At 35.9% G+C, this 72089-nt stretch overlaps 1 protein-coding gene across 4 annotated transcripts; it reads left to right on the forward strand.

Moving 5' to 3' along the window:
• Positions 1-1295: 1295 nt before the first annotated feature.
• PHS1 (cytidine/deoxycytidylate deaminase family protein) lies at positions 1296-36439 on the forward strand. 4 transcript variants are annotated; one of them, XM_090012756.1, is made up of 9 exons: positions 1296-1776; positions 5412-5546; positions 6368-6467; positions 6650-6775; positions 6852-7165; positions 8153-8272; positions 34330-34575; positions 34960-35085; positions 36133-36439. In XM_090012756.1, the coding sequence occupies exons 1-9, from the start codon at positions 1462-1464 to the stop codon at positions 36382-36384; spliced, it is 1734 nt and encodes a 577-aa protein (XP_089868882.1). In that variant the 5' UTR covers positions 1296-1461; the 3' UTR covers positions 36385-36439. The 4 variants fall into 4 exon arrangements, with proteins under 4 accessions (XP_089868882.1, XP_089868883.1, XP_089868885.1 ...); XM_090012757.1 differs by having other exon boundaries at positions 6930-7165; XM_090012759.1 differs by lacking the exon at positions 36133-36439 and adding an exon at positions 35473-35693.
• The last annotated feature ends 35650 nt before the right edge of the window (positions 36440-72089 follow it).

Raw genomic sequence — 72089 nt, forward strand, 5'->3', positions numbered from 1 at the left:
ACCATATCTATGGCCATAGTCAGAAATATGGGGCGAATTTATCTCGTTAAACTCTATAAGGCACATAAATTTTATTTTCAAGTGAATTTCTCAAGTTCCTCAGAAAGCATCTTTTTAAATCACATTCATTTATTCATCTAAGTTAGTTCTCATCATGAAAGCATTTCATAGGGTCACATGCCCATTTTTTATTGATCTATTTCATAGAAAACGAATCCGAGTCCATTAAGCTGGTTTGGTAGCCAAATCTGGATCTGAATAATAATCAGATCTTGGTTTGATATTAAGTTTTGCATTCAAAGGTGGAACCCCGAATATGACTAAGAACCTGGCCCGATTAAGTGTAAATACTGGGTTTTAAGTTAGTTGGATCCGGGTTTGGTATTATCATTTTGCATCCAAATCTGAATCCGATTACGCCAAACCCCATTAAGTCGGACTTAGTAATGCCTAGATGGGAACTAAATCTGAACCGTTTACATCCCTGCAAAGTGGAAGTGGTAAATCCTCCTTCCTGCAGAGAACACCCATCAGGCAAGCCACTGGTTCAGTGGATGGCTTGGAGAAACACATGAAGGTAGCATGGTGAAAAAAGTTGGTATTTTGATTGGATCCGACCCATATTGTCAGATTTGGATAATATATATTCCAGTATGGTCAGATCCCAGAATGAATACGATGAGTTCTATTTGGATATGAGTGAGAACTGGATAGGCAAATATGGTCAGACCCGGGCCATACTCGAGTACAATCCAAGTAGGGATGTCAACGGGTTGGATGGAACCATCATCCAACCCGAATCCAAATCTGATTAGTCAGATTCATTAGCTAAATTCAGATCCAATTAATAATCAGATTTGGGTTCGGTATTGAGTTTTGCTTTCAATCACGAAACCTGACTAAAACCTGGACCGATTAAGTGTAAATATCGGGTTTCAAACTAGTTGAATCCAGATTCAGTTTTATCTGATTCCATCTGACTTAGAACCTGAATCCAAACCCGATTAGGCTGGACTCGGTAATTCTTAGGTCCGACCCATTTACATCCTTAAATCCAAGCCTTTTATCTTTCTCTTTTTTCACTTGAAAATCAACAAATTTTATCCGTTTATAGCAGATCCATCACTTCAGATGTTCATATCTCAACCAGATCTGGAACTTCATGGTGAGTTCGATCGAACTAGGATCCAGAACCGAACCAGGTCAAATATGACCCGACCCGTATCCTACCCGTTCACAATCGTTGGTTTCCCTCCACTCAAAGCACCCCCACCTTCCTCCAGTCACTCGCTCTCCACCAACCTTTCTTCCCTCCTTCCCTCTCCATACCCTAACCAGAAAGGCCCCCAAATTGGAGCCCTAGAAACCTTAACCCTAGCTCTAGATTTGAAGCCTTTCACAATGGGGGCGACCCCAACCTTGTCCATCTCTCAATGTCTCTGAAGCTTGGAATCCTCGCCAATGGCCCTTCTGGCTCGCGCATTCTCCCCCTCCGCCCATCCCCTCAATCCCGACGCCGCCCACATCCTCCGCGCCGCGAAGCTCGCCGACAGCTCGGCCGGATTCACGTCGCCCCACCCGAACTTCGGGTGCGTCATCGCGAAAGGAGGTTGCGGCGTCGTCGGCGAGGGGTTTCTGTACGCCCAGGGGACGAAATGCGCGGAATTGCAGGCCGTGGAGGAGGCCAGAGAGCTCTGCAGGGGCTCCACCGCTTATCTTAACTTAGAGCCCGGGGATTGCGATGGCGACGATACTGCCGTTTCTGCCCTAACTCAGGTTTAGTATCTAATTTGCCTTCTTTTTTATTTTTTTCGTGAATTAATTGGAATTATGCTTGAAACTGTGTTTGGGTTGGGCGCGTTCCCTTAACTATCGGTAATGCAGTTGATGACATTTAGGATTGATAATATTTCTTAATCGTAAGATGCTCTTTTAAGTATGTTCTCTCTATATTGGTGTTTGATTTTATTGATATTGTGGATTTTTTGGGGAGAAAGTGCAAATTTTGAGTAGTTCTGTTTCAAATGAGCAGGATCTCTTAATTAGGAACTTTTGAGAGTAATTACTGAAGCTGGGATCGTGATTGATGACTATCCAGTTCTTTTCAATACATGCCCAGTATAATAAAACCCATAATCGCATGGTTCTGTCTCCTAAAATACAAGTCTTAGACTGCTAGAAATACACGTGAGGTAAGTATTCTCAGAATCAATGAAAAAGTTATACCAATCTATGGTTTGGGTGAGGAATGGATGTGGGCTATGCATGAAACTGGTATTTTGGGTTGAGTAAAACGAGGATCATGTAGTTCTTTGATCAAGTCTGAGATTGTTTCGATGGCATTGTCCCATATGATGGTTTAAGGAAGCCAGATTGGTGGTTATACTTGTATTGCAAACAACTGTAGAATTCCTGTTGATACTAAGGGCCACACTAGTTCTCGATTCATTTTAGATGTTTCACTGCTTTAAATCACTAGTTGCAAACCTGGGGTTATGGAGATGAATGTTCACACCGAATCCCTAGGAATTCATTAGCTTTGAAGATCAAAGGGTATAATGAGATATAAAAAACTGAGTTAAAGGTAGTTTATCTATTTGACTACTGATATGTAGTAGAATTTTCATTCAGATGCGATTTATCCATTTTCACAAATTAAACGTAATGTGTGTTGATCACTCTGTGTTCAGCCATATAGTCTTTTTCTTTTGAAGACTTGTAATTTATCTGTTTACCAATTAAACGTATAGGTGTTTTCATTATTGACTGTTCAACTGTATTGTCTAATGCCCATCTCCTACCATTAGTTATGCTCTAAGCATTCTTATGTGGTGATTGCACCACATGATTCGACTTATGGGTTTATTAGCTTATGATTTCCATCGACTGATGGGTTTATTAGCTTCTTTCTCATCTTGCTACCTTTTAGTTTGAGATGCCTATTCAGTTGATCGAAGTTTAAGATGTTTGCACTTTGCACCAATGGTTAATTCATCCAGTTGTATTTTAGTGTTTCATCTAACATGGCCAGCTTAGTGGGTCATGATATATATATATATATATATATATATATATATATATATATATATATATATATAATCATTAAAGGTAATTTCTCGGAGAGATTTTCAAAAGTTGAGAAATCTTGGGAATATATAAAAAATTAAATAAAAATTCTAAATAATAAGTAAAAATACAGAAAATAGAAAAATGAAAGAAAACTAGCCTTTAAAACTTTTTTAAACCCCACGCTTTAAAGTTTTGAATAATCCCAAAAATGCCTTTTTTTTCAGAAACAATCCCTAACGACACTCGATTTAGGGATTTTCTCAAATCTCACCCAATAGTTGAGATTGTTTGGAAATCATTCCATTTTTATTAATAGAAATCAATAGTGTTTTTTTTTGTTTTTAAAATCCTCCATTTTTCATATTTTTTGAAAACATGATCTTTTGAAAAAAAATCATGAAATGTGCAAAACTCATCGATTTGATTTGGTTTTTGAACCAAATCAAACCAAATTTTGAGGCCATGGTCGCTTTTTTTTAAAAAATTATAGTGATTTTACCAATTTTTTTATCTTTAATAAATTTGGGTTTTTTTTTAAAACAAAATCTGAAAACAAAGTTTTCTGTAGCGATATTATTACGATAATATTGCGATATTATCACAAGAAATATAATTTGTCGATATATTGAAAATATCACAATATATTCTTGATATTATCATCTACCTTGAAATAGCCGATAAAATCACAATATTTTCAATATATTGGTAATATCGGTGACTCTGATCAAAATTTGGTTTGATTTGGTTCAAAAACCAAATCAAATCAATGAGTTTTGCACATTTTGTGATTTTTTCAAAAGATCTTGTTTTTAAAAAATATGAAAAATGGAGGATTTAAAAAAAAAATACTATTAATTTCTATTAATAAAAACGGAATGATTTCCAAAAAATCTCGATTATTGGGTGAGATTTGAGAAAATCCCCTAATCGAGTGGCACTAGGGACAATTTCTGAAAAAGGGCATTTTGGGGATTATTCAAAACTTTAAAACATGGGGTTTGAAAAAGTTTTAAAGGGTAGTTTTCTTTTATTTTTCTATTTTTTGTATTTTTACTTATTATTTAGAATTTTTATTTAATTCTCGAGATTATCTACTTTTGAAAATCTCTTTGAGAGATACCCTCACTGAGAAATTACCTTTAACAATATAGGTGACTATGATATATATATATATATATACATACATACAGAGAGAGAGAGAGAGAGAGAGAGAGAGAGAGAGAGAGAGAGAGAGAGAGAGAGAGAGAGAGAGAGAGAGAGAGAGAGAGAGAGAGGTCCACCCTTTGTCTTCCCATTCAAAATATGTACGTTAAATATGTTTTTTGGCAAATCTGACCGTACAAATGTGATATTCATGGTTGAAAACATATGATTTAACTCTTGGATCAAAGTTTTTTGATGTGTGGGTAAGATTTTATAACATAAAAAAATTCAGAAATTTCAGTTTCATTGATTTTTGGATCCTTGTAAAATCCTATTTACACATCAAAAAAGTTTGATCCAAGAGTCTATTCATATGTTCTCAACCATGGAGATCACATTCATATGGTCAGATTTGCCAAAAAACATGTCTAACATATAGATTTTGAAGGGGAGGACAAGGTGTGGACCATCCCTCTTCTCATATATATATATATATATATAGGTTTATATTTAGGAAAAAATCCATTTATGGGACAACCATTTGCCCCTAATTCCAAATATGAGCCACACTTTTTTTGAATTCTAAATATTGGCCAAACTTTTCCTGGAAACTGTCAAACAACAAGGGCCCTGCATTTACTATTATCCTTTAACTCAGGTTAAATCATAAGTCAAATTGCAAGAGTGACCTTCATCATTAAAAGTTCACACTTCACTTTTTTTTATGAGGATAAGTACTTTTCACTTTTCAAGGGACAATACAAGAAACCAAAAAGGACTCACATTTTCCATTATGATGGGTGTTGACCTGGGGTCCCTATTTGACAGTTTCCAGGAAAAGTTTGGTCATATTTGGAATTTCAGAAATGTGTGGCCCATATTTAGAATTAAGGGCAAAAGGTGATTCAAAGAGTCTTGAGGTGGCATATAATGACCTCTATCTTGAAGCTTTAATGAATAAAGCTTCCTTTTCTGGACAATTATTTCTTAAATAACTACACTATTTTTATTTCTCAGATTCTGTCTGAACTCTGAAAGTTTGAAAGCTTTCTGACACATGAATTGAACATCTTAATGGGTTTCTTTTGTTATATTCAATGGTTTCTGAGTTGAAGGGATGCATGATCTAGTTTGTATAAATGGATGTTTTGGAATCTTTTGTACATAGAGATTTCTAATGCACCTTCTTTTCTCATTAGGCAGGAATTTCTAGGGTCGTGGTGGGGCTTAGACATCCTCTGAGGCATCTACGTGGAAAAGCAATACGTTCATTAAGAAGCCAAGGGTTGCAGGTTGATGTACTTGGTGAAGAATTGCAAAGTAAAAACTTTGAGGTAAAACGGCCAATTTTCATTTTGCCATATTGGCACACTTGTACACAGACATATTCTCATGCTAACAATGAAAAAGTACATTTACATATATACATACAGTGGTGAATTCGGTATGACTCAAATAGTTCATCAGGGAAAGAGGGAAAAACCAAAAAAAAAGGAAGGGGATAATAGATGTCACTTGGACAAATTGGAAGGTGCTGTGAACTGTTTTAGCTGTTTATGTAGGTGTAACTTTTGATGGACTGTTCAAGATAAATGAACAAGCTTAGTTTTCAATAGAATGTGTTTCTGTAAATAAGTTCACTTTTTTGCTTTTTAAAAAGGTTTGTTCGTTCATGGTTTGTGTGTGGTGATGGTCTTCATTTTTTTGTCTTTGGTTCCTTGATCATCTTTGTTTCTTATAGTAAAATAGTTGAGTATTACCTGATTGTGCTACTATGGTCTAATAGTTTATAGAGTTCCACTGCCAAGGCATAGCCCATGATAATAAATACTAAATAAGATCATAAATAACTTGCCTTCTTCCATGAATCATATCTGTGGATCCTGTACTTAATTATGAAAATTTATTTAATTTATTTAAACAATTGGTTGTCTATCGAAATCCTACGTCAAATCATTTTCTGCAATTTTATTTCCTGCTAGTACCTTCTACTATCATGATATCATCATGTTCATGGCCCTGTTAACCAGCTTTGATTCCTTCCCCGCACCCCAAAGATTTTGACTTAGGTAATCTCTTTATTAATTGTTTACTGTGACTGTCCCCATGTTTCTCAATTTTTTAATTTTCTGATCTTTTGAAATAAAAAGTGCAGGACGCTTTAAAGTCTTGCCTTACAGTGAATGCTCCTCTTCTCTATAGAGCTGCTTGTCGAGTCCCATTCTCTGTTCTCAAGTATGCTATGACCCTTGATGGTAAGCATTATACCATCATTGCATTTCATTTTTTCCTTGATAATCGTGATGAGTATCAATTGGCATGTATTTATGAAAAAAAGCTGAGGTACTTTTATTGTCAACTAAGCTTCTGAGTGCCTCTAAGCTTGGGTAAGGAATGTAGTGTTTCTTGTATGATATATTCTCTTGGGTGCTAACAGGAAAGATTGCTGCTAGCAGTGGGCATGCGTCATGGATTAGTAGTAAGCTTTCCAGAGACCGTGTCTTTGAATTAAGAGGTAGAAGCGATGCTGTTATTGTAGGAGGAAATACCGTGCGTCATGATGGTATGTAGTCTCTCTGCTGAAACTATGCCTGCTTGTAAACAACAAAATTGTGGAATTCTTTCTTTTTCGGTTCCAGATCCCCGACTTACAGCTAGGCATGGAGGTGGTCATTTACCTGTACGGATTGTGATGTCACAAACTATGAATCTTCCAGAGATTGCAAACCTTTGGGATGTTTCTGTTGTACGCACCATAGTTGCAACACAAAGAGGTGCACGGAAGAAATTTCAGAGATCCCTTGCATCCAAAGGTGTTGAAGTAGTTGAGTTTGATATTTTGAACCCAAGAGATTTGATGGAGTACTGCTATGAGCGTGGATATTTGTCAATTTTGTGGGAGTGTGGAGGCTCATTGTCTGCTCCTGCCATTGCATCTGGTGTTATTCACAAGGTTTTTAACTCTATGCTATTTAGCCCTTCAGAAGAAGTTTTATTCTTATTAAGTTTATTGAAAGCCTAAGGTTGTCCATGATAAATCATCTTTCATTAATTTTTGTAGGTCAAATAGAAAATGTGCTATGCTCTTTTTGTCCTAAGGAGATGGTTGATTTGCACATGAACACACACAGACACTTGCAGGCACACACACATGTTACTTGGAGAGGTACTTTGCTATTGTCTAATTTTAGAAAAATACGACAACATTTTCTCATTAACATGTATACTGTTGGGAATGTTGCCGTAATATCAATTAAACCATTTTTTTTAATTTATTTAAATGCGCTTTCTCTATTCAGGTCATTCTTCCTACAAAACAACCACTATGTTGTTTGTTTCTTAAAAGTGTGGTAAGTAATTTCTGTGCAACATTAAGCTGCAAAACCATTTGAAATGATGATTTAATTCACTAAATTCCTGTTTCATGTAGTCAAAGTCAAGCTATGTGTTTGTGGTAATTGATTCCCACTCAACTGGTACACTTCCATTGACCAGTTGTCCTATATCTGCTTGAATATTACTCGCAATAACAAGCTAAATAATTGGACAAGTAAATTGTATAGGTGGACTTGTTGACTGCTACTTCCGCAGTTCTCCACTTCTCTTCACCTATTTTTTAGTATATGAGAAAACATTATTGTGATGCTTTCATATATACATACACATAGAAACACATTTACATGTTATATGTTTATGGAAACAATTGAGTAAATAAGACTACATAAAGCATATATGCATGTATACCATGTAGAAAGTAATGTCACACGCTTCTTAGTCTTTCTGTTGCAGCTGCCAAGGTGTAATTTACCTGATGTCAGGCTCTGATTTGGTTATGCTATCAATAATAATGTTTGAGCTTAAGGGTGATAAACTTTATTGTTTTTTATTTATGCTTATTCAATGATAACTATCTCACAATATATTTTATCCATTGTGTTAGGTATTTGCTTTTGTTGCCCCCAAAATTATTGGTGGTGTAAATGCTCCATCTCCAGTTGGTGAGCTTGGAATGGTTGAGATGTGTCAAGCACTAAATCTAATCGATGTCTCGTTTGAGCAGGTTGGTTGATAATTTTATTCTCTTGAACTTTTTCATTAATTTATGCACATATCTTCACCTTTTCCTGCACTTTGCAACATATCCACAGGGTTATCCCCCAGCTTGCTTATAGAAAACAAAAGCAGGCTGTATATGTATATGCATCTTCATGCGTGACATTTGGTTTGCCGATATTGATTGTAGTCTGGAATGAGATAATACAGAGTAGAGGATGTAATGAAGTATGCAGAATTACAAATAACAAAGTGCAAAACACTTACAAGTCCAATAATTGACAATTGCAAAGAAGATAGACAAGCACTCAAGTGCACACAAAAGTCCACTAAGGGACAATGCCGAAAGGCTAACAAAAAATAAGTATTATTAAATAGTGAGAGAAAGGGAATAGAATACATGTGGGGGTGGGGGACACCCCTATTTATATACAAAAGTGAGAGAGAGACACCCTTGGGCGCTCCCCTTTCATAGAGTCGTTGGGGCCCAACGACTCCATGAAGTGGGGCCCCAAAGGACATAAAAGGAAAAAAATAAAAGAAAAAGGAAAAAGGAAAAATAAGAAAAGAAACAAAAAAATAGTTGTTTTTAATAAACAACTATTAATACATGTAAAAAGACAAAAATGCCTCTATTAGGCAATATATATATATATATATATATATATATATATATATATATTTTAACACTCCCTCTCAAACTTTACGGGGAAAGAACTGAAAGTTTGCTAAGGAGAAAGAGAAAACGAGGAGCAGAAAGAGCTTTGGTGAAGAAATCGGCCAACTGATACTTCGAGGTGACATACGACAATGTAATAGTTCATCTTAGATATTCATCATGAACAAAATGACAATCCATCTCAATATGCTTGGTGCGCTCATGGAAGGTGTGATTGCTTGCAATATAAATGACACTCTTATTGTCACAGCACATCTTCGATGGTGTTGGGATGATGATATCCATATCACTGAGAAGACTTTAAAGCCACACAATCTCCATTGTCATTGTAATCATTACACGATATTCGGCTTCGGTTGAGGATACAAATACTTTTTGTTGTTTCTTACACCTCCAAAAAATCAACGAATCTCTTACAAAAATATAAAAACCAGTAGTTGAGATTCTATCATTTGAATTATCACCCTAGTCAACATCAGTATAAGCAATTAAATCAAAAGATGATAAAGAGGATAAGAAAAACCCTTTCGAAATGATATTTTTAATGTATCACACAATCTTCATCACTGCCATGTGCACTATGGTAGAGGCATGCTGAAACTGGTTGGCATGAACAACATGAGAAATATCAGGTCGGGTGATGAAAAGGTAAGTACGAGATCCAATCAATTGACGATATGGGGTAGGATCTTCAAGCAATACACCATCTTTGAGCCTTAATTTAGCATTTACAACTTCTGGAGTCTCCACCTTCTTTTCATCTGAAACTCCTGATTTAGCACATATGTCAACAACTAATTTCATTTGAGAGAGAATATATCCTCAAGGGGAGTAGGCAACCTCAATTCCTAAGAAGTATCTCAAGAAAACCCAAGTCAGATATATCAAAAGTTTTCTTTTAGATTGATTTAATTTCAATAACTCCTTTGTCATTTCCTGTGATGATCATATCATCAACATATAGAAGACGAATCATAATTGTAGTACCCATTTTCTTGACAAAGAGAGTAGTGTCAATATAACAAAAGATAAATCCCAAATTAATCAAAACATTACTAAATTTGTCATACCAAGCCTTAGGAGCTTGTTTAACACCATACAAATCCTTTTTAAGTTTTAATTTTTTTCTATTTAAATTAACCCCTGGAGGAGGTTCCATTTAGACTTTCTCACCAAGTTCTCCATTCAAAAATGCATCTTTAACATCTAATTGGAAAATAGCCAATTTTTTAATAGAGGTAATAACAGTGAGAGCTCAAACACTTGTCATTTATGCTCTTGGAGCAAAGGTTTCCTTATAATATATTACATATTTTTGAGCATACCCTATGGCAACTAACCTTGCTTTATATTTTTTTAATGATCCATCACTTTTGGTTTTAACTTTAAACACTCATCTACATCCTACAAGTTTCTTGTCTAAGGAAGAATCAACTATTTTCCATGTGTTGGTTTTTTTAAGAGCATTAAGTTCAAATTCCATTGCTTCATTCCAATGAGGGTATTGTTTGACATCATTATAACGAGCTGGTTCATAATAAGATTGAAGTGTTATTAAACATGTTCTAAAGTTTGGAGAAAATGAGTCATATGACACAAATCTATCTGGAGCACTAGAGATACAATTTGATTTTCTAGGTTGGGATTCTTCTAAAGGTATGTTTTGAAAGAACTTGTCAAGGGCACATGGATGATTACCTTCACCCCGTCTAGTATACACATGTGTATTATTTGATATATTTTTATTCAAATTCTCATGTTGATCACTATCCTTATCATTAATCGGATGCTCAATACTAGAGTAATTGTCAAAAGATTCAAATACCTCAATAGAGTTATTCATCATGTCTCGATAATAGATCAAATAAAAATGAATAATCAATTTTTTCTTTAGATTCTTTGCTATCAAACCCATTTTCATTTTCAAGAAAAATAACGTCTTTTGAAACATAGAGTTTATTATTTATTGGATCAAAACATCAGTATCCTTTTTTATTTTCCCCATAGCCTAAGAAAACACACTCAATGGCTTTTGGGGGTAGTTTATCATTTTTATGAATAAGAACATAACACTTACAACCAAAGACTCTTAGTCTTTTAAAATCGGGAGTCATTTTAAAAAGCTTTTCAAATGGCAAAACATTTAATGAGGACGGAGTTCTATTAATTAAGTTGAGGTTAGAACGGCTCCGACCCATTTTTTTTGAAATGTCCTTTGAAATAAAGAGTCCTAATGGTTTCTATTATATGTCTATGCTTTCTTTCTGCTAATTCATTTTTTGCGGAGTTCTAGGACAAGACTTTTGATGACAAATATCATTTTGTTTTAAGTAACTTTGAAAATCATTAGACAAGTATTCTCCTCTCGAATCCGATCTAAAAATAGAAAGGTTGGGAATTGATTTTTAATCATTATATGAAATTTCTTAAAAAAAGAGAACACATCAGATTTATTATGATTTAGAAAATAAATCCCATGTGTCTCTAGTAAAATCATCAACAAAAATAACATAGGGACCCATACATCCGAATGTACTAATTCAAAAGGCTGTGTAGAAACAAAAGTTCTTTGAGGAAAGGGAATTGCTTTTATTTTTTAAAAAATACAATCTTTACAAGATATGTCTTTTTCATTACATGTATTTCTCCCAAAAAAAAGGAGACATCTTCGAAAAGCTAGGGTGGCTAAGTCTCTTATGCCAAGTATCAATACTTTTGATATGTACAAAATTACAAAATGACTTGGGTGGAAGGAACAAAAAATCCATAAAGTAAAGATCGCCTTTCTTATGACCTTACTCAATCAACTTCCCTGACTGGAGATCCTGCACGACGCAATCTTTAGGTGAGAAAGAAATTTTGCAACTATGATTGAAAATTTGAGTGACGGAAAAAAGATTTAAATTTAATTTTGGAACCACCCTTATTTTTTTGAACAAAATTTTTTTGAGAATGTTTTGAATTAAGTGTTCCAATACTTTTTATTTTTAAAGAATTTCTATCAGCCATTGAAACATAAGATGATGGAGGATTAATGTAAACTTTGGAAAGAACATTCTTATGAGGTATCATATGAAATGAAGCATCCGAATCAAGAATCCACATACCTGGAGGAGATGAGCAAGATATAATGGCGACACCCGAAGTGGAGGATGATTTGAGAAGTTAAAGTGCCTCCGATATTTGATTAAGTGTGCCTTTAATATCTCCTCCATTTTTGTTTGATTCTTTCTTAGGTTTGATTTCTCCAACGAAAGCAATTTTACCTTTAAGCTTTGGACATACCGGTCTAATGTGTCCCAGTTCATTACAATGATGGCAAGTGACACCCTTCCTATATCTACTATTATATTTGGGTCCATTACCATAGTTATTTTTTTTTACAAAGTGGGGTGACTTATAAGTTTTTACATTGGAACCCGGCCTAGTAACAGGAAAAATATCATCATTCTTATTGGTCATGCCAAGATGAGATTCTTCTTGACATACCTTGACCAGAGCATCTTTAAGAGGCATAGGTGTAGTTTTATGAAGAAAAGAAGGCATCACTTGTTCAAATTCCGGTTTTAGACCACGATGGAATTGAAAAAAGTGTTCATTCTCAATTTGCTCTTCTCATTTCAATATCTTCGAGAGCCGCCCATTTAGGCTCAAAAGTGCTAATTCATCCTAAAGAGGGGACAAAATGCTAAAATAATCCTGAACACACATGTCCCCTTGCTTAGTGGATCTAATTTTGTCTTGACAAAAATATTGTTTAGCAAGATCCTTTTGGATATACATACCCTTAAGAAAGAACCAAGCTTCATTGACTCTTCTAAATTTAACAATGTTGTCATATATTTTTATCTCAACATTGTTCATAAATCATGCCAAAATTTTGACATGATTACCTTTTCAATCCTCTACCTTTATTTGACGTTCATTGATGGCTTTAAGACGATTATCCCCAACAAGAGCTTTTTCAACATCTCCTTCAACTTTGGTGAGCTTTAACGATGGTTCATGAGAGGTTTCCATCACAAAACCCCAAAGTTTCTTCCCTCTAAGATGATTTTTCATGGCCGACGCCCACATCAAGAAGTTAGATCCATTAAGTTTGAAGGAGAGCTCTACTCTTTATTCATGCTCCATGGTGACAAGAGAAAGATAAAAATGAAGAAAGTGATAGCACCTTTGTCACAATCTTCAAACACCACATGAAATGCTTTCAAGATCAAGAGAATCCAATGGGCTCTGATACCATGTAATGAAGTATGTAGAATTACAAATAATAAAGTGCAAAACACTTACAAGTCCAATAATGGACAATTGTAAAGAAGATAGACAAACACTCAAGTGCACACAAAAGTCCACTAAGAGACAATGCCAAAAGGCTAACAAAATTAGAGTATTATTGAATAGTGAGAGAAAAGGAATATAATACATGTGGCGGGGGGGGGACACCCCTATTTATATACAAAAGTGAGAGAGAGCGACCCTTGGGAGCTCCCTTTTCATAGAGTCATTGGGGAGCTCCCGACGACTCCATGAAGTGGGGGCCCCAAAGCGCATAAAGGAAAAAAATAAAAGAAAAAGAAAAAATAAGAAAATAAACAAAAATAGTTGTTTCTAATAAACAACTATTAATACATGTAAAAAGACAATATATATATATATATTAACAGAGGATACCTTTTCTTTTTTCATGAGATGTTATTTACAATTAAATATTTGGTAACCAAACTGTCATCCTTTTGTTTGTTTGGCTGCAGTAACATACTTTGCCATAAGAAGGGGCCTTTTTGTGACAGTTACAGTCTTTCAAGATTGCTGTAAATGTCCATCCATTTGTTCAAATGCTGCTCTATATTTTTCTTGAATATCATAGTAATTGGGATTTTACTTCCATTGGTTTATTGTTAACTTGTTACTCATGTAGTTGTAGATCTAAGATAACATTGTGTTGAATGCCTCTTGATGTGCGATTTATGCTAAAAATGTAATTCAATATCTTGTTTGTTTATTATTTTTTGTCATAGTTCACATGAGATATCCATTACGAGGGAAACCAGACTTCATTGACAGAAATGGAGGATATTGTCTTGTATATACATGAGTATGAAAAAAGGCTACACCACTAAACTATCCTTGATTAGCCAGAAGATCTTTATCCTCCCTCCTAACCCAAAAAGGGAAAAACAATAGGCTATCTTGTGCAAAGCAAAGTTTTAAAAGGCAAAAGCAAAGTTAGGGTGGTTAAACAGAAGCTGAACCACACCCCTTGTCATGATCTATGGCATTAACCTTGGATATTGTTCAAAAAGAGAAGAGATGCCCCGAACCCTAGGTAGAGAGAGAGAGAGAGAGAGAGAGAGAGAGAGAGAGAGAGAGAGAGAGAGAGAGAGAGAGCTGCAAGAATAGAACTCGTTAACTCAAGTGATTAGGGCTTCTCTCTATATTAAATAGAGAGAGGCAAAAAGAGAAATTACATCTAAGTCCTTATGAGGACAAAATTTCAGAAAACCTCTAATATAAAAGAACTTAAACAAAGAACCACCTATTCTCAACACTCCCCCTCAAGCTGGAGCATAGATATCAATCATGCTCAGCTTGTCACAACATTTTGAAAAATTTGGCCTAGCAAGAGGCTTTGTAAACATATCTGCAACTTGGTCTTCCGACTTTAGGTATTTGGTAGTGATATGACCAGCTTGAATCATATCTCTTACATAGTGGCAATCAACCTCAATGTGCTTTGTTCTCTCATGAAAGACAGGATTGTTTGCTATATATGTTGCCGCTTTGTTATCGCACATCATGGTCATTGGAGAGGGAACCTTCACCTAGAGATCATGAAGAACAGTGCAAACCCACATCAATTCAGCAGCTGTTTGGGCCATAGCCCGATATTCTGATTCTGCACTCGACCTGGAAACCACATTTTGTTTCTTACTTCTTCATGAAATCAAGTTGTCTCCCCAAAACACACAGAATCCTGTGGTAGATTTTCTATCTACTACAGATCCAGCATAGTCAGCATCAGAATAGACTACTATCACCAGAGTTCCACCTTTCCTGAACAATAACCCTTTTTCAGGAGATGATTTTAGATATCTGAGAATCATTATGGCTGCATTCCAGTGTATCTCAGTTGGTTTGTTCATAAACTGACTAACTTTGCTTACTGCTAAAGCAATATCGGGCCTGGTCACAGTTACATATAATAACTTCCCTACTAGGGAGCGATAGCTTTTGCTATCAAGTGGTTTTGACCCTTCTTCAAACAACTGAACTTTATGGTCCATGGGAATATTTGCTGGTTTAGCTCCCAACATGCCCGTTTCCTTTAATAAGACAAGAACATACTTCCGTTGAGACAAAACCATCCCTTCATGACTCCTAGCAACTTCTATACCCAGAAAATACCTGAGTGAACCAAGGTCTTTTGTAACAAAGTGTTTTTGAAGACGAGCCTTTGTGGCTTCAATAGCTTTCACATCATTTCCTGTAAGAATGATGCCATCCACATATACCACCATAACAACTATGCCAGAGCTAGTTTTCTTTATAAAAAGAGTATGATCTGCTGCTGATCTATTAAAGCCAAAGCTTGACATTACTTCAAACAACTTTTGAAACCATGCACGAGGACTTTGTTTCAAGCCATAAATCGTCTTTCTCAATCTACACACCTTCTGACACTCCCCCTCAACCTCGAAGCTTGGAGGTTGTTGCATGTAAACGGTCTCAGATAGATCCCCATATAGAAATGCATTTTTCACATCTAATTGGCACAAGCTCCAACCATGCTGAACAACTACTGAGAGAACAAGACGGATGGTACCCATCCGTGCAACAGGAGAAAAAGTTTCAAAGAAGTCAATTCCATATGTCTGAGTATACCCTTTGGCGACTAATCTGGCCTTGTACCTTTTAATAGAACCATCAGATTTGTACTTTATTGTATATACCCATTTACATCCAACAATGTCAGCATCTGCTGGGGAATCAACTAGATCCCAGGTATGCTGAGATACTAAAGCTGTCATTTCTTCTTGCATAGCCAACTTCCAGCGATTATCAAGTGTTGCCTGTTGATAGTTCAGAGGAATAGTTTCAGCAGACAAGGCTGAAATAAAAGACTTCATCTGATGTCCAATTCTGGCATGGGAGACAAAATGAGATATGGGATATAAGGTACATTGTCTTGTCTCCTTTCGTAGAGCAATAGGCCTGTTATCATCATCCTGAAGATCACTATTGTCAGTAGAACTTACCTCAGGAGAAGAAGAAGATGAAGGCTCTTGCGGAAGTGGAGCTCTACACACATATACCAATGGAGGATTATTAAATCTGGAAGAGGATGAAGTTTGGTTCGGTAATAAGGGCACAAATTTCAAAGGAAAAGGAGGTATAGGTAATGGAAAAGACTCAGCTGGATCAACCTGCAGCGAGGAACCGGAACTAGAGTAATATGGAGAGGATTCCAGGAAAGATACATCCGCACTGACATACTCTCGGCGAGAAATAGGATCATAACATTAATAGCCCTTTTGATTTTTTGGATAATCGATAAATATGCATTTTGTAGCTTGAGCGGCTAATTTATCACGGTCAGGGCCAAGTTTGTGTACAAAACAAATACATCTAAATATTTTTGGTGAGAAAGAAAAAAGTGGGGCATTAGGTTTTAGGATATGTAATGGAATTTGATCACCCACAGAAGACGAAGGCATGCGGTTGATCAGGTAGCAAGCAGTGGTAATCGCATCACCCCAGTATAACGCAGGAACATTAGATTGAATCATAATGGTCCTGGCAACATCAAGGAGGTGCCGATGTTTTCGCTCAGCCACCCCATTTTGTTGAGATGAATAGGCACAGGAAGTTTGGGGTTGGATGCCATGATCTTGGTAAAATTGTAACAGACCTTTTGATTTAAACTCGAGAGCATTATCAGTGCGAACAATCTTGACAATAGATTCAAACTGAGTTATTATTTCAAGAATTAGGGATTTGATAAGACTAGGAACTTCAGATCGTTCTTTTATTAAAAATACCCATGATAACTTAGAGAAATCATCAACAATAACAAGATAATAACGACACTGAGTCCTAGTAGGAATCTTACTAGGACCCCATACATCTGCATGAAGAAGTTCAAAAACTTTATTACTAGACTGACTCTCACTCGAAGGGAACGAACTTCGATGATGCTTGCCCAACTGACATGCTTCACACTGAAATGATGTGGTGGAAGGAATCTGAGGAAAGACCGACCGAAGCTTTGACAATGAAGGATGACCAAGACGACGATGCCACTGAACAAGACTGAATGAATGTTCCACTGCAGCATGAACAGAACCCATTGGATGATGTAGGTAGTAAATTCCATTTTCTTCATAGCCTCCACCAATCTTCTTCCCCGTCAGCAAATCCTGAAAATGACAACCCATTGGATCAAATATTACTCTACAATTTTGTTCTTTTATAAGGCAACTAACAAAAAGTAAACTTTGAGGAAAATTTGGAGCATGAAGAGCATTTTTCAACTGTAATGAGGAGGATATAGAAATATTTCCCTGACCAACAACTGGGGAGGAGCTCCCATCGGCTAATGAGACTCCAAGCTGAGCCTTAATATCCTTTAGATCTGAAAAAACAAGTGAATTTCCACACAAATGTCTGGATGCACCAGAGTCAATAACCCACTTACTATCAGTCGGATGAAGATGATTTCCGATTGAATAGGCAACACCAGCGACAGGAGGGGTGAAACTCAAAGGTCGAAGAACGATCAACTCATCATATTCCGCACGACTAAGGGTGATACTACTTTCATTTGCAGTGATATTCTCTTGTACATTTGTTGCCTCGATAGTAGTAACATTTGCTTTAGAAGTATATGACTTTGATGAAGAAGAGGTTGGCCGACCATGCTTATCCCAGCAACGATCTTCTAAATGTCTAGATTTTCCACAGAATGTACATTGAAGCTTTCCTCTGCCTCCCATACCACGTCCACGTCTTCGTCCTCTGATATTCTGAATATTTCCACGCCCATAACTAGATGGGACAACAAGTGCAGATGACTGAGTCATAGGCTGAGATTGTGGTAGAGAGATCACAAGTCTACTCAGACGATTGTAAGCATCAGCAAGAGTGGGAACATCTGATCCAGTTAACATTTGAACTTTTGCAACAGAAAAATCTGAAGAATGACCTGTAAGAAAACGAGCAACCATGGTTTGTTCTTGACGATCCTTTTGCTTCGAGCAACAAAGAGGCCTGTGAGCATTAAGTCTTTCAAACACAACTTTTACAGAGGCATAGTACTGGCCAAGGTCTGATCTCCCTGTTGCAAGTTATATATTTCCTGTTCGACTTGCAGGATACGATTCACATTCGTTCTTGTGAGTATGTATCACAAAGATTGTCCCACATCAGTTTGGCTGTATTATAGTAGATCAATCCATCTGCAATATGGGGTTCGACACTATTCATGATCCATGACATAACTATGTCATTATTTTCATCCCAAGTAACATATTTTCCCAATTTCTCAGTGGGTTCGCCTTCCAACAAAATATGTTTGCGACGATGTCCAGATACCGACATCATAAAAGTTCTGAACCACCTAGCATAGTTGGTTTCATTCAACCTTACGGAAGAGCCATACGAGAAGGGGTTGGCAAAAGCCTTATACTCCCCAATATGTTCCAATTTGGAATCACATTTTGAAGTTTCAGTCATACTAAAAAAATATTTTTGTTTCAGCAGAGATAAAAAATCTAGACAAATTTCAAGCAACCCAGCAGCTGTTCACAAAAAGAAACCACGACAGTAAGGAACAGCAAGCCACAAAAAAAATATTTTCCCAGCACCGCAGGAATCAATCCTGCAATTTCCACGACAGTAGTGGACAACAGCCCACACACATGAATCTTGAACAGCAGCCCACACACATGACAATCACGCATCAGCCAGAACCAACGGCCAACATCTATGCTCAACACAGACTCCCTCGACAAAAAAAAACTTTCACATAAACATGATAATTTTCAACACAACAGAGAAAACAAGCTTGTTGTTTCCACTACAAAACTTCTGATGCTGAAACCAATCACAACAACATGAAAAAACCAATAACGACAACATGAAGAATCACGACAGATACTGAAATCACGACAGATGTTGAAGTCACGACCACAGTTGCAATCATGACAGAAAAAAAATAACGACAGAGGCTGAAATCACTACAACAGTTGCTGAAATCATATTGACAGATGCTGTAAATCACGACAGCCACAAACAGAAAGTTCATTTCTTCAAAGGACAAAAGCAATCACGACATGGGCACGATAAACAAATCATGGCAGCAGATCTCGATCACACATAGCCATACGAAGTTAGGATCTGTTATCAGCTGCCACACCCAGAAGTCACGGCATGTGAAACTCAAGAGAAAAGGGTTACGACTGCCAGACCTGAGGGCTCACTCCCACGATGCTCTTTAGGTTTGATAACAGATCTAGGCCAGATCTGTCATCAGATCTCAAATTTTTTTTTTAATCCACACCTGGTTCGAGTACTTGATGTTTGGTGTAGATCACGCTCCTGAGATCGTTGCAGATCGATCACGCTCCTGAGATCGCTGGCTCTGATACCATGTTCAAGAAGAGAAGAGATGCCCCAAACCCTAGGTAGAGAGAGAGAGAGAGAGGAGGAGAGAGAGAGAGAAAAGAGAGAGAGAGAGAGAGAGAGAGAGAGAGAGAGAGAGAGAGAGAGAGAGAGAGAGAGAGAGAGACGGCTGCAAGAATAGAACTCGTTAACTCAAGTGATTAGGGCTTCTCTCTATATTAAATAGAGAGAGGCAAAAAAAGCAATTACATCTAAGTCCTTATGAGGACAAAATTTCAGAAAACCTCTAATATAAAAGAACTTAAACAAAGAACCACCTATTCTCAACAAATATTATACAAATTCATACATTCATTCATACATACATACATATATATATATATATACACATATAAATAAATAAATAGATAAATATATGTATGTATGTGTGTGTGCATAATCATTGAGTGGAAGTGCATGAGGTATTTAATCAAGTGGAGGGCTTGCAGGTTGGATACAATAATCATAAATCTTACTAGAATTGTCCATGCTCCTTATCGCCAGAGTCATTGTGCATGGGAGGCATGAGGATGCAACTTGCAAGTAAATATTGGATACACTGGCCAGGTGTGTGATACCCAAGGGCATGTAATTGATTCTCACCATTTCCCCATGAAGATTTAATACATGTGCTTTCTAGTGGGGCGATATTGGAGTTTGAATTGGAATGGTGGCTATAATGCTAAAGTTGGTAGTGTGTTCTGGGAGTTGGACTCATCCCAAACCATGGTTCTTTTGAGACCAAGCTCAGTTTGTCATGTAGAATGGTTTTGGGGTATTTTAGAACTTTTTCAAGTAGGTTAAAGTAAACTATTTTTTGTCTTGTAGTGAGGCTGAATGGACGTCCCCTTTTATGGTTGTATTCTATCCATTTTGTTAGCTAATGAAGTTTCTCTTGAGACTTCTTCCATCTTTCTATGTTGTGCTTCCTTTGTTGTTTTGATACCCCATTGCACAAAGCAACACTTTATTTCCTATTTTTATTTCCATTCCAAACTGCCTGTCCATTCCCTAGATATGGCCCTAAGGGTCTGTTTGTTTCATGAGAAAATGGTCATTTTCCACTGGGAAAAAGTATTTTTCCAGCGGGGCGTGTAACAAACACAGTCCATAGGAAAGTGGTTGGCCCTCTCCACCCTGTGAAATAAACAGTCTCTTAGGATCTTGATCTGTGGGGATGGAGTTGCTAGACTTTGCATCACGACCTTTGCCTTTGTTAGAGCGGGATAGTTTATGCGTGGAGATAGGGGGAGTGCAGAGTGAAAGTGATCATTTGCTCCTCTTGTGGATGTTGTAGGGCAACAACTCCATACAATAATTTGGTTAATACTGTAGCATTTTAATAATTACTAGAAAAAGTCTCTCCTTACAAATGGATCCCACTACCATGGAAAAAATCAATTTAAAAAAGACAATAAAAACTTTGATTATTTTAACTCCAAATCATTTTACAAATTGCATCTCTTTGATACTAAAACACATTTTCATCGATTTCTTTTTTCCAGAATTTGACCCCATTTATGTGATCCGACTCAAATGTTTTTTTTCTATTTGCATCTAAGAAAAAAGGTTTTAGATTTTGATTGGAGTCTAGAATGAACCTAATCCGTTTTCACATCTTCCATCTCATTGCACTTCAATTTATGAACCAAAAAATGTTTGGACAAATATTTTTTTTTGCTTTTTATATACGGGCCTTTTCATATCTTCAAATTGATCTGAGCAGTTTTAGAACACCTAAACCAGGTAGTATGTCAGTTTGGACCCATGGCATAAGTGGATTGAATCAAGTTTGGATTAGGTTTTCTTGAACCAATTTTAGATTAGGTCTTAAATCAAACCCAAACCAATTCACTATGAATTAGCTTTGGGTTCAGGTCAATAACTTCTGTCACAGGCCTATCCATGTTTATTGGGATGAGGTTTACATCTAGTTGCATAGACATCGGCCTTCAATCATTCAAATTGTTGTTAGGGTGTGATCTACAAGATAGCTAGGGATGAAAATGTATCAAATATGGATATGGTCAAGCTCAATCTACATTAAACAGCCTGATGTGGTTCTTGTGGATATAGTTTAGTTATAGGTTAAGTGTACTTGTGTTAAGATACATGTAGCATCTTCCTATGCATTTGTATTTGTCTTGTATATACCAAAGTACATCTGTGTACTTTAGGTATTTTCTTCCTTTCTTATTGTATTCTTGTACTTTTTATTTCGATGTATTCAAGGTATACTTTAGGTATACCTTTTATATATTTTTGGATAGGTATACTCAAGGTATACCTATTAGGGTAGGATAAGTATACATATTTATACTTATAGGCTAGTTTTAGGATTCTTTCATTTTATTTATTTATTTATTTATTTATTTGTAGTTTGTGTTATTGGTAGCTAGTCCAACTAGTTGGTCTAGTTGTTGGGGGCTACTAGCCGTTAGACCGTCCTAACTGCTCTTTTGTTATAATTTCCTTGTTTTATTAGCAAATAATTGAGCTCTTTGAACTCTCTTTGGTATATGGGGTTATTTTTAAAACCTTTATATGTTTTTCAAATTTATTTAGGCGTTGGATTTAATTGCATTCATATTTGTGCTAATTTAAAATTTTATTAAATATTTTATAAGGTTTATAATATTTATTTGATTTGTGAAATGAGATTTATACATGCATGTGCTTCTATGAATTTTAGTTTGAATCTTAGGTTTTTTGAACTCTATTTATTTAATGTGTACATGTGTGATATAGTATTCTTGAGCATGTGTTCTCTTATTGCTTTTATGGCACTTAGATGCTTTCTTCGAGTACCTCGTAGTTATAAATATCAAATCATGTCTTCTTTGTGCATGCCTTTCAATTCATGTTTTTTCGTTTTTAGGGTTGTGATCTTTTGTTGAGTCTAATGACTCTAATCCTTGTGAGCATGACTTAGAAACTTATGGAATTTTTGTGGATGCATATTGCATACTCTTATATTATTTTTTGTATGTGAAGTATTTAGTAGCCTTATTTGATAATGGATAATGTTATGAGATTTTTGTATATGCATGAGGATATTTTCATGTGTGGGCACTTTATAAGATTTCGATATGTTTTCTTTGTACATGACATGTTCATGTTCTTACCTTAGTTAGATTTATAATACATTCTCTTGTATTGAGTATTAAACACTTTTGCTTGCATCTTAACATGCATTAGATCTATGGGATCATATTGTGATGCATGTGTTCTTTGAACATTATAATGTCTTTTTTTATGCACTCCTTGTGCATTATTGTGAGCTTAATAAAATAATATTTTTTAAGTGTTCTCTCTCACCTCATTTGAATGTGAATTTGTGAGAATTAATAAAATTAATATCTTAAGTATTGTGTATTTTTTGCCATAGTGGCATTGTGATGATTTCACTATTGGCTATTTCCCTCTTGAATTGCCTTCTCATTGCATTCCTTATAAGGCTTTATGTGTTTTAATTTTTTGATGCATACTATTGTGTGATTTATGGCCTCTCATGAGGTTTTTAGTGTCTTGCTTGCATCCTTTCATCTTGTTTTGCATGCGATTGCACCTTTATTTACTCGAGGTTTCAAATTTCATTTGTTGGATTTGATTCGAAATCTTGTGTTTCAAATAGGCTCTTGTTTATACCCTCTTTTCAGAAAGTAATTTTTGATTCGAAATCTTGTGTTTCAAATAGGCTCTTGTTTATACCCTCTTTTTAGAAAGTAATTTTCAAGGTTTTCTTGTTGTCTTCTTTTGGCGTTAGTTTAGTCCATTACAATATCTTCTTTGATGCATCATCTCTTTCTTTTGGCCTTTTGAGGTGGTTGTATGCACCTTGTTGTTGTGGAGCCAAAGATGTTTGATTGTTGGGGATGAGTTGTGTGCACCTCATTGTTTTGTCAGTTTAGATTGTCGGTTTATAAGTGTCATATTGACTTAGTTTGACTCTAACTACAGTTGTTTGATCTCTAGTCTGTGAGTGTGATGCATCACTCATTTGTTTATTTGGCCCTTGTTGTTATTATGTTGGATGCTTGTATTGATCTTTATTTATGATGTCTAAACCTTTTATTGTTTGTGACTGTTGGTCCCTATGGATTAAATCTCATAATATTACAAAATTTATTGCTCTTGCTTTGATTTGAATATTGTTTTTCAATTCTTCTTATTTTTATTGACATTAGTCTGTTTCCATTACAGTAATTTTACCTCTTGTTTTTTCACTCTCCTCTTATTTGAGTGACTTTTTCTTTGAACAAGGGATCTTATTTACCAGTTTAACAACCATGTGTCTGGTGAGTTATGTGCACTTGTTGTAACTTATTGTGTTGCTTAAAGTTTTACAATTATTTGTGAGGTGAGATGTGTTCACCTCTTGTGGTTGTAGCTGATGTTTATTGTCAGTTTAGATAACCAATATTGCTGGTGTATGGTTATTGCTGACATTGTTTTTTTGATCTTTTGTCCTATGTGTTGATACACTCGGATTTTGAGGTTGTTGAGTTGGAGGTCAATGAGGTGATTGATTGTGGTGACCAAACTATTGTTGGGATTTGTAAAATCTTCTCTTTGATGTTAAAATTTGTTGTATGTGGGATTTCTAAAATCTCTTCATGTATTTTCTAATCTTTTCTGCTGCCCTATTGCCATTTTATCAGAAATGGGTAGTTTTGAACTCTCTGTTTGCATGCATTATCCATGCCTTGGTTGCATGGATTGATATATTCAATGTATTTATATTTATTTCATATTGATAGTGTTATTGTTGTTGTGATCCTTTTGAGCCTCTGCATCTATTTGAATCATTGAAATATTGCTCTTATACATATAATGTTTTGCTTATTGGCAGTTTGATATAAATGTTTAGGATTATTGATGACTTATATCTTCGTATGAAATGTCTATTTAAGTCATTGATATATTGTTCGAGCATGTCTGCCTCTCAATAGTCTATATTGATAGGTGATTATATTTTTGGTCTCAAGTAATTTAGTATTTTGTTTCTACCTTTGGAGATACTTTGATTTTGAGAATTTGGAATTTTGAGAGATGGTTTCAAAGTTATCTTAATATTTAGTAGTTCTTGTTTGATGGATTATCATCTCTTAATCTAGTGACTTTTTCTTTAATATTCATGATTTAGATTGTGTTGCTATTAACTTTTATCTCAATGATTATTAAAAAAGTTTTTGAAATATTTCTAAATTGTCTTTCTCATGATTGTGATTTAAAATGATTATTGTATTTTCTATATATTGTATTTTCTTGTGTTATGGTGTGCTTGACCATCCTCTCTCCATATGTACATATATCTAACATTATAACTATTTATTTTGTTTTAATATATATACTCTCTTGTCGTAGTTGTTGCTGTGTTGTTTTCTCAATGCAAGAACTAAGAGAAGTTGTGGATTTAGCCAAAGCTTCGTGGAGATTTGAGGGTAGTGCTTAGAATTCTTATTAAAGTTGAAGTTTGAAGATCTTATCTTGAAGATTACATATGAAGGCATTTGAAGAACTTTCCTTATTTTGATTTTGAACTTTCAATAATCCACTGCAAGTTTTAGTGGGGGGGGGGGAGCTGTTAAGATACATGTAGCATCTTCCTATGTATTTGTATTTGTCTTGTATATACCAAAGTACACCTAAGCGTACTTTAGGTATTTTCTTCCTAATGTGTATTCTTGTACTTTTTATTTGGATGTATTCAAGGTATACTTTAGGTATACCCTTTATATATTTTAGAATAGTTATACTCAAGGTATACTATTAGGATAGGATAAGTATACATATGTATACTTATAGGCTAGTTTTAGGATTCTTTCCTTTTTATTTTTATTTATTTATTTCTAATTTTTTATGTTATTGGTAGCTAGTCCAACTAGGGGGCCGTTAGACCATCCTAATGGCTAGTATTTGCTTGGCTATTTATATGTGGCATATGCCTCATTGTGTCTCTTTGAGAGAGGATGAATGTATATAGAGTGTGTGTGCATGAGTGTCGTAGTAAAGTGTTACTTGTATATTTTTTTTTTTACTTTTTTCATAAATAAAATATTTAAATTTTTATGTTTTTTTTTTCTTCGTGGCTATGCATGGTTTATTGTATCTAGTCAAATGGACTTCATTTATGTTGTCATTTTTTTTGTGATTCTTGTGCTTCGGGTTACATCCCATTTCATGACAACTTGAGCCAACTCTCTCTCTTACATATGTAACTACGGTTTCCTATTTTACTCTCCCCTAAGTTTAAGGAATAATTTATGGGTAACCATCATTTCCTCTCTCTCTCTCTCCTCCCAAGTTTAAGGAATAATTTATGGTAATTACTAGGGGTGTCAATGGGTCGGGTTTTATTCGGACCCAGGTGGAACCAGACTTGGATCAGATTTTCGGGTATGGTAATGGGTTTGAACCCAGGTCTAATCGGGCCTACTATAAGAGAAACCATACCCAGACCTGATAAGAACTACATGAACTGTAACACCCCGAAATCTTAACCCGAAATTTTGAGGATTTTTTTTTGAAACAACGGAAACAAGTCATACTATAAGGTTAAACATTCCGGAACATTACAAGGAAAGTAAGACCAAAACATTTGTTTCATTTCAGTATCAATGAAAATTAACATAAGAGTTTCTCGAACTATCCCTGAAACAGTAAATCTAAAATCTCGATCGAAGCCTCATCCCGCAGCCGCTCATAAACTCTACTCTTCACCTGAAAAATGGTAAATTTATAGGAATCAAACTACAACTGTGTAAGTAGAAATTACTGTAATTTCTTGCAGGTATATCATGTGTCAAGTATGTGGTGCGGGTGCCGAGTGTAAATTTCAGCATATACAAGAATAAGCAGAGGTCTACGCTACGACAATCATCATTTTATCAGAAGCTAACTGGCAGGTAACATTATTAACAACATTTAAATGTCCCATGACCACAAATACAAATTCATGCAATGATTTACAGGAATGCAATTATGACAATTACATAATTCAACTAAGCATTCATACAACATGGTGTATCTATTAGGCACAAAAGAACATTAATCAATACCACGAATTACAATTTAAGTAGAATTGAGCATTTAACATGCATTAGAAGTTAAACATTATGCATCCACCAAACATATAACAATTAAGGGAACATATAACATATGCATGTTTTAATGCATAACATAAATATGCATGATTTATGTGCAATGCATGAACACTTTATTATCTTTTCTTAAGGTTTTCCTTTTTCATATGCATGCCCTTTTAAATGCATACAACTTTAAGTTTCCTCTTTTTAATTATCGTTGCCCGCGGATACACCAAACGGGTACAATCCCCCGAGGTCAAGTTAGGTTCCCAGGGTAGCTTAGCACACAATTTATATTTTATTACTAAGTTTTGAACTTAGTCCTCGACCAATTCACCTTCGGAACATTAGACCTCCACATCTAATGCCGGGGATACAAGGGATACCCTATGCTCACACATGCCACTTTCTTGGTACCAAAACAATAGCTGTGTCAAACACACCACCCTCGGGTAAAGTGGCGAACTCTCCCTAAAATCGTGGTCAGGAGAAGGAAGCTCAATATCGGGTTCAGGAGACCAAATTTAAGCACACGAAGTTTTTGTATCCTCACATTCTCCCAAAGACCAGAACTCTAATATACTCATTATCCATATGAGAGATCCTAAATCATATATTACACTGTTCTTATTCATTATCTTTTTATTAAAAGCCAATTATTGAGTTTTGCAATTCAGCATGAAAAAACAAGGCAAAAACTCGCATCTACCCCTGCGAGAACCCTCACGGGACTCCCGCCCGGGAAACCACATAGAACAGTGCAATATAGTACAATAAAATAAAATATGATTTTTTGCGATGTATTTAAACATTTAAAGAGCGAACCAAAGCTCAAAGCTCTTCGGGCCTGTGATGATTCATTTAGACCATCGATGCATCGTATGCAAAAATCATAACAACTTGCAATGTATGCAATGAGGTCAACATGCTTCCCAATGCATATCCATTCAAACCAATTTAACAGTGTGCATGAGTTACCACAGTCATATGCATGCGTTCACCATCTATGTGCAAGTGCTTTCATGTAATCACTTAACATACATGCATTCATCAATAATTCATAAGTACATGAGAACATTTATGCATGATTGTACATGCCAAACACACATCGATTTCATGTATGCAAATGTACTTGAAACTGATTTATAAATGCACGATAATTAAACATGTCCCATAAATGTAGGTACATGAAACTTTTCATTCATAACATGTGTTAACATCCGCACGCATGAACTTAACCCGGATCTAGAAGTTGAAATTTTAGGGTTGCACACATTTATATCATGTATGCACATGTACCAAAGCAATAACATATTCACAAAAATCAAATATCTCACATATTACAAATTCTACAACACAAACACCGATGCCCCGGTACCTTTAAACCAGTCAGATATACAATATTTAAGTTTAAGTTTTCTATCAGTTTTATTGTCATTGCACACAAACTAATAGCCCAAGTACTCGCATCGGGTAATCAACTCATATTGCCCATTGACAAGATTTCCCAAACACCCTATCATTCATTTTGAATTCACAGTGGACAAGGGAAAGTAATTCACATAACTTGACTGCATGCAACAAACCATTTCAATAAATGACATTTCTTTAATATGTCTCACATCTCTTCTGCAAAAAGCAGTAAAAACTCAAGCATTTCCATATTTGAATGTCAACAACTTACATGACATAATTTCAGATATAAACAATGTGCACATATGCCCATTTCTATATCAAGTTACGATTCATTCTATCCCTAAAGCGTAAAACATAGTGTTTCACAAATAGGTAGCATCACATATTAGCCCTGCATTAAGAAGGAAGTACTATAACTAGATGCATGCACAATAGGGATTGCTGGACCATAAACATAGCCCTGCAAATTTTATTTTATTTTTTTCTTTGCATATTGGGAATGCAGCTTCTGTCAGATGCAGAGTTACTGGAAACGCATATGCATAAGGTGAAACACGCTTCCCCGAGACGCGCTTCGGAAGCGCAAAATGCGGCGCTTCCGAAACGCACAGGGAATCACACGTAAAAAAGAAGCGCATCCCCCTTTAAAGGGAAGCGCGTCCCCCTTTAATCTGCTCCTTACATTCCTGACACTTATAAAAGATGTAAGGAATATCTCTCCAATGGTTAAATGTGAGGAGTTAAAGGAGTTGGCTGCACATGTTCTAGATTAACACTCTAATATAGTTTTGGCATTATGGGTGCGACTTTTCACATCGAAATTCTAATTTGAGATTTATGAAGTGTCAGACTTCTATAAACTGTAAGACTCACATTTGGTTGAAAATAACAGAGATCATACATATAACATAACCAACACAGGTATGAGGGTTAAAATGTGACCAAGATATGGTATCAAGAAACAATAACTAATAGCAATTACAAGAGTCGATCTTCTTGTTTGATTCGTTAACAATATTAGAAATACTACTTTGTTACAAAACGTTTTGCTGATCCTCAAGATTATGATTTAAAGATAGAACAGAAATTTTATCTTATTTGATAATCTTTTCATGTTAGTTTTGTCTGCCAGAAGCTATGTCAGGACACAGTAAAATGGACACAAGACACGTCATTCTTCAGCAGTTTCTCATTAAGAATAGCATAAAGTGGACAAGACACGAAACTAAATTAGAGTACCTCTATGATAGGCCAGAAGGTTCAGACTTCAGGCCATTACCTGCAGTAGAAACCAAACTTCACTCTTTCATCTGAAAAATCAGTTTTGCTGCAGGTTCTTTTTTCCTGTTATAGGATACTAATTTCATTAGAGACATGGAATGGCAGAACTGTTATTATGTCAGGTTTCTTCTGAGCACTTTAAATGTCCAATTCCAAGCGTGATTTTCACTGCACCCATGAGAACCAAGATCTGGTTCCGGAGCTAGTAAAGCCGAAGTTCATGCAGAGCTTGGAAGAGACGACGGCTATGCAAAGTGTTATCCTCTCAGCTGGGTTTCCCTGCATTTAGCTCCAACACTGTTTTCTTGCAATTAACATGAGCTGTAGAATATGATAATACTCATACAATCAAAACAGTGTATTCCTATACACTGTACACAAACCAACTTACATGTTTTAAGATATAACCATGCACTGATTAACCAGTACCTTGTACCAAACTTGCTGCTCATCGCTAAGGCTTAATGCAATCTGCAACACAAACTTTCAAACTTCAACATTGACAGTTTCTGTCTTCCTTCCATTTACACCTACGCAAGAGTTGATGCTTAAAAATTGCTTCAAAGGCGCCTAAGCGACCTTACTTTCTATCACATGAACAGGACTCGACAGCTTTTTCTTGTCATTAAAGCTAAAGCTAGGCAAAGGCATGCAACACTGGCTGCCTTTAGCTGCCTTTCCGTTCTCAAGATTTAAATCCATACCATTCGGGGTTGTTCCACCGATACCACTGGAGTTGGCTTCAGATGGCTGAGTTCCTGTAGCAGTCAGCCCCAGCCGACTGGGTCGGCTGGGCGGTTTGGCTGCAGGCTAGACCCACCCGACTGGGTCACGGTAACAAAAAAAAAACCCTGCTTTAGTGTTGTTGGGCTCCAGCGGACCTAGGGTTGGCTGAGTCCTGTTGGGCTGCATGACTGCACGTCCCTAATAAAAAAAAAGGATTTTGTCATAAGTACTTTGGTGCCTTTATATAAGAATAAGGGTGATATACAAGATTGCACAAACTATCGTGGTATAAAACTCATGAGTCATACTATGAAACTTTGGGAGAGGGTGATTGAGTCTAGGTTGAGGAAGGTTGTCATGATATCGGAGAATCAATTTGGTTTTATGCCTGGAAGATCAACTATGGAAGCTATACATCTTCTTAGACAACTTATTGAAAGATATAGAGAGAGGAACAAAGATTTGCATATGGTTTTTATTGATTTAGAGAAGGCATACGATAGAGTACCTAGGGACGTTCTCTGGTGGACAATGATGAAGAAAGGTGTTTCTCTCAAGTACATTAGTATAATTAAAGATATGTATGAAGGAGTAGTAACCAATGTCCGCACTTGTGGAGGGGTGACAACCAATTTTCCGATAACGGTTGGGTTACATCAAGGATCTGCTTTAAGCCCTTTCCTATTTGCGATAGTGATGGATGAGCTTACGAGATCAATTCAAGAAAATGTACCGTGGTGTATGTTGTTTGCTGATGATATTGTTTTGATTGATGAGTCTAGAGCTGGGGTTAATGCTAAGTTAGAATTATGGAGACAGACATTGGAAGCTAGAGGTTTTAAGTTGAGTAAGAGTAAGACTGAATATATGGAATGTCGGTTTAGTAAGCAACGAAGTAGTGATGGGAGTGTAGTGAAGCTTGGTGAGCAAGATATACCGGTGAATGATTATTTCAAATATTTGGGATCCATCATTCAAAAGTATGGAGAAATTGATGGAGATGTAAATCATAGGATAAAGGTTGGGTGGATGAAATGGAAAAGTGCTACTGGAGTGCTGTGCGATCGTAGAATGCCATTGCGGTTGAAGGGAAAGTTTTATAGGACGACTATTAGACCCGCTTTACTATATGGTACGGAATGTTGGGCTGCCAAGAGACATCATATTCAAAAAATGAGTGTAGCTGAGATGCGGATGCTTAGATGGATGTGTGGAAATACTATAAAAGATAAGATTCGGAACGAAGAGATACGTAAGAAGGTAGGTGTTGTACCCATTGAAAATAAGATGCGAGAGAATCGTTTACGGTGGTTTGGACATATTCGGCGAAGGCCTAATGATGCTCCAGTTAGAAGGTTGGAGAAATGGGAAAATATATTAGTTAAAAGAGGTCGGGGTAGGCCTAGGAAGACTTGGATGGAGATGATAGGAAAGGATATGAATGCTTTGAACCTCACCGAGGACATGGCGTTGGATAGAAATGATTGGAGGAAAAGGATTCATGTGGAAGACCCAAAATGAATTTCTTTTTTGGTTTATATCGCTGACCCCAATTGTTTTGGGATGAAGGCGTAGTTGTTGTTGTTGTTGTTGTCATAAGTTTTGTCGTGGCTGTTCAGCCCTGACAGCACACACAGGTCCGGACTGGGCCTGTGCATGTGCTGTCAGGCCCAACCAACAGCAGTTCAGCCTGTGGCTGACCAGACCGACCCAACTGACTAAGGTCAGCTAGGTCTATTTGGGTGTGTTCAGGCCTGGGTTCAGTCTGGGCATGTTGGAACCCTAGCCGGCTTGGTCGGCTGGGTGTAAACCCTCTTAAAAAAAGAAAAAAAAGGGTTTATATATATATATACACACACACACACACACACGAATCTAACACAGTGTGCGTGTGTTTTAAGTTCGGGAAATTTAGTCAAATAGGTATACATTCTTCCTTTTCATGAGTGTATGCATTTGATAGGCATAATCTATTGAATCACACGTGTACACAGATTTTTTCTTGAACCTTATTATGAAAGCATGCACTTTGATTTTGACCCGAGGGATGAGCATCACCTTTCATGTGTCATGCTATGTATAATGTTGAATAGGAAGCTTACACATGGTGCATGAGTATACATGAGATTTATATGGTCATACGTGTATGTAGTAGCATAAATGTGCACACATGTGAATAACAAGTGAAAACATGCATTGTCGTTGATGTGAACACTCAAAGGAAATGTGTATTGACATGAATATGTACACGATGAAAATATGCAATGGATATGATCATGCATAATGTATGGGAACATGCAATCGACTAAAAAACGTGCATTAAATGAATGCGTGCACTTGTCACTATCACCTAAATTGACTGTAAATATGCTTCTAAATATCTTTGTTTCATACACACAACTCAGAACTGCATTTGTAAATGTGCATTCAGAAAGCATGTGAATTGTGGCATGTTGTTATGGTTTTTGCTTAGGGTGCATCGATGATCGTAACGAGTCATCGTGGGCTTGGTAGGTCCTAAGCTTTGGGTTGTTCTTTCTTTAATCATCTCAAATGCATCGCAAAAATCATATTTATTTTTATTGCATTATGTTCACACTGTTCTATGCTCTTTTGCGGGCGGTGGTCCCGTGTTGGTTCTTGCAAAGGTAGATGCGAGCTTTTGACTTTGTTTTTGCATACTGAATTGCAAAACTCAATAATTGTTTTTTAATAAAAAGATAATGAACAATATAATATATGATCTGAGATCTCTTAACGAAAGAATGGTCATCTTAGAGATTCGGTTTTATGGGACCACGAGGATAAAAAAAAACTCTGTGTGCTTTATTTATTACCCCTGAACCCGATATTGAGGTTCTTTTTCCTAGCTACGGTTTTAGGGAGAGTCCGCCACTTTACTTGTGGGTGGTGTGTTCGACACAGTTATTGTTTTGGTATACCAAGAAAGTGATACTATTAGATGTGAAGGTCCTTAGTGTGCCGACATTAGATGTGGAGGTGTAGTGTTCCGAAGGTGATTCGGTCGATGGCTAAGTTTGGAACTCAGTAATAAAATACAACTTGTGTGCTAAGTTACCCTGAGAACCTAACTTGACCTCGAAAAATGATACCCGTTTGGTGTATCCACAGACAACAATAATTAAAAAGAAGAACTTTAATGATATGCATTTAATAGGGCATGCATGTGGAAAAAAAAACTTTAATGAAAGATAATAAAGTGTTCATGCATTACACATAAATCATGCATATTCCTGCTATGCATTAGAACATGCATATTTTACCTGTTCTCTTAATTGTTACATGTTGGTGGATGCATGATGTTTAATTTCTAATGCATGTTAAATGTCTTGCTTACTTAAATTGTGATTCATGTTGTTGATTAATGTTCTTTCATGCTTAATTGAATTATATAATTAACATAATTGCATTTCTCTGAATTATTGCATAAAATCTTATCGGTGTTCTTTAGCTCACTTGTTTCACTAGAAGTACCTATGCTCAGGATTTCGGTTCTGCCACCCTACTTCTATGGTTTTTCGCAGCCGCAGGTGATCAGTGAAGCGACTGACTTCTGGGAGAGTTACGTGTGTCATGCACTTGCTAGACAGATCACAGATGGATAGCGTGACTCTTTTTTTATTTTTTTTTTTCGTTTCATTTAGTTGTTATTGCACTCTTAATTCTTCATTCATGCAATTGTCTCGAGACTTATCACTTATTATTTCAATAAAGGTTTGATTTGCTATGGATGATAATTGTAAGCTCTATTGTGGTTGGTTGTTTTATCCAATTGGGAGTGAAACTGTAAAGGCCTCAGGTTTCTGGGAAGATTTTCGCAATGGTTTAAAAAAAAAATTCTTCATTGTGCACACATTTATATATGAGGAAAATCAGATAATTCCCAAGTTTGATCCCTTTTTCAGTGACATAACACCTTCAGAGAAAGCATTATAAATTGTCATACACTTTAATAGCCTAGTGTCCTAGTGATACAGATGACATCTTGATCCTGTCTTTTGCTTGTCTTGCATCAGGGGACTGCTCTTGACCTAAAAAAAAAAGATTGATGAAATACTGGCTATATTGATAATGGTAGTGTCTCTATTCTTCCATAATAGAAATGTTATTTGCTGAGATTTCCTTATTTTATGCATTATTAGTTGTTCCTGAATCACTAGGAATACTGAGTTTTTTGGTCGTGCTGTACAGATTGGGCCGGACATGCTTATAAGTGGCTATCTCCAACCTATTCCTGATTTGACACCTGTAATACCTTCTGTGGATGAAACTTCAGTCATTGATCCAGGTCTGGCTTCTTATGAGGCAAACATCATATTCTTTTACAAGACATGGGATCCTTATGGTGCATTTTCAAATTTCTCACCGCATCCTCTGTGCATGCCTGTTGACAATGGAGGGTACGCCACATGGCCTAGTGTAGAACACTATTATCAGGTATACATCTATTTTTGGCAGGATTTAAGTAGTACCCATCTTAACAAGCATGTAGTAGAGAACAGCCTTATTTTCTAAGTAGCGGACTGGATAAAATGACAGATAAACATATTGTAGGAAAAAATGATACATTATATTATCTCTTATCCATCAGTAGTCATTATCATGTTACATGAAATCCCAATCCATTATGATATTTTAGATCTAAATTTCTTTATATTTTCCTGCTTCTTTTTGTGTTAGAAATTGTGAGAGCCCTTCTATTTCAAAGTCCATATTGAAAAAGATGGGTGTCATATATTTCTGTTAAGTAAATATCTTTGTTAATGATTTTAGTGATTTCTGCCTCTCATTTACTTAGTCTGAAAAACTTATACTCTGTAGGCCCATAAATTTGTTGGGGTAAATGATCCTAAAGCAATAGACTGTGTGGAACAAATAAAGTCAGCAACAAGCCCAGAAGAAGCAGCACGCATAGGGAGGACAATGCAGAGTCAACACCCTGATCTGGTAAGCTCCTTCTTCCAGTTAAATTATTGAAGCAGACAAGAATCCATGTGATATAAGAGGAAAACACAGAATTTATCTCTATTTGGGGAAAAAGGTACCTAAGGAAAACCAAGTTAACTTTCACAAGCTTGAGGAGCTAAGTTAGGGAATTGGCATATAACAATATTTTCCTGATATCTCCATGTATGTTAAAGCTGTGGAAAACAGGACTGTTTACATAAATGCCTGAATGTTTGTAAACCTTTAAAGGATGAAGTGGGATTTTTAAGCAGTAAAGCTGCTAGGAAAAACCCATGAAGCCATTTGCATTATCATGAGGGACGCTTGGTGCATCCTTCTGTACCTTGGTGTTGGTCTATTTCATCAAGCTAGTCTTTTTTGTCATAGAATTGAAGCAACAATTTCATCTCTTCTGGACTTCAGAAACATTGCAATGTCCACCAAAGGGAAAAAACGAAACGTCAACCAAAGGCTTTTTGACTGAATTATCATACATTGGATTGGGTGCAAGAAAGTTACAATGTATCTTTTTAAACCGTCTCATTTATGACGGGGCTTGGCAGAGTAAAAGGTATGGTTTGTATAGCAGAGGATCATTACTGATTAGATGTGTTTTTAGGGTGATAACAAAATCAACGGCTTATATTCCTTTAGAACTTGATGAAATAAAGATCAACATTTCTCGGCAAATTGATATGATCCAATGCATGGCTTTTAGGAAATAAGCAATAATAAACACATTTACATGTTTGAATCAAGCAAAAGCACTTGCAACTATGTTTGTGGAGCATTTAGGATGTTTATGGCATAAAACTGTTTAGAAGCTATTAATTTTCAGACACACACTCACCCACACATACATACATATACATATATATGCATTACCGATTAATCTTTTCTCTCTCTCTTTTTTTTTTAAACATTTCAGTGTTGCTTGAGGGTATTTTAGTTAATAGGAAAACTAAAATAACACCTGTGCTGCTACATTATCACAAGTTTTACGAAAAGAATGTAGTTATTTAGTGGTTGCATTTAAATGTTGTTCAGGTAAGAGATGACTGGGAAAACCTTAAGATTGATGTCATGTACAAGGCTTTGAAATGCAAATTTTCAATCTACCCCCACTTGCATGCTCTACTGCTTTCAACGGCTGGATCGGTCCTAGTCGAAGCATCACCACACGATCTTTTCTGGGGTGGTGGCCGGGAGGGAGAAGGTCTAAATTACTTGGGTAGGATGTTAATGCAATTGCGATCTGAGTTCCTTGGGGATGGCTCATCTTCTGCTCAGCGTTCTTGATTGTGCTTAGATATGTAGAAACAGGATTCACACTACCAAGTAATTCTCGGACTGCTATAGCGTTTTGAGGTTAATTTGTGTGTGTGTGTGTGTGTGTGTGTGTGAGAGAGAGAGAGAGAGAGAGAGAGAGAGAGAGAGAGAGAGAGAGAGAGAGAGAGAGAGAGTTTATTCTTTGGGGCCAAAAGTATTTAGGACATTGATTATCTGTGTTGTGTTGAATCATGTTTGAAGAGCGTAACAGATTTGTGAACTTATAACTTTATTATTGCTTATTTATTAAGCGAGGTTTGTTACAAATTGATTTGATGTAAAAATGTAAATATTTTATCATTAAATTTTAGTACAATGTCACCCATCGGTTTTTTTACCTCTTTAAAATACACATATGAGCATTTAGATGCTTAACCAAAAGCATGTTTTCTATTGAATAAACAATGATAAATGCATCTAACGGTTCAGATCTAGCATAAAGCACCTAAAACTATGATTTTTGGAGGTTCCTCACAGTGGCCTAACGAAAAAGGGAACAGCACAATCCTCTCTCTCTCTCTCTTTATATATATATATATTTATAAACAATATTTTCAAAGCTCGGTAGGCACAAAAAGCGCCAGGCACACTTTTTGTGCGTACAGCCTAACCAGTGAATAGGGGGTTTTCAAGTTATTTTTTAAAAATCTAACCCTACAGATGTGTTTTCCATGATCAATTTACTAGGAAATTACACTTGGATCATGTTTTTTTGAGAAAAAAAATTGATTTTTTAAGCATTGAATATTTTTCAAAATTATAGACCTTTGATTTTTGAATCTTATAAAAACTTAACTTGGTGTTGGAATCTGACAAACCAAAAGTCTATTCCCATAAAATCAAGCATGTAGATATGGTCAGGTTTTAGAAAAAATATAAACACTTTCTAAAGCTCGGTAGACCTAGACCTCAGGCACATACCCATTACTCTCTCTCTCTCTTTATATATATATATATATATATATATATATATATATATATATATATATATATATATATATATATATACCACTTTTGTACCCTCCTACCAGGAGTTTTAAGGATTTTTTTCATATTTTCTTTAAATCTGACCATACTCATGTGTTCTATATGCTTGATTTATAGGAATCAACTCTTGAATCATCCAATTCTGACACACAAATAGGTTTTTAGAAGGTTTAAAAATTGATGATCTAAGATTTTCATAAATATTAGTCTTAAAAAGTTGCACACACATTATATATATATATATATATATATATATATATATATATATATATATTGATAAAAGAACATGATCCAAGTGTTGTTACCTAGTAAAGACTGCAATGAATGCATCCATACAGTAAAATTTGCAAAAAAAAAACAAATAAAATGAAAACACCAGTTTGCTTGTAATAGGCTGGTGGCTGGCTAGAAAAGTGGTACACAACTACCTCTCTCTCTCTCTCTATATATATATATATGTATATAGTGCGTAATGTTCTCTTTCTGCCCACTTTCTCGTTCTGCCCTCCTGAAAAATCATCATTTTTTATATTTTTTTTCTCACATCTAACACTATAGATGTGATCTATAGGTTTTGTTTAGTGGGAACCAACTTTTGGATCATTGAAATCTGACCTGTATATAGGTTTTTTCGGTGATCCAAAATCAATGGCTACTAATATATTTTTTGGCTCATAAAAAATATTTTTTCATCAAAAAAACATGATCCAAGAGTTGATTTCCACTAAGTTGAGCATGCTAAACACGTCTTAACAGTTTAGATCTATCATAAAACACTTCAAAACTTTGGGCCAGAATAAGAAATGAGGCTTAATATGTTCAGTTCTCTCTCTCTCTCTCTCTCTCTCTATCTATCTATCTATATATATATATATATATATATATATATATATATATATATATATATATATATAGAGAGAGAGAGAGAGAGAGAGAGAGAGAGAGAGAGAGAGAGAGAGAGAAAAGTTTGTTTCATCAAAAACCTAAAATGTTTGACTCAAATAGGATGTTTTTGTGCTATTGATTTTGTGCGTAATCAGTGTTGGAGTGTGGAGCCAAATTTCAACCTTGATATAAATCCCTAATTTTTGTGGATTCAACTTGGTTGCCCTATTTGAGGGTAATTTTGTATTTTTAACCAAAATTGGTTGCCCTAAAATTCTTGTATTTAAAGAAGGCAATAAGTCTCTTGTAACGTGGTGTAGCGCAATCTTAATAGTGGAGCTCAGTGAGGTCAGGGACGTAGGCAACTCTTTTCGAACCACTTAAAATTTTTGTTCTTTGTGTGGTTGATTTTTTTTTCTTTTTTTCATTTTTTTCTTCAATCTATTGATAGTGTGTTGGATTGTTTCCTAACAATCAGTGGCCCAATTTTTTTTTGTGTTGGTGTTTTTAGCGGTGGTCTTAATTGTTGTTAAAAACTCATTTTTTTGATAGCTGCATGTATGAGCTTGTTCAATGCTAGAGGCATTCGACGATATTGTGTTTCGATATATATTATGAAAAATGATCTGTATGGGTAATTTGACCCGATTCTCTAAAATCCTATAATTTTTTATATTTTCCTGATGTTCAAAATCGCAAATATTTGATATTGTTAGGACACTTTTACCCTTTTCAACTATGAATTTAAGCCTTTTTGCAATAAAATTATACCGCTCGTCAAATATGTCTAACACCCACATAAATCTAAAATCATAAGTTTTTTATGTAAATTTTGACCTTATGAAATCACATAAATTTATTTGTGAGATCTCGATGAAACTGAAACCACCAAAATCATAAATATCCTACTTTTTCGCATATATTTCATGAAATCACAAAAATATATGTGTAGAACTCCACTTACTACTAAATTCACAATTATTATACTTTTCACATATACTTTCTCAAAATTGTATAAATTTATGTGTGAAACTGCACTTACCACTTACTACTAAATTCACAAATATCTTACTTATTCACATATATGATGCAATATCGCATAAATTTATTACATTGTTCCATTTTGGAAAACCCAACTAAATTCGCAAATATCTTACTTCTTTGCATATACTAGACGTTCTCGCATAACATAATTTGTAAATAGCTTAATATCGCAAATATCAGACTTAACTATTTGTGAAAACATGACACATATGTGATATTGCTTATTTCTTGCAAAATATTTTCTTGAATCATATATAATTTCGCTATGGTCCCCAACTTGATTATTTTTGCATAATCTAGTTTTTTTTTTCTTTTGTCCCCAACCGACTTTCCTTCGAGCAACTATTTTTGTCAAATATTTTTGGCAACTATTTTTTGCAATTATTTTAGTTAATTATTTATCGGAGGCATTTCATCGCTATTGAATCATCGGCGATGTGTTTTTTCGGTGAGCACAATGTGTCTTTTTGTTTAACGGTTGAATTAAACATTGTTCCATTTTCTTTAACGACTGAATGAAATAGTGTTAACATTTGTTTTTTTTAAATGCTTTTGAAACACAAATATGTTGTTTATTTTTTGTAATGCTTGTTCAATATTCTCTGTATTATTATTGTAGGAAAATTTGAATATGTTTATTAATACAATATGACCAATAAGAAGGTGTCCATGCCCACATCATCTTGGTAATTTGGAAGCACGACTTAGTGCACATAAGTGGGTAAAGAGAGAGCCACATCCATTGCCAAAAATGTGAGTGTCTAATATTTTTCATAAAAAAATGATCATCAATAATACATACAATTGCGTTCAAGCAATGAGCTGGACGCACAACATGAATTGTCGTACAATTAACAATTACAAGTCTGAAAATGGCTTGTATTTAAAGCATAATGTTTTGAAAAAGTTGAATAGTTTATAGGTACAATCTTGTCTCCTATTTTGGAAGCATCTAAGGAAGGGGAGGGTGACTCATTAGTTGGCTATGGGATTGTTACTAACCTCAATGTCAGGATAAATTAAGTTGGAGATGCAACTACTTGTGGTGGCAGTGGTGAGAGGGTGGAGGAAGTACCTGACCAAGGGGTTGAGGTTAATGTGGACCCTCTTCAGGAAGTAGATGTAAGTGAGGGTCATGCGACTGGGTCAAATGCGAACAATGCCCAAGAGTCCGATGCTGCTCTCTAAGCGTAGGAAATAATGCATGCTTTAACGAAGAGATCACATTGGGGAAGAAGGTCCGATACTTATAGACAAGTGAAAATTCATTGCAATTGATTGTTTTCATTGATTATAAATATATATTGCTACTATACATGAATGTAATTAATTAGTTTGTGATGTATGTGTATAACATTAAAAGTTCATTGCAATTGATTGATTTCATTGATTATATATATATATATATATATATATATTGCTACTATACATGAATGCAATTGATTAGTTTGTCATGTATGTCTTCAACATGTAGAAATTCATTGTAATTGACTGATTTAATTGATTTATATATATATATATATATATATATATATATATATATATATATATATATATATATATCTTGCTACTATACGTGAATGCAATTGATTAGTTTGTCATGTATGTCTTCAACATGTAGAAATTCATTGTAATTGACTGATTTAATTGATTATATATATTACTATATGCAAAATATAAAAATTCATTACAATTGATTGATTATATATATATATATATATATATATATATATATTGCTATTATACATGGATACAATTGATTAGTTTGTCATGTATGTGTGCAACATGTAAAAATTTATTGCAATTGATTGATTTCATTGATTAAATTGATATATATATCTATTGCTACTATATATGAATACAATTGATTAGTTTGTGATGCATGTATAACATGTAAAAATTTATTGCAATTGACTAATTTCATTGATTAAATTGATATATATATATATATAATATTTATTGCTACTATACATGAATTCATTGAAATTGATCGATTTGAATAAAATTAATTTGGATTATAGGATTCTCAGTCAATTGATTCAGAAGAGTCAATATCTTGCATGCACTGGTTCTACTGGAACCAAGCACATCAATGATTTTTAACACTAACAGAGAAAGCGAATGAGTTGTTGAATCAAATGTATTTTCATAAATTCTTAGAGATCACACTATGGAACATTAGTCACCCCCTCTTAGAGGCTATTGTATAGTTTTGGAATTCAGTAACCAACATATTCCAGTTCAAAGATCTTAAGATGACCATCATGTTGGAGGACGTGTTATAAATAACCAAACTGAAGTGCCATGTGGTGCCAGTTAGTGGATAGCTGTGACAAAATTTCAAGCAGTTGTGTGATATTTATTTGCAAGCAGATGATGATATGTTCAAAATTGATAAGATCAAGTTTTCATGGCTTAGGAGCAGTTATGACCTCAGTAAGGCAAAAAAGATGAAGGCAAAACTACTGTGTTGAAGGGAATGACGGTAGTAGGGTGGACAAGACAGTCTTAGCATTCTTGGTATACTTCTTTGATTGATGCTTATTCATCGACACTGGTGGGAAGTCGGTCTATGCATCGTACAATGAATTATTTGAAGACTTGAATCACGTCGATCAATACACATAGGGAGCAACTGCACTTGCACACCTGTATACAAGTTCGAGTAGCACGAGAAGCGAAAGAAAAAACCTTGCTGGGATGTTGGTATTGTTGGAGATATTTATTTCTTTATTATACTTAAACTTTTGATTTATAATTATTCATATACTTACATAATGTGTTTTGATACATACTATATATTAATCCTTATTAATCATTGTTATGTAGGTTTGGATATGGGAGCATATATTCATTGAAAAGCCCCAAATAGGTGACGTTATCCATGAATTTTCAAGTGCCGCAATGTGGAGTCAATTATACAACGAAGAGGGTTGTGATCGATGATTGATGGGTCCTCTCATGTCACGTGCCAACTGCGCTTCATCGCTTCGCAAGGTGACTAGGGAAAACATAAGTATTGTTAATATTTCATATATTTTTTTAATAAATGCATGTCTGTATGCCTAATCATAAAAGAAATGTAGGTAAAATGGTACCCCTACGAAGGCACGTTGGGGGAGGAGGAAAATGTCAATGTGATTATGAGAGCGAAGGACATCGCCAGGAATGACATTTGGATGTACAAAATGAATGAAGTTGAATGCCAAATGATCAACCAAGTCGTTCAACAGTTTGAGTTTGTTCAGCAACCAGTCAGTCGCCCTCGTACAGTTAGCAAATTTCTATCGCATGCCACGAAAGATGCGATGAAGGATTACCCACAATATTCCTCTCCGAACTTCATGACTGGCACGAAGGCGGCAAAGACATCGACTTATTGTCCATAGAATATGCCACCAATGATAATTTTGTAGTTTTCTAGTAAGTTGCATGTTCTTCAATGACAAAGAGGGTCTTTCATGGAGAGAAGAAAGTTGGAGAGAAGCACAGAAAGACCGTAAGTGGATCGGAGGGTGAGTTGACTCTTGCAATTGAAGAAATACACATGTTGAAGAATATGATACGTACTCAAGAAAATATGATACGTATTCACGTTGGCCTTCTGGAGAACGCAAATAAGGTCATCGAGGAGCTATGATCGCGACAATCACAACATCCTCAACTATAAAAATTCAATTGATTGTTTTTAAATTTTTTTGTATATATTAGAAAATCAACATGATAACTCATTGATTTGTATATAATGTTATTTAAATATTTTTATGAATGATTTTTTGTATAAAGTCATTTGTTTGTCATTCATTTATATATAATATCATTGATTTAATGTTTAAATGATTTGAATGTAAAACTAAAACACCCTTGAATGTTTAAATGATTTAGATGTAAAACTGAAGCCATTGTTGAATGTTAAATTGAAATCACTGTTAATGTTAAAACTGAAAGTACTATTGAATGATTTGTATATAACGTCAATGTCTATATATTTTCAAATCATTTAAATGTTTAAATGATTTGAATGTCTATTTGCTTACATTCACTATTATTTAGGTTGTTATATGTGAAAATCCACAACGGGTTTATATATGATTCGAGAAATTTGCAAAAATAAGAAATATCACATGGTTGTCATAATTTCACAAATATTTAAGTACGATATTTGGAGATTCTCAAATAACTTCATGTGAGAGCGTTCAATACATATGAATTGCGAAATTAGTGGTAAGTGTTTCACAAATATATTTATAAAAAATATCAGCATATATGTGAAAGAATATGATATTTGTGATTTTGATGGTTTCAATTTTATCAAGATTTCACAAATAAATTTATGCGAGTTCGTGAGGTCCAAATTCACATAAAAAACTTGCGATTCTGTATTTAAGTGGGTGTTGAACATATTCAACGGGTGGTACAATTTTATTGCAAAAAAGCTTAAAATCACAATTACGAAGGGTTAAAGTGTCCTAACAATATCTAATATTTACGATTTTAAACATTGAGAGAATATAAAAAATTGTAGGGTTTTTAGGAAATCGAGTCATATTACCCATAAAGTATGGTCATTTTTTATATATATTATATCTTATTTGTTCAACAAAAATAAGAATTCTCAAACTATCATGAAAATTTCCCTCTCCAAGCAAATCCTGATGATGAGAAACTGTGACATTGGCAGAGTTTGATTGAATGTCATTGAATCTGGTGCTTTGTGCATATCTCATAGGCTCTGTTTGGGAACCGGTGTTGGATGGAATATCCGAGGGGCGATGAGGGTGTTGACAATATCTGTGGATTTCACGACATCCTTGCGTGGACGGAGTTGATATCTGCATTGTACGACACAATCGCCCCTGACCTGTGCTTTTCATCCCAAAACCATGACATCCAACGGTGGAGACCCATTTGCAAGAGCATGGTTTTTAGTTTACTGGCAGACATGATAAAATTGCTCTCTCAACTGGTTGAATATCTGAAGCAGTCTTTGGGCTTCCACATTTTTTAACCAAACTTTAAAATCGATGTGGGTATTCGATCCTACATTTAGAGGTGTCAACAATTAGGATCTGGTTTGAACCCAGGTAGGTTCAAACCACGATCCAGCTAGAGGTGTGGATACCGGGTCTTGGACCGGTCCTATCGGATCTGTGATATGAAAAAACATACCTGGACCCTATAAGAATTACATGAATCAGACCTGGTACCTTGTAAAATAATATTTTTAATTTTTTTTACATTGAAAAATCATGGGTAGTAATACGGGTGGGCCCAGGTCTGGTATGAAATTTTACAAACCATACCTGGCTCAATATACTAATTGGACCTTTTTAGTCCGACCTGGATTCCAATGGGACCTCATTCTTTATCACCAAACCCTGACCCTATAGGGTTTGGTCTGGGTTGGGCCCGGGTCAAACCCGACCCATTGGCACCCCAACCTACATTCAATCCATTAACAGTCCTAGTGGCGGGATCCAATGTTGTAAAAATCAAATTGAATTGGCCTGAATGGACTGATTTGAATCAAACTGGCTCCTCACTAGGGGTGGCAATCGGGTCGGGTTGGCGGGTTGGCGTGTCAGCATACCTCAACCCGAACCCGACCCGTTTATTAAACGGGTCGGCTGTGGCAAACACGAACCTGACCCGTTTAATAAACGGGTAACCCGACACGACCCGCCAACCCATTTAATAAATGGGTTGGGTCGGGTAAACAGGTTTTCAGGTTCGCGGGTCAGGTTGGCGGGTCGGGTTGGCGGGTTGATGGATCGGGTTGGCAGGTAGGCAGGTTGGCGGGTTGACGGGTCGGGTTGGCGGGTTGGGAGCCGGGTTGGCGGGTCGACCCACCCGCCTAACCCGTTTATTAAACGGGTTGGCGGGTTGGCATACCCCCAACCCGAACCCGACCTGTTTGATAAACGAGTTACACGGGTCGACCCGTTTATTAAACGGGCTGGCTTAAGCCCAACCCGAACCCGCCTAAGAGGCGGGTTGGCGGGTCGGGTCAGAAATTGCCACCCCTACTCCTCACTGATTTAATTGAAAAGTGGCCTGAAGCAATTTTCTTTTTTAATATTTTGTGATAATCATTATATTTGTTTTTATTATCTTATTAGGTAGTAAATGCACATTTCAGAATATGATTGAACCTCAAAGTCATCATGTACTTCATTTTTTGTATATTCCCCTTTTAAACTATTTTTACTGAGTTTTTATGTCTTGTATTTTCTCTGTGTTTTTCTGAATTTTTTAAAAATCATTTTTTAATAGACCCAACAAAAATGAATCAAATCTGCTTTTTTTATTCATGCTGGTTTTCTTCTTCTTATTATTATTTTAAATCTATTCGGTTCAGAAACCAATTCTAATAACATTGGCAGGATACCTTGAGATCCTTTTATCACATTTGGCTCCATATTGTTTTCCATTTTTTGTTATATTTCCCTTACAATATTCAGAGCAACAAACTCAGCTGAAGCATGAGGGGAAAACTTTTCAGTGGACTGGATGGGAGAGAAGTAGAGAACATCTGTTTAGCTCTATATCGAGAGCTTTGGAAAAATGAGGCGTTATCCAGTGATTGGGCCGAATACCTTGTTAGGTGCTCGGCCCTTTTGAAGGGAAGTGGAGGGCAGGCAGGTATGCGGCAGCCAGTGGTTGGGTCGCCCCCGAACAATGGATCTGCTCACCAGAGCAAGGCATGGTCAACGTTTTTTTTTTTTTTTTGACAGAGAAATCTGGGGTTAGGATGATCCTGACCAGTTATACAACCATGTACAATTTGGGTTTTGAACTTGCAACGTCCCAACACAAGGTGATGTGCACTAACTGCTCCTCCTACCAGACAAGCAGAGCCCTTCCGTTGGTGAGCATGGTCAACGTTACACTTTACAGAGATTCAAAAAAATCTGATTTTTAAGAGAGATCCAAAAAAATCTGATGTTTTCTCTCAAACATTAGAGGGGTTTGTTACACTCCCACCCAAAGGATGCTTCTTTTATGTTGTTGAGTACTTACCATGCATGTCACCTTGTATTGGGACGTTGCAAATTCGAATCCCATTCCAATGGTATAGTTGTATAACTGGTAGGGGTATGCCTAACCCCAGCTTTTTTTGTGAAAATAAAAAAAAATGTTGTTGACTACCTACCAACGGTGCTCGGCTTGTCTGACAGGAGCAGTTAGTTCACGTCACCTTTGTTGGGACGTTGCAAGTTCCAATCCCAATGATATGGTTGTATAACTGCTAGGAGACTTCATAACCCCACCTTTCTTTTTAGAAAAAAAATGTTTACCTACGCTTTGAGGCGTGAAGCGCACGCCTCATGGGCGAGGCACTACTTCATGCCTCTAAGTGTAGCACAAAGGTGTATGATGTGTACGCCCCAAGATGCGAGATGTAACAACAATGAAACAATAAAAACTAAAAAGTGAACAGTAAAAAAAGACGAGACTTAACATGTTTGGCCATTTTTTTTTGCCAAATTATGATTTTTGAATGAGCCTAATGAGACCTAACGAAAAAGGCAGCCTAAGGAATACATTATATATATATATATATATATATATATATATATATTTTAAGAGCTCATAAAAACTGGCCATTGATTTTGGATCATCAGAAAAACCTATATACAGGTCAGATTCCGACGATCCAAAAGCTGGTTCCCACTAAACAAAACCTATAGATCACATCTACAGTGTTAAAAATACTTAAAATTATGATTTTTGAATGAGCCTAATGAGACTTAACCAAAAAGAGAGCCTAAGGAATTCATTACTCATATATACTAGGCTCCATTTCTCATGCTGCCCCAATCTGTGCTATAGGTTTTAAGTGTTTTATGATAGATCTGAATCATTAGATGTGTTTAGTATGATCTATTTAGTGGGAATAGACTCTTAAATCATGTTTTTTTTTATAAAAAAACATTTTTCCGAGCCAGAAAAAACTGGTATCTTCGTAGCCATTAATTTTGGATCATCGGAGAAACATGTATACATGTCAAATTCTGGTGATCCAAAAGCTGGTTCCCACTAAACAAATCTATAGATCACATCTACGGTGTTAGATGCGAGAAAAAATACTTAAAACTATGATTTTTGAAGGGGCCTAACGAAAGGATTACTCTCTTTATATATATATATATATATATATATATATATATATATACATAGTAATGTGCTGGTGCTGCCTTCTTTTCTTGTTCTACCCCGTTAGGTCCTTTCAAAAATCATAGTTTTTTTTTTAGTTTTTCTCACATCTAACACCATAGATGTGATCTATAGGTTTTGTTTAGTGGGAACCAACTTTTGGATCACCAGAATCTGACCTGTATACAAGGTTTTCTGGTGATCCAAAATCAATGGCTATTAAGGCACCAAATTTTCTTGGCTCATAAAATATATATATATATATATATATATATATATATATATATATATATATATATATATATATATTTTATCGAAAACATGATCTAAGAGTCAATTCCCACTAAATCGAGCATGATAAATACATCTAACAGTTCAAATCTATCATAAAACACTTCAAACTATGGAGCCTAACAGGAAAAGGGGCCCTAATATGTTTAGTTCTCCCATATATATATATATATATATGTGTGTGTGTGTGTGTGTGTGTGTGTGTTCCTTAGGCCTTTTTTTTGTTAGGTCTCATTAGGCTCTCTCAAAAATCGTAGTTTTAAGTATTTTTTTCTCACATCTAACACCGTAGATATGATCTATATGTTTTGTTTAGTAGGAACCGGCTTTTGGATTGCCGGAATCTAACCTGTATTAGGTTTTTCGAGTGATCCAAAATCAAGAAGGTAGCACTTTTTTGTGGCTGAGGAAAAAACATAATCCAAGAGTTCTCACTAATTGAGCATGCTAAACACATCTAACAGTTCAGATCTATCATAAAACACGTAAAACTTATAAGGCAAAAATGGGGGCAGAAGGAAAAATGATACCTGACATATTCAGTTCTCATATATATATATATATATATATATATATATATATATATATATATATATATATAGAGAGAGAGAGAGAGAGAGAGAGAGAGAGAGAGAGAGAGAGAGAGGGCTACACGTATGAGTTTTATTTGGCCAATTTGACCCCACGACTGTGTTCAGTTGGTTGTTTGGCTAAGAAATGTACTTTCGATTGAGTGGTTTTAACATGAAAGTATGCTTTTCTTAATATTAAGGTTTTGAGGCACTGTATACCAATTAATTTTTGCAATGCTTAAAAATCATTAAATTTTGTAGCCCGTAAAAATCTACGTATACAACACAACTGGGCGTTCTAAAATGTGCTTTTGACTAAGCAAACAGCATAGTTCAGACACATAGGGCTTGATTCACAAAAAAACAAAAAAAATGTGAAGGAATGGTTGTTTTTTATTAGAGAATACGGTACACTCCAGGGTGGCACATATATTTTTTATGCCATGAAGAAATATCAAGTCTATTGGAGCTGAATTTTCTATTTTCATTGACATTGATTACAGAAGAAATTCCTATGCATACTTTAAATTAGTTGTGATTTAATATTTAATTGAAGATCTTGATTGAATAATGCATGTATTTTATATTTTATTGCATATTTGATTGTTTTTCATTTTTAGTGGTTATGATACTTATGTTTCAACTCCGCACTTCAAGGAGGCCGTAACACTTTCCTTAGCCTCAACGATTTTAACAACTTGACAGTACCACTTTGGAGAGAAAGTGTTTTTCCATGGAGGGGAGATGTGAAGTCATTTTGACAGGAAAGTAAACTGTTTGCATTTATTATGTTCCTCCCACCACATATTTCTCATGAACATGTTTGTTTTCACCCTTTATAAGAAAAAGACTATTTCCTGTGAAAGAAAGCCAGGACATGAGACAAACGCTTAAGATGTGATTTCTAGGAAGAAGAGACGTCTCAAATGCTGAAGATGAGATAACGATGATTGACCAATTGACGAGTACATCAGGAATAGTTAGGTAGTGAATCCTGCAAAAGAAATATTTCAAGAGAGATGATCGGTTATGATTTTGTCTGCAGATACAAACAATCTCTTGAGAGGAATAGCAATCTCAATATATATATATATATATATATATATATATATATATATATATATATATATATATATATATATATGGGTAATTGAAATATGTAAACCAGGAAAATATGTAAACAGGTATGTATCAAGATTTTCATAGTTTTTTTAATTATTTTTTCTTTTAAAATTTTGCTGTACTGATGTGATCTAGATATTTTATTTTAAAGAAACAGACTCTTGGATCATCCGATTATGATGTATAAGAAGTATTTTTGAATACTTGAAAATAAACGACTCATAATTTTTGTTAATATTCAAGCATAAAAAATCACATTTCTTGATCTGATTTCAATGATTCAACAGTTGATTCCAAGCAAATGAACTTCACCGAATGCATCTGCAGGGTTACAGCAAAAAAGCCTATGAAAATCTCAGTTCGTACCAGTTTACATTTTTTGCTGATTTATATACTCCAGTTTTACTATATATATATATATATATATATATATATATATATATATATATATATATATATATATATATAAAGGAACATTTGAAAGCACATGATAGGTTACCTTGCATGCAACAATTCTCATGGGGGGTTTGAATTTTTCTTTTTCTTATGTTTTTTTATCAGCAAAATATCACCAATAAAATTAATTTAAAATAGAAAATAAATCCATAAAAGAAAAATACTAAAAATGATTTCCATCAATATTTTCGTGATCCTCAAGTGGATAAAATATCTTTTCTTTTAAGCTTTTTAAAAATTTGGGGAAAATTCCAATATTTTGTCATATTGATCACTAGAGATTTCTTCCAACTCTTCAGTTCTAAATGAGAGGTGGATGAGGGTTTGGTTCCAAAGCTCTATCACAATGGGAATTGAGATAGCTGGTCTGGTGACCTGATCCACAGAAGAGACATGGCCAACTCATTTAATGACCAAATAATTAGAGACCAAAATTGACATACATGTGACAATGTTTTTGGTAAAGATGATTGTCATTGGCTGACAAATTAAGTGCAATATAATCATTATCTTTTTTTTTTCCAGATCCCCCAGGAAAACCATTTGTTCATCAAGTACATTGGTCCGAAAACCTAGGTCATCTTGGCCCATTAACTTAGAAGGAGAGGCCTTGTCATGGTTTTCAACTTTGAACATCCACTGGATTAGGGAATTCGAGGCCCTGATGAATTTGTTTATACAACGGTTCTAGTATAAGATCAATTCTTTGTAAGGGACCCACTTGGCTAACTACTCACATAGTTTCATAAGTGTTTGTTTAGAGTGCTTTATAATTGGGTTTGGGTCAACTAAGATGTAAGGGATTGGGTAAGATGTACTTGAGTAGGTAATAAGGCTATGATAGAAGGGGTGTAATGGTCACTTCACACCACAACAAAGCAGTAGATTAGCGATAACCACATTCCGTTGCTAACAGGCGTAGCGACGGATTAGCGATGACGAGGCGACAATATGCTTACGTCGCAAATTTTTCGACGCTAACTGGCGACAGAATAAATTCGTCGCCAGGTCCGTCGCTAATTGTGACAGACTAACGAGCGTTGTATTCCGTCGCCAATCCGCCGGTACTAAACAACGACCTCGGCTTGGCGACTGATTTACGTCCGTCGCTAGATTTATATACGTACCGACGGATGTTTCCGTCGCTAATCCGTCGCAAACACGAAAAAAATAATAAAAAATTATTTGAAAATTAAATACCGAGAACGGTACAATTTATATTTCATGTACAATTTATATTTCCTATAAATAAAAAACAAACTACACTAAAAATTTTCATATAAAAGGAATCTACAACAATTAATCATTCCACCTTAAATTTAACAAGTTTAATTATTTACAATTCAACAAATACAATTAGGAAACATAAAAAAATAGAACTTCTTCAACACAGTTCTCTAATCATCGCCAAGATTTTGTGCGTCTTCTTGTTCATTGCCTTTATCTGTCCCTTCAGCTCCGCTACGCTGATTATCGCTAGCAGCCTACATAAGAAAAAAACAATCAATATTGATAAACAAAATATAATGAAATAAATTACACACTATATGTGATTCTATCATGTGCTCATGTGTGCTCTAAGGTAGGCAAAAAGTTATATATGTGATTCTATCATGCTCATATGTGTGCTAAGGCTGTCAAAAAATTGAATATGTGATTATAGCATGCTCATATGTGTTCTAAGGCAGCTAGAAAAACTCTATATGTGATTCTACCATGCTCAGATGTGCTTTAAGGCAGACAAAAAACTATATATGTGATTCGATCATGCTCGTATGTGTGCTAAGGCAGTCAAAAAATTGAATATGTGATTATAGCATGCTCATATGTGCTCTAAGGCAGGCAAAGCAAAAAAATTTATATGTGATTCTATCATGAATGATATATGTTCTAAGGCAGTAAAAAAACTCTATATGTGATTTTGGCATGCTCATATGTGTTTTAAGGTAGTCAAAAAACTGAATATGTGATTATAACATGCTCATATGTGTTCTTAGGCAGTCAAAAAACTGAATATGTGATTATAGCATGCTCATATGTGTTCTAAGGCAGTCAAAAAAACTTTATATGTAATTCTATCATGCTCATATGTGCTCTAATGCAGGCAAAAAACTTTATATGTGATTATAGCATGCTCATATGTTCTCTAAGGCAATAAAAAAACTCTATATGTGATTCTATCATGCTCATATGTGCTCTAAGGCAGACAAAAAGTTATATATGTGATTCTATCATGCTCATATGTGTGCTAAGGCAGTCAAAAAATTGAATATGTGATTATACCTAAGAGGGACCTACAATCGAAGATCCTCTATTCAGCACAATACTGGTGATCTCATCTCGGAGAAAGGGGGTGACATTGTCATGGAAGTAGTCATGCATTGTGTCCTTAATGATCTCGCGTACATCATCACTGGAAAGAATAGGCTGCTGCTTGGAGCTTATGTCGGTGAAAGTAGCCTGTGAGCCGTAACTGGAAGAAACAATAACTGGTGAAGTGTTCAGATTACTCCCAAACCCGAACACGCGACCTTTTTTGGGTTCACCTGCTGCAGTCACCCATGCTGCAGGATCAAATGATGGATGATGAGTAGCGTCATCGTCATATCGCTCTACCATCTATTGCTCATATGCCTCCTACAAAATAATGTTTAAAGTATGTATTAATAATTAATGATAACATTATGATAACTTGCATATTACAATGATTATTAATAAAATAAATACATATCGTTGTCGTTCTCGCCTTCTCTGGTACAAAGATTCCTGTGGTCTTCCGTTTATGTGTTTCAACAAACACATCCTTATATGGTACAATGCCTCCTTTTTCTGCTTCCTGCGAAGTTAAATGACAAAATATTTAGTACACAAGTTTGCAACAATACTTATAAAATTAATATTATATATTGATGAGTTACCATTTTCTTCATGTGGCTCCAAAATGTCTTAGATCCACCTGTGTGTAGATGAGCTTCGAGCATTTTCGCTCGATTTTGTGAAGCCTTCGCAGAGTGATTTTGAAATGCATCTTCCGCCCACTTATCGCGCATTTCATCCCAGTAATCTCTCCTGATAGTAATAGGGCCATGACCCTTCCACTGTAGTGGATCATCTACTATGCCAGATGTTTTTTTTGCTGCAGTCTTCATAGTGTGCAACATGTCTGCAAATCGATTGACAACCACCTTCTGCCACACCTTCCTTGCATCATTTTCTTTCACCGTAGTTGCGAAGCGATTCAAAGCCTACAAATATTTTCAGAAAGTTAGTAGACATTACTTAAAAAAATTAAATATGAAATACATTAACTATGAGGAACAACTGTATACCGTGAATGAGGACCACACTCTGTCTAACACCTCCTTTGGGTACTCTTTCCATTGAGCAATCGGTCCTGGTAGATGTTGAAGAAGTGAATTCCTAATCTCCCGTACTACTTCTTGTGGCTCAAACCTCGTGTTGCACATGAATTGTTACACAGTAAATATCAATATAAAATATTTATAAGATATACAATAATTGAAAACGAAATACTTACGGTCGATTATCGATATACACTATTCGAATGAGTCTTCTTGTGCCAGACTAAGAAGACTCTGCTTCCCGTGTTGGTTCCTGACTTGTGTGATCAATTGGTGTAGGTGAGTCGTGTATAGGTGAAACATCATCTGTAAAAAAATATATTAGAAATTCTCAGAATGAGCATTTGAACTAATCAAACATCCAATTAGTTAAATGATATACCTATCACAGGAGCCCGTGAAGATGAAGGTTGGGCCTGGATACTACTGAATGATCGACCACTGTAACCTCCACGAACCATATTCTAACAAATAACATATGTCATACAATACATTCAAATAATTCACATCAAGTATTACAATACATTCAAGTCATTCGCATCAAGTATTACAATAATTCAAATCATTCATATCAGGTACTGCAATGCAATTAAGTCATTCACATCAAGCATTGCAATGCATTCAAATCATTCACATCAAGTATTACAATGCATTCAAATAATTCAAATAATTCAAATCATTCACATCAAGTATTGCAATAATTCAAATCATTCGTTGCATAAATTATAATACATTCAAATAATTTAAATCATTCACATCAAGTATTGTAATGCATTCGAATCATTCGTATCAAGTATTACAATACATTCAAATAATTCACATCAAGTATTACAATGCATTCAAATAATTCGTATCAAGTATTACAATACATTCAAATAAAATATTTAATCATTCACATCAAGTGTTGCAATACAACTCATGCATTCACATCAAGTATTACAATACATTCAAATAATTCAAATCATTCACATCAAGTATTGCAATGCATTCGAATCATTCGTATCAAGTATTACAATACATTCAAATAATTCAAATCATTCACATCAAGTATTACAATGCATTTAAATATTTCGTATCAAGTATTACAATACATTCAAATAAAATTTTTAATCATTCACATCAAGTGTTGCAATACAACTCATGCATTCGCATCAAGTATTACAATACATTCAAATAATTCAAATCATTCACATCAAGTATTACAATGCATTCGAATCATTCGTATCAAGTATCACAATACATTCAAATAAAATTTTTAATCATTCACACCAAGTATTGCGATACAACTCATTCATTCGCATCAAGTATTACAATGCATTAAAATAATTAAAATCATTCACATCAAGTACTGCAATGCATTTAAATAGAGGTTTATAGTACAAGATTTTGCTCACTAGCTTAAGAATTCTTCCTCGTCACTAGTTTGACTTTCTTCTTCTTCTTCATTATTTGCCCATCCACTTGGTACATCATTTGGATCACATTCCTCTATGAATGTTTCATCGGCCAATGGAGACATGACATGCATATCATGCGCAACATCATGACCATAAGCGAAGTCATAGACATCATCTGATTGATAGTAATCGATGTCTTCAGCTAACTCATCTTCCTGTAACTGATCATACTCAGGGTATAGTTTGGACTTCACCTTGCAAACTGCCCACCATTCATTTCTATCTGACTTTTTTATACTTGGATATGAAGTATAATAAACTTGTTGAGCTTGCGAGGCTAATATGAATGGTTCATATGTTCCAAACCTGTATTTATGATTCACCTCCACAATGCCTGAAGCTTTGTCGAGTCTTGTTGCAGTTGGATCAAACCAATAACACTTGGATAAAGTTACCCTGTTATTTATGCCTAAGTAAGTCAACTCCATTATTTCCTTTATAACACCGTAGTAATCATGTTCATTTTCACCGTAGCTGCTACCCTTGACACACACGCCATTATTCATCATTGATTTGTTTATACCATAATCTTTTGTATGAAATCGATAGCCATTTACGATGTACCCATTGTAGCATTGCGCATCATTGATTTATAATTATGTTGCATCTACATATACTTACTCGATGTATGTGTCGATTGCTGAGTAATTAAAAAGAATATAGATGTGTGTTGCGTCTTGCTCTCGATCTGTCAATAGCCTTGATCGACAACTACCAAATGTATGCCCAAGTGGTTGAAATATCGACAGCTTGTCAGCTATAGTTACTTGTTCTCCATCATCGTTACGGGGCGGGCATGTGTAACGTGTTGGAATATGAGGTTCGAAGTACATAGATGAAAATTTTAAAATCTCTTCTAAAGTGTACGCCTCACAAATAAAGCCTTCTACTCTTGCTTTATTACAAACCTTTTTTTTAGGTCGAACATGCATTTGACAAGAATATACATTTCAATTTTTAAATATCTGTACGGACAAGCCATCCTCCCATGTGTGCTCCAACTAAATAGCATACCATATGCAGGGAAGTCACTGATTGTCCATAGAACAACGACCTTTATGTTGAAATTTTGTTTTTTATAGGCATCATACGTGGTAACACCGTCATCCCACAGTACTTTTAGTTCATCAATCAATGACCTTAAATATACATCAAGATTTTGGCCAGGTGAGGTCGGACTAGGGATCAACAGAGACAAGAAAAGATTTGGACGTTTCATACACAAGCTTGGTGGAAGATTGTATGGAGTTACAAATACTGGCCAACATGAGTATGGAGTCGATCTACCCACAAATGTATTAAATCCATCTGTACATAGACCGAGTCTAACATTTTGCACTTTCATTGCGAAGTTCTGATGAGTACGATCAAAGTGCTTCCAAGCTTCAGCGTCAACAGGATGCGTGATCTTGTTTTCATCGTGTCGAACTTTATTTGCATGCCATCTCATGTGTTTAGCTGTCCTTGAAGACATATACAATCGCTGCAATCTAGGAGTGATAGGAAAGTAGCAGAGCGACTTGTATGAAACTTCTTTTGATCTCGTGCTACCATTACATCTTGTCTTTGGCTTGAACCGAGGATGCCCACATGACGGGCATGATATGTTATTTTTCTGCTCCTTGAAATACAACATGCAGTGATTTGGACAAGCATCAATCTTTTTGTAACACATACCTATAGCGTTGACCATAACTTTCGCACGATAGAAATTTTGTGGCAATTTCTCATCTTTGGGCAACATACTCTTCACAATCATGCACAAACGACCAAAACATGATTGACTCAAATTATACTCGGACTTCAAATTCATTAGTTGAAGAACTGCAGACAAGATAGTGTGACTCTCACAACCGTTCCAAAGTGGCTCATCAACATCTTTAAGTAAATCATAAAATCTACTAGCTGCATCGTTTGGTGATTCTTCATCTACGACAGTTCTTACATCACTAGAACTGATAGCAGAACCCAGTTCTGTTTCTGCGGCATCAAATATCAAATCCGTATATGAATTATCGTGCACCACATTTACCCGTGCATCAAAATTGTTTCTAAATTCTTCTCCATGAAACATCCAGTTCTGATAATCACTCATTAAACCCTTCTTGTATAGGTGATGTCTAACGCTATGAGGTTCTACAAATCGATCATTCTTACAAATCTTGTAGGGACACCTAATCTGACCTATGGGATCCACTGTACTGACACTTGCCGTTGCAAATTCAATAAAACTGTCAACATCATCCATATATTCATGCGATAACTCATTGTCCACTATCCTATGGTACATCCATTCACGGTTTGCAGTCATTTTCTTATGATGTTACGAATAATAGCCTAACGAATTAAAAGAGAACAATCAGAATGCTACGATAAAGAACATATCAAATTTATCATGCAATATATGATGTCATACAATAACAAGAATTTTGATGCATGCATTGATAACTTAATATTTTCATGTGCAAACTATTAATGATACAATACAATCATTTGAAACATGCTTTCATTATACAATTTCACATGAAAGTCATAATCAAATTGAAAGTAACTACATGCAAGCATGGATATAATTACATCAAATATTGCAATATATCGTAATCATTCATATGAAACAAATGGCAAACATGTACCTGTAGCAAACACACTTCAATATCTCACTAACTACTACCATGCCTAGCATGGACTCCGTACTCCAAAAATAAGAACACTTCAATGTTCATACATTAAAATCATGCTCAGCATGATCTCCGAACTCCAACAAAGCTACCCTAAATATCAACAACTAAGTGAGTGTGTGGACAAAAAAGTGTTACATCTAATAAATTAAATAACATGTGATACGCTTGCATCACTTACTCACCACGGGTATTTACCCGATTTGCATTATTTTTGACACTTACATACCACAGGTGGCTTAGCACGAGTTAGTTTCGTTGAAAAATCTGCATAAAAAAACACTTTTTAAAATGAAGTCACCACGAAAAAAAAAGTTGTTCTGGCAAGGGGTCGACTGCCCTGCGTTTCTGGCAGGGGGTCGACCCCCTTACAGAACATAGGGGGTTAACCCCCTTACGGAACGCAGGGAGTTAACTGACCCCCTGTTCGGGCAGGGGGTCGACCCCCAGCCTTTCCGCCAGTGAGTCGACCCCCTGCCGGAACAGCAGGAGGTCGCCCCCCTGCCTGAGCAGGCAGAGGGTTGACCCCCTGCCTGTTCTGGCAGGTGGTTAAACCCCCTGCCGGAAAGGCAGGGGGCAAAGGGCCCCTGCCGGAAAACGCAGAGGGTTAACCCCCTGCCAGAAACGCAGAGGGTTAACCCCCTGCCGGAAAACGCGGGGGTTAACCCCCTCCGTTTTTCGGCAGGGAGTTAACCCCCTGCTGTTCCGGCAGGGGGTCGACCCCCTGCCAGAAACGCAGGGGGTTAACCCCCTGCCGTTTCCACCAGAGGGTTAACCCCCTGCGTTTTCAGGCAGGGGGTTCGACCCCCGGCTGGAACAGCAGGGGGTTAACCCCCTGCCTTTCCGACAGGGGGGGGGGTCCTTTTCTTTCTCCGAGCGGCGGGGCCTGCAGACGGTGGTACCGGCGGACGGTGGGACCGACGAACGACGGGAGTGAGACCGACAAACGGCGGGAGCAACGAAAGAAGAAAAGGAAAAATTGTTTGGGATTAGGGTTATTCGAAACTTAGCGATGGATTTAATCCATCGCTAAGCCCACGTAAATCAAATTTACGAAACCAGTGACGAACTATACTCCGTCGCCAAGTCCGTCGCTAAGTAGCGACGGACTAGAGTTTGTCGCAAGAGTCGTCGGTAAATTGTGCGGTCGTAACGACAAAATAGTATGTCGCAAAATCTGTCGCTAAATAGCGACGGACTGGGCGACGGACTATATTCCGTCGCTGGTTTCGTATGCTTCATGGATTATAGCGACGGATGTTTGTCGCTCGTTAATCCGTCGCTAACTAGCGACGAAAATATTTCGTCGCTACCGTCTGTCGCTAACAACGTGTTTTCTTGTAGTGTCATGTAAATCATGGAGCTTACAAATAGAGTTCATGCCTCTCATTTGTATGAATGCTTGGTCATTAATAGAATTGAGTCATTGATTCTTGGTCTCTCTAGCTTGATAAAGTGGATTGGCTTTAGTTAAGGTCTCTTTAGCTACAGATAAGCTCAGGCAGTAGATCCTTCTAGTGTTTGGGATTTCTCTACACCACTTCACCCTTTCACACACCTTCTCTAGCCATTTCCACTATTTTCCTTCTCATTTTCCCACCTTTTCATATACTAGTCCTTCCCCTACTTCAACCAACCATTTTCCTACTTAAATCTCTACTTTCCCATGTTTGCACCTAATTTTCCTACCTAAGGGGATGGGCTGGTATCATAATACACTCAAGTTTGGCCTCACGACAAAGTACACGCTGATGGGTAGGCCCATCTGAATAGGGATGGCAACACATTTGGTTTGGGTTAGATATCTGACTGGATCTAAATCCGGTCAGTTGGATTCAGTAGCAAAGCATGTAATATTATACTAGAATTCAGTATATAGTTTTGCAGCTAAATCTGAATCTAAAACGATTCCAAATCTGATGGAGATTCCAGCCTGACTAGATGTTTATCATATTCGTTTAGTTAATAGGATCCGGATTCAGTATTACCTTTGTCCATCTTACTGTGAATCTGAATCTGAAACTGATTAGCAAGATCCAAGAGGGCTGGATTGAGTGGTGCCTAGATCTAAACTGATTTGACCCATTTACAAGATCCAAGTAGATTGGCTCGAGTGATGCTAGATCCAAACTGGTTGGTTTGACCCATTTTTGTCCCTAGCTACATAGTGGTGCAAATGGGTTGGATGTAGGTCAGGTCAGCTGTAGCCAACACTGGATCCAATTTGTGAAGAGTGGATCTGGTTTTAGCTCTTAATCTGACTCTTGTCTCACAATAAAATTCAATATCCAGTTAAAATGAGGCCTTGTGATACTGAATCTACCGAAAACGGGATAAACCTATTGATTTTCAAGTAGAAAGGAAAAATTGGTTGGGTTTCACCTGATTCTAACCCAGCCCCACAGTACATAATTATCTGATTCTGACCAAGATCCGAATAAACCCAAATAGACTCAAATATATTTGTTCCGGATCCAATCTAAATTCGGATATATACTTTCTGGTTCAGACCCAGGCCAAAAATCAGACTAATTTGTTTCCTTACCTGTAACATGTCATAATGCACGTCATTATACTAATTTATTTAGGATAGCCAAGGAATAGGCTGTCAATGGACCGAGTTTGTGTCAGATATATGACCCGACTCAAACCTGAGTAGCTGGGAATAGGCATGGGAAATTCCAACCCGAATAGGTTAAACCGGAACCAGTTTGAGTAAAATGCAGTTCAGTTGGAATATAATTTTGCTCAGATATCCGACACAACCAGGCTGACAAGAGTATTTTTATGTATACGTTTAATGAAAATACACATTTTAAATGCCTTTAAATTATATGGGTTGGGTTTGGGTTTCAATTTTTTTACTCCACAAACATGGATCCAATACTCGAAGCCCATTTTGGGTTCCGGTAAACCTTTGTCTGACATAAGCATGACCTGTTGAAACTGTTGATTTTGGGTAGTGTTGGTGGCTTGTGGGGTGATGTGTAGGGTTGACAGCAGACCGGGGCATAGGCGGGGACAAGGTCTTCACCCCCTCTCTGTTTCAAAATTTTGCCCTCCATCATCGCAGTGGTTCATTTTTCGTTTCATGTCCTCCATCCCCGGTTCAAATGGGGGCAAGGCGGGCGGGGCTTCGTTTCTCTGGACAACTTTCGCCATTAAAGGAAAGAGAGGAAGGGCATGAGAGAAATGAGAGCCCGCGCAGTTCTTGAGAAAGGAGAAGAAGAGAGGAAAAATTTGAAAAAAAAAGTTTATGTTAAAGTTAAGAATATATATATATATAAGATTTTATAATATGTATAAGGATATAATAATACTTTCTTTAACAGAGATCGAGGGCAGGGCGAAGTGAGGTGGGGCGGGAGCAAGAGTAAGTCCATCCCCACATGGGTTTTGATTTTAACCTCCATTCTCGATCTATTCTCCGTTTCATGTCCTTCATCCAGGTCCAAATGGAGGGAGGTGGAGCCCCATTTCCCCCGGTTCACTGCCATCCCAAGTGCTGTGCAAATGAGATTCACTTACTTAAATCTAACGAAGTCTCACTTGCAAAGGCTTGATTTTGAGGGTGCTGTGCACAACTCACTTTTTAGGTTATTGCTTTGGGGGTGCTATGCAAATGAGATTCACATCCTAAATCCCATGACAACTCGAATTTCATAAGATCATCGAACGTTCCATATATCTGCTAAAAGTACAATTGGTAGCCCACAACTTTAAAAGAGCTTGGCTCATCTGATGAATGACACTAAATTGATAGGACATCACAAGATCAAAATTCGCATCTGGTGTCTATTGCCGCATGGTCAAAGCTGAGTGTACTCCTTGGTAGGCAATTGGGGGGACTTCAAGGGTTGTTGCAGTGGCACACTGCATTTTCTTGGATTATAAAAAAAGAAAAAGAAAAGAACTTGTCTGTGTAAAACCCCAAGTCTTCCTTTACCTAGACTCAATACACGCAACTTCGAGGGACATGCACCACAGGTTTCGAACTTGTGACATTCTTTCAACTTGGTGACTTTTCAAGCTGCCCTTAACCAGGCAAGTAGAGCCCTCATGGGCTTGCCATTTTACTAGTTGAGAAATAATGAACATATCTTGTCTGAACTCTAGGCCCAAAAGTTTGGCACACTCTTCATAGGGTAGACAAATTCTTAGATGTTACTATCTAGCTCGAGTCGAGTGTCTGAGTGAGATTTTCTGGGCAAGTAGACTTCGAACGTGCCAGGCTTGGCTCGAACCCGGCTCGTGTGCGTGCCTAGCGATCAACATTGGCTATAGATGTTGCATCTTCCTTTGGTTGCATGGTCTCCCTTAATTGTGAAACAAACATATTTTGCATATATCTTATATGGTAGATTATAGCTGGTTGAAGCAATATGGTTGTAGTTCAAATCCTATTGCTTACAGATTTAAATCAATATATTTGTTTTTGTAAGTGAGCCCCGTTTAGTTAGGCTCAATAGGTTTAATTATATCATTTTAAAATTTGAAAAAAACTTCTAAAGTTTCTTGTTTAATAAAAAAAGATGTTTGTTTCAGCTAAAAGATCTAGCGACGGCCAAACCCATCGCTAAGTCAATCTTTAGCAACTGTTTCCTCTGAAGTGATAGAGAAATCCATGACAAGGCCGTCGTTGGATGACAACACCCAATTGCGACGCCTCGCTATTTCTTCCATTTCTTGTAATATATTACAAGTCATGCACAAATAATTTCATCCTGTCTAACTTGTGGAAACTTTAATGCTACTTGAAATAGATGTCTATAGGTGGGGCAGGACAACGGGCCGGGCGGACCATGGACTTACCCAAACGGGTCATGCTTGGGTAGTTTTGGGAAGAAGGCCTGACCCGAGCCGGGCTTAAACCCTACCTGAAAAAATCATGGGTCAGGTCAGGCTAGCACATGGGCTAACGGGCTACACACAAGCTTTATATATATATATATATATATATATATATATATATATATATATATATATATATATATATATATATATATATATATATATATATATATATATATATATATATATATATATATATATATATATATATATTCAAATCGAGTAAAGTATGTGATTAAAAAAATTGGATCTATCTTGGATCCCATCTATTCTTTTGCATTTTTTAAATTTTTGCTAAAAAAATTTATGAATTCAAGGAAATGAATGAGAAATATTGTAACCTGGTCCGACCTGATCTGAATTAGACCCATGGGCCTAACGGGCTGGCCATAGGTTTAGTTTTAGACCTGAGACTGACTCAAACCAGGCCTAGGCCATAGGTTTAGTTTTGATCAATGGGTTGAGCTTGACCAAGACTGATCCATCAACGGCCCCGGTCAAGCCTGTCCACTAAATGGGCCGGGCTGTCACAGCCCACCCATTGTCCAGCCATACCTGTAGATGGGTCTAGACGTAAATCCAACTTGAAGCAATAGTATTGGGTGAAGACAAGGTGAACAGATCTATAAAAAAAAAAAAACATGCCAGGGTTCTATATGGATTACATAAGCCAGACCAAGTCCATATCCAACTAAATAATATTCTTTTATGTATTGAAAATTTGTGGATCGAATTAGGTTGGACTCAGGTCTGTTATGAGATTTCATAAATCATACTTGGCATGTTGTACTAATCGGACCCAGTGAGTAACCCAAAATTCTTTATTGAATCTCTCGCTTTATTGCCAAAAGGATCCAGTGTGGGTCAGGATTGTCAATGGGTTAGGTTTGACATGGACCCGACCCATACCAAACTCTATAGGGTCAAGGTTTGGTGATAAATAAGGTCAAAATAGAATTTGGGTCGGAGTTTAAGGGTCTAATTAATATATATATATATATATATATATATATATATTAATATATATATATATATATATATATATATATATATATATATATATATATATATATATATATATATGTATATATATATGAAGCCATGAATGATTTATGAAATTTCATACCAGACCTGAGTTCCAACTAAGATCTATAATTTTTTAATGTAAAAAATTAAAAAATATTATTTTACCAAGTATGGTTCGTGTCTAGCTCATGTAATCCTTATAGGATCTAGGTATGGTTTATCTTACAGTGAGCCAATTGGAGCCAGGTCCAAACCCAAAACCAGCATCTTAAATAAGTTATGGGTCTGGTTCCACCCCGGTCCGTTGACCCCTAATCATACCTGACCCTTTGACCTAAAAATTGTCAAGGTGGAAAGCCAACTCCTATCCCCATTACACAAATAAACAAGGTAACAAAACAAAAACCACAATAGGGTACTTTCTATATTTCTTGTGTGGGAAAATACACATTACACTCGATGGTACCATACCACCTAACAAAACTCACCAATTTTACAACATTTTCTTGATCTTTTTTTTTTATAGTAAACTAGGCTCCACATATATCACGTGTATGATTTGTTAGTAAAACCATAGTCATGCTAAGTGCGTTTTCAAAACAGAAAGTGTAGAGAAAACTGTTGGGAAGCGACTACGCACATATCCGAATTTGCAGCGGGATGAAGGCTTCGCAGTTACGCTCGAAATCGCCAGGGAGTCTCAACTGTCAACACTCTTCTTTGCTTAATGCTATGAATTTTGTGTATATTGTGTTGTAGATCCCATACATTGTTTCACTTGCATTTTATAGACTACGAAGATGGTTCAAGCTTTGGGACACAACCTCTGGGAGAAATCCCTTCATCCCTCACGAGACTATTCTCTTGAAATGTGTCTGTTGAAATGACTTCCAACCTCAAGAGACACTTCGTTTGGAATGTGACTATTAGAATAGCCACTCCAACAATCACTTATAGCCATATGATCTTACATCTCCCATTTGGCCACAAAGGACTTCTTGTGTTTGTATGCTTGTTCTCAACCAGAACCTTGCATATACACTTTCTGAGTAATCTTTACTCACCCATGTGTTTATATGCTTGTTCTCAATCGAAACCTTGCATACACACTTTCTCAGTAATCTTTACTCATTTACCACTTAGACATATCTAAGTCCCATATGACTTACATGTCTAGTGAAAACATTCTCAGTGTCTGTCTTGGTTAGTGGGTCTGCTACCATGTCACTTGAAGGAACATAATCCGCTACTATTTTATTTTTCATAAGCATATCATGAATATATTGATATCAATATGCTTATTTTTAGAGCTATTTTCTCCTATTTGTAATTAGTCTTATAGCAACTTTATTGTCACAATATAGTTAAAATGGATCTTTTGGAATGTCCAATTTCAACTAATTTAAGAAACGATTTATCCACACAGCAAATGTGGTCGCCATGTTACAAGCTATATACTTAGCTTTCTAAGTATGTTGTGCCACACACTCTTGTTTCTTGTAAGACCATGCAATTGCCCCACTTCCTAACACAAATACATAACCAGAGGTGGACTCTGCTTCATCCCTATCCCCAGCAAAGTCAGCATCTGAGTATCCTACAAGCTTTAAACTATCTGACTAATAGCATACCTTAAGTTCCTTAGTTCCCTTTACATGTCGAAAAATTCTCTTCATTGCTTCCCAATGAGAGAGCCCAGGGTTACTTTGATATCTACTTACTAGACTTACAGCAAAGTTTGAGTAAGGTCTAGTACAAAGCATTGCATACATCAGGCTTCCAACTGCCTGAGCATAGGGAACATTCAACCTTTCTTGTCCATCTTTTGGACAATCATTCTTACTTAGCTTTTGGCCTTTTACTACAGGGGTACCTTTTGCCTTGGTACTTTCAATTCTAAATTTTTTTATAATGTGGTCAAAATATTTTTCTTGACTCAGACATAGAAATCTTAATTTTCTAGCTCTGTGGATTTTAATTCCAAGGATATATAAAGTCTCACCATATCCTTCATTTCAAAACAAGAACTTAACTTTGATTTAGTTATATTTATCATGTCTATATCATTTTCTGCAATTAATATATCATCAACATAGAGAAATAACATAATAAACTTACTCTCATTTTTTTTGGCATATACACAGTGATCCAGACTATTTGTCTCATAACCCAATTTAGTTATAGCATTATGAAAAGTCAAATGCCACTATCTTGGTGATTGTTTAAGTCCATACAAGGATTTATTTAACTTATATACTTTATCTTCTTGACTTTTAATTTTAAAATCTTCTAGTTGTTGCATGAAAATAATTTCATTAAATTCAACATTTAAGAAGGTCATTTTCACATTCATTTAATATAAGTCAAGATCAAAATAAGCTACCAATGCCAAAATAATACGAATAAATGCCATTTTGGCTACAAGAGAGTGAGTTTCTTCATAATTAATTTCTTCTCAATGAGTATAGCCTTTTGCTACAAATCTAGCCTTGAATCTATCAATAGATCTATCTACCTTGAGTTTCTTCTTGAGAACCCATTTGCTATCAATTGCCCTATATCCATTAGGCAAGGTAGCTAGTTCTCAAACTCCATTCTTTTCTATAGAGTCTAACTCATCTTTCATTGCTTCCTTCCAGAGTTAAGACTCATTAGAAGCAATTGCATCTTCAAAACTCAAGTTATCAAGAGTTTCATCTAAATTCATAGAATAACATAATTCCCCACCTAAGAATGTATAATAATTATTCAAATACAATGAAAGAGTTCTTATTATTTTCTGTCCAGTTATTGGTTGTGAAGTTTGTTCATTATTCACAACTAGATTGTTATGCTCTAAATCTTGAATGGGTATCCCAAGATCATTTATGATATCCAGAAAAATATCATCATCTTCAAGATCGAAAATGCTTTCTTGAGTTTCCCAGAATTCTACCTCTCTACTCTCTATAAATCCTTTTTCAGGATTATATAATCGATATCTCTTTGATCCCTTTGGGTATCCCATGAAGATGCATTTGATAGTTTTACTATCTAACTTGTCTTTCATTTGACTAAGAATTAATACATGAGCAGATGACCCTCACTTTCATAAATGACTCAAGTCTGGATTCCTACCAGTCCATAAATCATGGGGAGTAAGCTCTATAACTTTAGAAGGAACCTTATTCAGGATATATATGGCAGTGAAAATTGCTTCTCCCCAAAATTTCTTGGGAAGATTTGCATGTGCCAACATAGATCTTGTGATATCCATTAAAGTTCTATTCCTTCGTTCTGCTACACCATTCTATTGTGGCATATAAGGCATCATTGTATGAGGAGTTATATTGTTATCACTGCAGGTCTTAAACTCCTCAGAGTTATATTCACCTCCTCTATCAGATTTGATAACCTGGATTTTTTTTCCTATTAATCCTTCAACTTCATGTTTGTATGCCTTAAACTTTTCTAGAGCTTTTGATTTCTTAAAAAGTAGGTATATGTATCCATACCTAGAGTAATCATCTATAAATGTGATGAAATATGATTTTCTTTCATGTATTTTTACGGTTAAAGGTTCACAAATATCTATGTACCAGAACTAACAAATCACATGACCTACTTCCTCTAGAAAAAAGTTTTCTTGTTATTTTCTCTGATATGCATGGTTTACATTTTTCAAATTCTATATTTTTAATGGAAGGTAATAAACTCATGTGAATTATTCTTTTCATTTTATTGGCATTTACATTCCCTAACCTTAAATGACATAAATATGCATCTACATTAAATGCATAATCAATATAACCAGAAATATTCAATGCATTACTTGTAGAAGGAGTTACATTAAGACAAAAAAGACCATGGTCAACATCATAGTGACCCCTGAGCTTCAGTTTTCCATCTTTCTCAATAGTGACCTTGTCACCCCGAAAGCGAATTTTGAAGCCCTTTTTAACAAAATCTCCCACTGCTAAAAGATTCTTTCTCATGAAAGGTAAATAAAGTACATTTGTTAGTAGGAGACTAGTTCTTTCTACCTGAAGCCTATAGGCCCCTATCCCGACAACATCACTATAGGTGTTATTTTCCATATACACTTTATGATCTCCAGGTTTCAACTCCTTCATTTCCACAAGTCCTTCCTTTGTCTTAGACACATGTCGCGTCGCCCTGAAATCTATCTACCACCCTAGGAGATCACTATGTGTGATCAATGATTCAGATACATTGCATACTAATTCTCATTCTCCATTTACTTGTTTTTTTGAAGTCTCTTTTTTTGTTCTATTTGGGCAATTAGTCTTGAAATGCCCAACTTTTCTACAAGAGAAACATGCTCCTATGATTGCAGTTTTGGAGTTTTTGGTTTGCACTGGACGCTTCTTGTTGAATTTATTCTTCTTAAATTTCTTGAAGAATGTGCCTTTAGGCTTGAACTTGTGAGAATTTGCTGAGAAGGATTCTTGAGTACTCATAACTTTTCTCTTTTTATCTTTTGATATGTTCTCTTGCTCAAGAGCTAATTGCAGAGGGAGCTCTATTAGAGTAAGGCTTTTCTGGTTTAACCTCATGGCAATCAACACCATTTTTCATGTTGGAAGAAGATTATTTAATATGGTGGAGATTTGCATATGCTTAGAAATACCATTTCCTGCTATGGCTAAGTCCTTAGCCATTACCAACATTTGATTCATATGATCGACTACGTTATCTGACTCTTTCATTCTGCAAGAGTTGTACTGCTCTAGAAGAAGTTGAATATGGGTTTCTGAAGTCATATCATACTTTGTCTTGACTTCTTCTATCATTTTCTTCTCAGTGTCAAAATCTTTAAATACTCGGATGCGATCATCTTGCATAAATGTTAGAAGAGTTGCTCGAACAAGTTGATCATCTTCAATAAACTTGTTGTAAGCTTTCTTCCTTTCTTCAGTTGATTTATCAGTTAATGAAGATTTTGCATTCTTCAATATGTATAGGGTCTTGTCATGTGTCAATAGATATTTTATTTTTTTTCTCCACATTCCAAAATTTGTTTCATTGAGTTTTTCGATTTTGGATAACTCATCCATGACTACTCGATTTGTCATTTTCTTAATTATGAACAAATGTAAGAATTAATAAAGTATATTCCAACTAATATTTGTAAATATAACTAGTTTCAATCCTTCTAAACTAGTTTATCATGCAATACGATCTTTAAGTATGCAAGAAACTCACAAAAATTGCTAAATTTAAGCACTTTTGACAAAAATAAGTAACAGGTGGTTTTCTGAAACTCAGGTCCACTTTTCTACAATTTTTAGAAAGTATTTAAGGGGGGTTCTGTGCAAACAAAAACATAGAAACCTGTTTATGCAACTTTCTGAGTTAATGAGAAAGTTCATACACTTTTCTCTAATTTTTCAGAAAGACAGAAGACTTTTTAAGCAAAACTGGAAAGAGAAACCTCAAAATAGAAATTTTTGAGTTAAAGTGAAAGCTTTGATCCTCTTTTTGTAATTTCAGAAAATATGAGTGCCTTTCCAAAATTGCAAAATTTCTTAAAGTAATCAGAAAAGAAAATAACTATTTTTCTACAATTTTAGAAAAGTTAGATACAGGTTATTTCTATTTTTTTTTAAGAAAATTAACCTCTTTTCTGAATTTTCAATAAATTTCAGGTTTATTATGAAATTTTGTTTTTATTTATTTATTTATTTTAACATTTATAAGTTAAAACAAAGAGGAACCCGATTAGGGTTCCTTTTTGTTAACGAAAAAGTTTCAGGGGAAAATGTTCAGAGAAAACCGCCGCCGCCGCCCGTTGAAGTCGTGCTTGATTTTTTGGCAAAAAATGTTTCGACGACTCCCTACTGCCTGTCGACGATTCCCAAGTATGTCAGAAACCCTTTCCTTTTCCTCTTTTTCATTTTTTTTTCCGGCAACAGGCGGCAACCCGCTGCTTTTTCTGGCAACGGGTTGCAGCCAGGTGATATTTCTGTTGAGCCGCCGATTCCAATTCTGTTTGGGCATTAGCTGCTACTGTCGCCTACGATTTTTTGGCAATGGCTTGCCTAATCAACCTGTACCAACGTTGTCACAACATTCTTCAATCGCCTGCTATGTTTTGGGTTTTTCAGTAACAACCCAACAGATTCGGGCGCGCTCGGTTTTAGCATCGGCCAGTCGGTCTGACGTTCGATTTTTCTGGCAAAAAGAAGCACTATCCGTCCAATCCCCTTCTTGAGGTAATCTATTGAGTTTTTTTTCCTTCTCTGCCAACTGACCAAGACGTCGGTCAGGCAACAACTCACGGCGTCCACCTCTGGCGACTGCACACGGCACCCGGCTTCTTGCCGGTGCCAGAGTGGATGTTTCTTGCACGGTAATCGACGTCCTTCTGCCAACGACGAAAGTTTTTTTTCTTTTTGGGTTTTTCGGCAGTAACCCTACAGGATGGAGGAAACCACTAAAACCCGATTTGGGTGTGTGCGGTTTCAATGCAAGCTAGAGTCGGTCCGACGATAAGTTTTTTTTTTGCCCTGATAAACCGAGTTTTCTCAAACAGAAAAAAATCTTCACTGTCCTTAATCGCTTATTTTCCTGTTTGAATTGTTTGTTTTTCTTTTTTTTGACGATGGTGATACAGAAATACCGGTGTGCACACTTTCACCGACAAGGACCTGTCAAGCCCGCACAACTTGGCTCTGATACCAATGTTGGGAAGTGACTACGCACAAATCCAAATTTGTAGCGGGATGAAGGCTTCACAGTTACGCTCTAAATCGCCAGGGTGTCCAAACTCTCAACACTCTTATTTGCTTAATGCTATGAATTTTGTGTATAATGTATTGTATATCCCATACACTGCTTCACTTGCATTTTATAGACTACGAAGCGGGTTCAAGCTTTGAGACACAATCTCTGGAAGAAATCTCTTCATTCCTCAAGAGACTCTTCTCTTGAAATGTGTTTGTTGAAATGACTTTCAACCTCAAGAAACATTTCTCTTGGAACGTGACTGTTGGAATAGCCACTCCAACAGTATGATTTTACAAAAACTCACTTCTCATTTGTGGGAAATGCACTTTCCGCTTTTTTCTTAAATCACTTTTTCGCATGCCACTTGCTTACCTCATGTTTTCCTTTACTTTTTTTTTTATATTTGCACTTAAAAACCACCTTTAGGATAGTAAAACTCCGTGGGCTTACCCTTGCCCCCAAAAAGTTGCTTTGGCTTATGCAAGGGGGACGCCCATGAAATTTGAACCTATACTACCTGCCTAATGGGCCTAGGGTCTCGTTCCACGCCAAACTCCTTTGGGACTCCTCCTCACTTATTCCTTGTTTTTGTATTTTTCATATTATTATTTATTTATTTTTCTCCTTATTTCATCATTGCTTTCCACATCTTCCTCCCTTATTTCTTTAATGCTTCTTTCTTCACTTTTCACAGGCTTTGGTAATAGCTTTCAAAACTATTCATGTTTTATACTACCTTTTAACACTCACTTCCCCACTTCCGCTCCACACATCACTTTTCCTACACAACCTAGTAACGAGGTAGAAACTACCGTTTGGATTGTTGATATACACATTTTTTTTTTTAAATTTTTCATAAATCAATTGTCCGTGAGATAATGCAATTTTATGATTGGATTTTCTTTTAATGGTACAGCCGTGTGGAGTGGGTAGATCAGGTGACCTGCCAAATTACTTTGGGAAAGTGATTTGACATCTCCATAGTCAATTACGGTGATGAACGGTTACCAGTATGGCGGTCAATCTTGACGTCATTATTAACTTTTCGGTGGACCCCATTGAAGCAATGGACGGCGAGGATGTCAGAGGGTTTGACTTTTATAAAACCCCACGAAAGGACATATGATTTGCATGCTTGATCTTTATGAATCAGCTTTTGGATCATCTGGTTGTTACACTTGTGCATGTTTTTTAAGTTTAAAAATCAACGGCTCATAATTTTTATAAATATTCAAAAATCATATTTTTATCGAAAAACATGATTCAATTGGTCTAATCCTTTTAACAGTTAAATGGAGGTGCTTCATTCCAAAATAATGTGCTTTCTTAACTAAAATTTAAAAAATATACCTAAAATTTTAGCAATAATAAAAAACACTATAATTAATAGACAAGAGGGGATAGCTCCTGGTAGATTTGATTTGAAGACCTTCGTTAGATAGTGTAACTGTAAGTAGTAGGGATGCAGAGGAGCTGAGCTTGAGCCTAGCCTAGGCTGTTCGAACTGGGCTCAGTTAAAAGTGCCTCTGTCCAAGCTTGGCTTGAGCTTGAATGGCATTATCCATACTCGGCTTGGTTTCGAGCTCAAGCCGAGCCGAGTTCTAATGACATTTCAAAAAAGTTGCATCTTGTAAATAATTTGAGAAGGTTGGATTCAATACCTAACCTCTTCCAACATTTCACAAGTGACCCACCACAGATCTTGCATTTTGGTTACTGTAATCCAAAAAAAAATATATACATACTAAAAATCCTCTAAATTAACGTCCGTCGAAAAAAGTAAAAAACAAGATTCAAGCTCAGCACCTTTTGAAGAAAAGACTAATGCCTGTCCATTATAGCAACAATGAATTTTGATTTTTCTTGCAAACATATTATATATATATATATATATATATATATATATATATATATATACTTTTATTCGAGCCTTATTGAATTCTCGTCCGAGCCTCAGAACCATGTACAAGCTCGGCACATTTAAAGCACGGACGAGCTTCGGGCCGAACTTAACCAAGTCCAGCTCGAGTTGGCTTGGTTCATTGTGCATCCCTAAGT

The sequence above is a fragment of the Nuphar pumila genome, chromosome 7, assembly GCF_984573655.1.
Source record: "Nuphar pumila chromosome 7, dmNupPumi1.hap1.1, whole genome shotgun sequence".
NCBI lineage: Eukaryota > Viridiplantae > Streptophyta > Magnoliopsida > Nymphaeales > Nymphaeaceae > Nuphar > Nuphar pumila.

Bases quoted from the DNA above. Each gene is read 5' to 3' on its own strand.
- PHS1 (XM_090012756.1), top strand. From the start codon at position 1,462: ATGGCCCTTCTGGCTCGCGCATTCTCCCCCTCCGCCCATCCCCTCAAT. The intron at 6,468-6,649 runs GTAAGCATTATA...GGGTGCTAACAG, and splicing joins GTATGCTATGACCCTTGATG to GAAAGATTGCTGCTAGCAGT. The intron at 35,086-36,132 runs GTAAGCTCCTTC...AATGTTGTTCAG, and splicing joins AGAGTCAACACCCTGATCTG to GTAAGAGATGACTGGGAAAA.